Source organism: Anopheles coustani, chromosome 2 (genome assembly GCF_943734705.1).
Source record: "Anopheles coustani chromosome 2, idAnoCousDA_361_x.2, whole genome shotgun sequence".
Taxonomy (NCBI): domain Eukaryota; kingdom Metazoa; phylum Arthropoda; class Insecta; order Diptera; family Culicidae; genus Anopheles; species Anopheles coustani.
This window is the reverse complement of record NC_071289.1, coordinates 45,168,955-45,240,434: the sequence shown is the minus strand read 5'-3', so window position 1 is coordinate 45,240,434 and position 71,480 is coordinate 45,168,955. Positions and strand designations below refer to the sequence as shown.

General features: G+C 40.8%; 6 protein-coding genes across 7 annotated transcripts; 4 read left to right on the top strand and 2 right to left on the bottom strand.

Moving 5' to 3' along the window:
* The first annotated feature begins 744 nt into the window (after positions 1–744).
* LOC131266031 (large ribosomal subunit protein uL14) lies at positions 745–1,799 on the top strand. Its single transcript, XM_058268369.1, has 3 exons — positions 745–875; positions 1,101–1,312; positions 1,427–1,799. Exons 1-3 carry the CDS (start codon positions 863–865, stop codon positions 1,622–1,624), a joined length of 423 nt encoding a protein of 140 aa, XP_058124352.1. The 5' UTR covers positions 745–862; the 3' UTR covers positions 1,625–1,799.
* A 654-nt stretch (positions 1,800–2,453) lies between these two features.
* LOC131266023 (proteasome subunit alpha type-1-like) lies at positions 2,454–3,726 on the bottom strand. Its single transcript, XM_058268360.1, has 2 exons — positions 3,612–3,726; positions 2,454–3,527 (listed from the first exon to the last, which is right to left on the bottom strand). Exons 1-2 carry the CDS (start codon positions 3,612–3,614, stop codon positions 2,700–2,702), a joined length of 831 nt encoding a protein of 276 aa, XP_058124343.1. The 5' UTR covers positions 3,615–3,726; the 3' UTR covers positions 2,454–2,699.
* A 21,857-nt stretch (positions 3,727–25,583) lies between these two features.
* LOC131266021 (golgin subfamily A member 6-like protein 25) lies at positions 25,584–27,998 on the top strand. Its single transcript, XM_058268358.1, has 2 exons — positions 25,584–25,622; positions 27,117–27,998. Exons 1-2 carry the CDS (start codon positions 25,584–25,586, stop codon positions 27,996–27,998), a joined length of 921 nt encoding a protein of 306 aa, XP_058124341.1.
* Positions 27,999–53,336: 25,338 nt separating this feature from the next.
* On the top strand, positions 53,337–57,968 carry LOC131266017 (uncharacterized). The gene is made up of 2 exons (XM_058268352.1): positions 53,337–53,360; positions 56,562–57,968. The coding sequence occupies exons 1-2, from the start codon at positions 53,337–53,339 to the stop codon at positions 57,966–57,968; spliced, it is 1,431 nt and encodes a 476-aa protein (XP_058124335.1).
* Positions 57,969–60,041: 2,073 nt separating this feature from the next.
* Positions 60,042–62,261, bottom strand: LOC131266022 (large ribosomal subunit protein uL13). The gene is made up of 5 exons (XM_058268359.1): positions 62,177–62,261; positions 61,756–61,996; positions 61,525–61,670; positions 60,609–60,731; positions 60,042–60,519 (listed from the first exon to the last, which is right to left on the bottom strand). Exons 1-5 carry the CDS (start codon positions 62,192–62,194, stop codon positions 60,214–60,216), a joined length of 834 nt encoding a protein of 277 aa, XP_058124342.1. The 5' UTR covers positions 62,195–62,261; the 3' UTR covers positions 60,042–60,213.
* Positions 62,262–66,176: 3,915 nt separating this feature from the next.
* Positions 66,177–70,821, top strand: LOC131266015 (kinesin light chain). Of its 2 annotated transcripts, none has more exons than XM_058268351.1 (6): positions 66,177–66,335; positions 66,659–66,860; positions 66,937–67,476; positions 67,549–67,800; positions 69,101–69,532; positions 69,668–70,821. In XM_058268351.1, exons 2-6 carry the CDS (start codon positions 66,672–66,674, stop codon positions 69,782–69,784), a joined length of 1,530 nt encoding a protein of 509 aa, XP_058124334.1. In that variant the 5' UTR covers positions 66,177–66,335; positions 66,659–66,671; the 3' UTR covers positions 69,785–70,821. The 2 variants fall into 2 exon arrangements, with proteins under 2 accessions (XP_058124334.1, XP_058124333.1); XM_058268350.1 differs by having other exon boundaries at positions 66,651–66,860.
* Positions 70,822–71,480: the final 659 nt, after the last annotated feature.

The following is a 71,480-nucleotide window of genomic DNA, read 5'->3' as shown; positions in this document are numbered from 1 at the left end:
AGAATAATGTCAATTATACTGATATTCTTATGTAAATCATTCATTGAATTAAACACATCATATGAAAAATCGGCATTAGATGAGCATGTATGAGACCGCGTCCACACGGCATCGTAGCGTAGCGATTTTGACACTCCGTCGTAGTGTCAACTACGACCGTGTGGACGCGGTGTGATATGACGGTTTGGGATTCGAATTCGAAGATCCAGATCTCAGAATGGATTTGAATCGAAAGATTAGAATCCCTGTAGGGATTCAGTTTTCCCATCACTAGTGTGAACCCTGCATTTTTCCGAAACTAGCAACCAAAGACAATTAACGGACAGGTCGGGTCAAAGCTGTTTTTCGCTCCGCCATTGTTGTCATAGTTGGTTACAACAGTGTTTTCAAAAAAATCCAGCTTACTTGTGGGAGATCTCCGCCAAAATCTTCGCGAAATAGGTAGTTGGTAATTCTAGATCACCGAAATTAAGTGTGTTGGTCTGCCTTATACGGAGCCTTCCTCCAGAACATATTTTGAACGTCTCAACTCTTTGTTCTGTTGATGAAACATACCAAATTTGCAGTTTTACCCCACTTTCTTCGCTGTTCGTGAGAAGTAAACAAAATTTTAACCAACTGTCAAACATTTTCCCACGGTTTTCGGCTCGTTACATAGTATGCTGCAACCTGTCTGTTAATTGTCTTTGCTAGCAACATTGTCTTGAAAAAGTTTCCTAGTTTTTTACTGGCCTGAAATCTGTCAGTTGTGATATGTCATTTCGACGGAAGTCAGCGAGCTGTCAACCGTGGTCGTCCACCGTTCTTTTCCGGCATCTTCACTTGTGTTGAGGACACACTAATTGTGCTGCGGATTTAAACAATGTCTAAGAGAGGTAAAACGTTACTTTTTGAGTGTTTTAGTACCCCTGTTAGTTTCTTTATATTATCGCTGTGAATGGACTCAATGGTTTTGGCTAGAAAAGCGATATTGCAGTTAAACCGTGCTCAAAGACGGATATGGAACTTGCAGTGCATACGCAGTGGTTCTCGATTGTGTTGTTTATTGGAAAGCCGTGTGCCGTGTTGCTAATCTGTGTTGAATCTTGGTTACGTTTTAGGACGTGGAGGATCCGCGGGAGGAAAATTCCGCATCTCGCTGGGTCTGCCAGTTGGCGCTGTTATCAACTGCGCTGACAACACAGGTGCCAAGAACCTGTATGTCATCGCTGTCCATGGCATTCGTGGTCGCCTGAACCGTCTCCCAGCCGCTGGCGTCGGCGATATGTTCGTCGCCACCGTGAAGAAGGGTAAACCAGAGCTGAGGAAAAAGGTAAGATCATCGTAGCGTGAACGCAGATTTGTGCAATCTGATGGGACGTGTTGCTTGAGCAACAATATCGAATGAAATATGTGTTAAGGATGGTTCTTTTTGATCTCTCCGTAGGTTATGCCGGCAGTCGTGATTCGGCAGCGAAAACCATTCCGCAGGCGAGATGGTGTTTTCCTTTATTTTGAGGATAATGCGGGCGTGATAGTAAACAACAAGGGCGAAATGAAAGGTTCTGCTATCACTGGTCCGGTTGCAAAGGAATGTGCCGACTTGTGGCCCCGTATCGCTTCCAATGCTGGCTCTATAGCTTAAGCGAAGGATCGCAATCGAATGGAAAGAATTGCCAAAACCAGCGGCATAAGGTGTGGAAACGTTTGTTATGTTTCGATGCGTCAGTGAAACAGCTTTTTTGGTGATTGACATACCATCGGTTCAATGGCCAAGAGCGCGAAAATAAAATATTGGATCCCAACAAAAGGTCGGTGTATGTATGCTGTGTTTATTATATACATTCATCGATTGAAATTGTACAGAGTTGAGAAACATATAAATAAGGTGGTGCTTCCAAAAGACCGGCACCGGATTATGGCAATGAATGAACTATCCATTCGTCAGTTAGCGCCAACCGACACGTTACTTGTTAGATCTCTGGTGGACCTCATTCCCGTACCTTTAAAGTGTTAATCGCTGCCTACGTACATCTGTGCAGTTGTTACATTCGAAAATACTCTGACCGAATGGGAAAAGCCCTCATCTGCATTTATGTGTGTTGAATTTTATTGATGCCACAAAGCTAAATTTCTAGACATGCATCAACCAGAACTTCATGTTGATGATATACATTTTGTGACAGATTAGGTACCATTACCAAACGTCAAAACGGTTGAACAGCTGCTTGCACGGGGAAGCAAAACAAAATAGAGTGTACAAAAACTTTGTTCGTAAGAAATGGAGCGACGATCTATGCTTAAACTGCTAATAGCCACAGTCGTTAGCCTCCACATTGCATTCGTTTTTGTAAAACCACTAGTGACGTCCTCCGAAAAAGTCAACCAGAAGCAACCAACGGCAGATCAGCGGCCGAAGTATTGAACAGCATTCCCAGAACTACAGCCAGTATCGTGAGACAAATGAACTCGTATCACATTACTGAAGCATTTTTATTGAAAATATAGCTTGAAAACGAAATTTCACCAGAACCCCATGATTTGTTTAATTGCTGTTGCTAATTTTCGGGCGGGAGTTTGAATTGAAGTTTTACTCAACTCAAACTCCCACCCGATGTATTTCAAATGAGAATCAGCAACACTGCTGGTTGGGTTGACATCTTCGAACACAAAGCAATCAGTGTATGAATGCAATGCGTCCGCTATGGACGCTGGGTCGTTTATGTCTCCATCGCCACTACTGGTATCGGATCCGCTGGTGCGTTTGGGGGCTGGTCGTCGCCATCATCCCTCGGCGGATGTCCACTGCTGGCAGCTTCAGTAGCAGCTCCTCCGCGGCGGACGATGTTACTCAAATATTTATCGTTCTCTTCCTCCTCCAGAATATGGAAGTTTTCTCCATTGCCTACGATTGCGATCGAAATGTTCTTATTGTTCAGTTCCACCTCATTCGGCAGTGTGTCCTGCAAAGCTTGAACGCCGTGGCGGATTAACTCATCCTTGGTGCAGTCCCCGAAACTGCCGAGATGTTTTTCCAGATAAGTTCGAGCACTTTGCGAACGCGAGCCGATGGACATCGCCTTGCAGTCGAAGAAGTTCGCGCTTGGGCATGTTTGGTAGATGTGCGGGCCTTGGTCATCGTAGCCGATCACCAACAATCCGACTCCATACGGACGACGATCGTAGCGTTGCGTACACACTTGCATCTTGTTGCCAAGATTGCTAATCAATCGGCCAACTGGATAGTAAGCGTCGTAGGCATACTTATAGTTCAAGCACTCTTGCCGCAAGTAACGACTGAGAATTCGCGCATCCGCCGTGATGCCGGCAAACGATAGTCCTAGATGATCGTCGACAGAAATGATCTTTTTCTGGTATGACGATAGTTCGGATGAGGCGCGTTTCAGAGCAATGAGCACGGCGTACTCCTTGTTCTTCAGTCCTACCGTAGCAGAACCGAGTTTCACAGCTTCCATGGCATATTCCACTTGATGCAAGCGGCCCTGAGGGCTCCATACGGTAACGTCGCTATCGTACTGGTTACGGAACTGGAATTGAATGCAAATCACATGAGGGCGGTTGCGTTTTTCTGGAATTGTAACAACTCACCAACGAATATATGGTTTACTTACCATTTTGCGTCTGTTCAGAAAATCTCGCTTGGTCACTTGGAAGTCTCGAAGATTGCTGAGCAATGTTGAATAGTGTTGGCAGAACCGGGATTCGGAAGACCCGAGGACTAGATCCCTTGACGGATTTTAAAAGGATTGAATCCCGTTTTGTTTGTCACTCGGGGTCCACACTGCAGCGCGACGTCCCGTTTCAAAAGTAGCCCAGTTTCGGCAGAACAATCGCGCAAGCCAAGCGCGACAGAGGTAGGAGAGTATGTGGAAATATGTATCACATTGGGGCGCAAATTCGGCTAAAAACTTTCATTGAATTTTGAGGTAGTAATGCATGATATTTGTTTAGCTACGTACTTTATGCACCCTGAGTGAGTTTGGCGCTTCCACATTTGAAATTCACTGAGAAAACAAACTTAAACAAACAACGACGATATTTTGGCCCGCCGTAGGAAGTATATATTTCCACATCATCTCCTACTTGTTGAAGAGCAGTTTGTTTACGTTTCGGCACCCGAAAAAACTTTGGTAAAAATATCAATTAAAACGGAGTTTGATAACTGAATTACATTTGTGAAGCCTAAAAATAAGTAGTACAACGAAAAATCCGATGTTTCGTGGAGAATATTAATCGTTTTATTCCCGTTTGTGATTCTTCTTCTTTCTTTCGATATGCGAGTCGGGGTATATCCTCCTACGCTAAGTCGAACAATTTGTTCCCTTACACGTAATCAGAGGCGTACCAACTCTGTCCGAACTCCTATGAAGGGGCTCGTCCTTTAGGACCGGCTATAATAGCCATATGTCCACCCGCCGTCCACGGGAGGGATAATTCCTTCCGTTGTCAGGACACAAGAACTCGTGGTCCGCTTGATTGTCTCAAACTGCACGAGATGTGCGGCAGCTAGGATTTGTCTGACCTGAGCACCAGCTCGGCGTCACCACGCGGTCGTGCCGTAACCTTACTTTTCCGCTAACCCTTTCAGGAAACTTATGCACTGCTAACATCCGCTCTGATGCACTACCGAACTGGAACTGCCGTTTGTGATTCAGTTTGTTTACTTTTTGTCCAGCTGTCGGTTTGTTTACGTTTCGAATTGACATTTGACAAGAGCTAGCGCCATGTCGCGTTTTTCGCTGCTTCTACACTAGCGCGATTTGTGCGACATTTTTTTTGTATGGAGTTCGGACGCCTGTCAGGCGACGTTGCGTTTCGTGACGGGACGTCGCGCTGTAGTGTGGACCCCGAGTCACTCGATTTGATTCGATTCTGACTTGATTTGATTCAAACTTGATCCGAATCTGTTTGAATTTGATGCCCTTATTAGAGCCCCACTACACGACCCGCAAACTCAAAAACTTTGCGGCGCAAAAAGGGGAACAACCGAAAAGTTTGCGTCAGAACATTTTCAGCTCCGTGAGCTGAAAACTGCACCCGCAAAGTTTTTGGCAGCTAACCGCAAACTCAAATGCGCCAGAAGAAGAAGATGAAGAAGAAATAAATGTAAACATAACAAATCTCAAAAACAAAATAATCGAACATATGGTGATAAATTTACGTTTTTATTTTGAAGCTACAGTAATATTTTGTCATTTTATAGCTAGAATATCAATTATAAATTCACTATGGATCAGGGGTCGGCAAAGTCCGGCCCACTAACTGATTTTATCCAAAAGTTTCAAAAAGTTTAATGATGAAGATTAAAATATTTTATCCTACCACTTTTTATGTAACTTGAGAACATCAAAATCTTCCTTCTTCATGCGAAGAAAGTTAATTATAGTTTCATTTGCTTGCTCTGCTACAGTATTGTCCAGCAAACGGTTGCCATCTTCTTGCCTACGCACAATATGCCTGTTGCGTTGCCTGTTGCGTTGTTGCAAGTTTTGGGTACTCAACTCGATGACCCGCGATAGGGTAGTTAGCCACACTTCATTCATCAACAGATTATCCATCTTTACTTTTTTGTGTGCATTGAAATAAGATCTTGTTTGCATTGAAGGAAGATTTTTGAGTTAACTGAAAAATCAAAAACAAAAATCTCTTTGCACCGCAAAGTTTTTGAGTTTGCGGCTCGTGTAGCGTGGCTCACAGAATTGGTACCGCAAAACGCGGCTACACGAACCGCAAAGATTTTGACGTAAACTTATACGGTTTTTGAGTTTGGAGTTTGCGGCTCGTGTAGCAGGTCGGTTAGACGAGGATTTTATCTGTCATCTTTGCCCAGACCAAGATGATTAAATACTGAATAGCAAGGTGTATAAATATAGAAGGTGACTTTATGTCGCTTTGGAAGGGGTGCCATATTTGAGAAGAGTTATGTCAAAAGCCCAATCCTTTTCCGAATCCACCCCTCAAAATCCATATGAATACCCCAGAAGTGTTATGTCAAGTCATGAAATGTCATTTTACACTAGACGACTTCACCTTCTAATTTATACACCTTGCTGAATAGGTGACTTTTTAGGAGGTATTTTTTTAGAAATTGGCGACCATGACTTTTGACAGCATGGTGATAAACAACACAAAATGTAAACAACTATGCGAGTAAAGAGAAGGTGCGTGAGGTGAAACTTCGATACATTTCGTCGAAAAATCGGTAACCTACTACGGCCGACGGCTTCTTAAACATTTTCCATGCGAAGAAAACGAAAGCAATTGAAGAATCGGTTTGTTTGGTTCTCGAGCGTTATTGTTTGTTTATCTTCTAAGGACGATTCCCGCCAAATTTGAGTATCAACATACCCGGTTGACAGAAATTGACATTGTTGCTGGTACTATGTAGTTCCAGCAAGAGTCCCAGCAATCTGCCATGGAAAAACTTGCTGGTACTACATGACAGCTGCAAAAAATTTGAATTTTTGTCAACCGGGTACTGTCAAAAGCTATTAATGCTCTACATTCCGCTACCTTATATAGTGTGTATTTATCTTGGTCTGTTGCTTCTGTCAAAATAAACATCTCTTCAGGTTGGTCCGCTAGCCGTGTCAGAGCCTGAAAACCTTCTGCTCTTCTGTTATTTATACGCCTTCTGTCTCGTCGATTAATTTGTGATTAGAGAATCTATTTGAATTAGTTTCGGTGGTAAAAACCTAAATGAGGCCCTCTACTCGTTGCATCGTCGCCGTTTTTTCCACGTTTGCGCCTGAAAGTTATTCAATAGGTGGCACATCAATTCAGTTTGATTATTTGAACCATTGAATTTCTGCTAGAGCTGTAATGGTTTGAATTAATCAGTTAAACTAGGCAACATGGACAGCATACACCAATAAGTTGGACTGAAAAAATTAGTTTGCAACGGTAACCCTCATACCGCACCCCTAGGTTGATTGCGTAGCCGAATTTTCATAAACTCAAGCAAGTAATGCATGAGGGAGTTCATGTTGTACATCTTGTCCAGTATATCCATAATCTTTAATTTAACGAGACATTCAATTCAAACGGTTCACACAACGGCATATGTTTCACACATTGCAGACATGTTAGGTACATCCGTTCACAAATGGTGTAGCCACGTCAGTGATTTCGGCTGGGGGGCTTCATTTGGGTTTTTACCGGGTTTTTACCCATTTATGGCTTAAAATCTTAATCTAATATTAAATACTAATATGTTACATATAATTTTGTTGAAGAAATGTTCACCACATATAGATTTTCCATTCAATTCTATTTGACTACGTTGTTGATTCGATGTACAGTAATAGTCAACCAGGGGGGTCCTCGACAACCGAGTGGTAGCGCCGGTTTGAAAATCGGCCCATGAGCGCCGGGGCTCACCACCTCGACGAGAGGACTGACTATCCACGTACACATAGGGTAAAAAGTCTCGTAAGCCCTTAACGGAGGCAGGCATGACCAAAAGGTCGTTACGCCCAGAAGAAGAAGAAGAAGGTATAGTCAACCAAAACCTTGAGTGTTGAAAGCAATCTACCCTTAGAATGAATAAAACCGAACAGGAACAGGATTTCGGACGAAAAAGGAATCAGGCGCTGTACACTGGAGCAGGAGTGCAACCGGAACGGATAGCATGAAGCAACAGAAATTTTATAAGTTTTACAATCGCTACCACTGTGTGGCGTCGTCTCTGCCATGATCTCCGTCGTTTGCTGCGACGAATCGAATACGAAACGACGGAGATCATAGCGCGGACGACGGTAGTGGGTGTAGATAAAATAATTTAATTATGAACTTTTCTTTTTGTGTAAAATAAATAATATGTAAACATATTAAACACATTAGAATAATAGAATAATAGAAATTCAGAAAAGTTCTTGAAAAGACCAACCTGTCGTCTAAACTGAAGCTCGGAGTTTTCAGTGTTCCGTACGGTTTTGCTATCTTTATGTTCACATGCGCTCAGATTTGGAAATACGAAATAGACATCAGACCTAGTGCTATGCGTGCCGTAATCAGTATGTCGTCAGTACTACTTTAGTTTTATTGTGGCTAGTGAAAGTATTTTTCGTTGCCGTACCAACAAAGTTGCCTGGCCAAACGACGTTGCGATTACAACCACAACGAGCCCCCGGGATGGCGTATTTTTCCTCTGGACATCTGGATTTGCTGCAAACTGGAACTGCCCTCTCGCTTATGGTTGTGAATGGTATCGTGAATGTGTGGCTCTCGTTGCATCACAAGCAGATTAAATTTACCACATATTAGAGGAGTTTGGCCTTCAAGCGAATAGAGTGAGTTTTTGCATACGAGGTACCATGCGTAAAATGGCACGTTTAGTGCGAAATCAAATGGCATCCGATGAAAAAGGGCTCTGAACAAACTGTGTTTAAAATGTTTGTTGCGAATCCAAGAACGGTACAGAGAAGAATAAACCGGTTTCTGATGGGGCTGCATATTTTCGTTGTAGTTTTGTCTGGCATTGGATCCTTTTTTGTCTAAAATTCACATACCTTTCAAGCCCGGGATTTCAAATCATAACCGGCTTTGAAAAGCGTGCTCGCAGGCTAGGTTGAAGAGGCGTCACGGAAAATAGTGCAATGTTACATTGTACTACCCGGCCAGCATGTTTGTGGTTGTTTAGTGCAAGTGTAAGTGTTTGGAATTTGATGATATTGCAACGATGGTTGTCGGTAGCTGGTATACTTGTAAATTCATCATATGCATGTCATACATGTTTGAACGGGAGCCTATAGTAAAGTTACATCGTGACAATGTAAAACCAAACTGAGATCGTTACTTTAGTATGTTTGATTGAATTGGAATTGATTGGATGGATTTTAAATGTTTAAAAAATTTGAATGTTTGAAAGTAAAAAAGGAACTGGAACTACTTTTTTTTAAATTTGACTTGTGGCGACCAGGACGCCACCTGGTGCATTTCAGTCGTAACTTTAAAAGGCCGGTTGGCGAACCAGGAGACAGGGACAGCGGACGCATGTAGAACAGGACAGCTAGGGAGTGCACGTTGCACTAGCGCGGATAAAAGCCAGGGACGTGCGCAACCAACTTCTCTTCTCTTCTCTTATCTTATCGCTTCTCGGCCTAAAGGCAAAGATCAAAGTCTCTTCTCGTACCTGCGTGTCCTTTTTGCGCACCGAGTCAGGCTCGTCGACCGCGTGATCGTACCGTGCACCACGCCGCGTAGCTTAGTCGCCACGAGTGAAATTAGGGACAAAATTGTACCTCCTTGTGAATAAAGCCCTAAAGACTCAATGCATAGTAGAGAAGCCTGTTTTCAATCTTCTGTCGATCATATCTTCTTTAGGATTTATTTGATAAGAATAAATGTTATGTATATCAAATATATTCATACCACCTGTTCAAAATATTTTAGTTATGTCATACTTACCAAGACTGTGTTCGATTTAAAGCAAAAGTGGCATCCTAAAGTAGCATTATACACAGAAGCTTAGTTTATTGGTGCGATACCCACGACACCATGACAGCCGCAAACAAATTTAAAAAATTTTGCAAATAAATTGCTCCTAATGATCACAGCCAGTGATTAGCGCTCAACCATAAACATCGCTTTCGAGTGTGAGGGTGATCCGCTTTTTTCCACATCTTTATTCGCTGCCTTGGGTTTATTTTCAATTCACCATGATAAAGCAGATAGTGTGTGATATAGGGGTACATGGATAAGAAATATGGATTTAAACTGTAAAGAATCTCTGATAAACTCCGATCATATAGGACTGCAAAAGTAAGTGGTTTTGTTTAAAAAATGCACATGAGTCGACCAGATCAGTTATCGTGATATATGAACTGCAACAAACTTTACTGCCGGAAAGATAGCACTTCATTCCTTTGTGTCTCTTGGTTTGTTTTCGATCGAGGGACGAAGCTATGGAAGAACCGTTTTTCTTCAAGCTTGTATAGTTATGCATTCGCTTTCGCATCAACGTTGTCCCCACTGTATCCAACGTACACAATCTGCACAATCAACGGATTGGTGTCGTAATGTCTAATTTTAGGTTGAAAATGAAGAGGACTAGGCTAGCGCCAAACTTCACCGTAATTATGATGAAGCTCGATATTTCGATCATCAAAAAAGGTAGAAAAGAAACACTCTTCCTCAAAATTGGCAATCTGGGAAAAGGTGGGGTTGAATTTAGTTAAAAGCCTGACAATCCTCAAAGAAAACCTCGAACATTCCGAATTTTGTTTGAAACTGTCTTTTATATACATTTCGTTTCTTAATTTTTATATCGCTAACTGATGAATAATAGGAATCTTTATAGTGTAAGTTTATAAACTCAATTCAGATTATTATGTATTTTACGAAGCAGCATCATCGCCAACAAAAATATTATTATTATTATATTTTGATCACTTGTACAGAAGAGTAAACGAAAAAAAAGGAAATTAACATTCAAAACATAGGTCATGTTTCTATTTGCCGGCAATTCTAAATATGATAAATCTCATAACCATAGTACCTAAAATTGTAAATTGACGCTCAGTAAGTACTGAGTAGAGAGGAAATAATTTGATTATAATTTATTAGCCCATATAACTCAAGTCAAAAGCCACGAACTGGCTGTGATCGTGGAGGCTAAATATGGCTATTAATGCACACGCCTCTGTATATCTCAATTGCCATTTGTAGCCATGAGCATAGCAAGGAGCGAAATACCAGCGAAATGCTGCCCCGAAAGCGTGATGATGGCCCCCAGTCGAATGGGAAATCTCGCTAGTTTTTCCACTAAAGTGGGCCTAACTGCTCGAGCAAATTGTCCGATGCCGCGGCGGTCAGGTGCTGGCGATAGGCAAAGCCTTCCGTCAATCGATCAACGACGGTGGAAGGAAAATCTAAGTTTCGCACGGCTCGATCAGTGAATGGATGAATGGTCGGATGGATTAGATAACCCCTGCCTTAAGCCGTTTCTGTAACATCTGTAAATGCAGCTACTGGTAACTGCGGGAAGATACTTATATGGGATGAAGCTTGGAGAACTCGATGACGGTTAAGTGTGCCACGGATTAATTAAGATCATAACCAATTTGTTAAGCAGGTCAACGCAGTCAATAGAAATCAGAAAACAGGGAGTAATACCACTGCTACAATGAAGCACAAATGAGCTTTTTGTAGCATATCTTTTCTTGGATGCTACGACCAGTTGGAGTAGTAGTTTGGAGTAGGTCTTGGACCGTAATTGAACATTTGATAAAAACACTTCTGAATTGATAATTAAAAAGCAACATAAAAGATTAAATTAAAAGTTCTTCTATTTTCAAACTAGACGTCAAAGTTATACGACCTAAAATTTTATTCGATGTTGATCTCCATGCTTTACAGATATTTAAATATGTATTTTATTGCTTATTTATTGTATCAAATTCAACTTATCTATTGAAAAATTCTCTGCAAATGATACTACTACCACTATTACTAGCTCCTCTGCGTGCCGTTGGCTAGCGTTCGGTAAGACGGTAACACTTGGCCATGATATGAAAAGAAAAGAAAACGTGGAACGCAAGTGGCATTGGCTCCGGAAAAGGTTCCGGCAGTGAATCAAACTGTCTTCATACTCTGACTGCTTCCACCACCAGTGTCATGTGGAAGTGGGACCGAATGTAACATAGACACACATTTTCGGTCCTATTTCGCTGTTACGTGCCGGCGTATCGCAAGGGCTTCCAATGCTGATGACCCAGTGGGCTCGTCGACTTCGGCTTGATGAATGGCCATTTGCCCGTGCCCGAGGTGGTTGCATAGGGGGTTTGCTATGGTAATTTTATCACTTCCCTCCTGGGGTGTGCGTTACTGTTCCTCTAAGGAAGCCACATTGGAAATTATGCTACTGTCTCGCAGACGTGCCATTCGACACAGCAAAAGCAAAAGGGTTAGGTGGACGCAAATCGTGTGTCGAACTTTTTGTTTTTAGAAGCAGCCAAATCATGATGTGCCCGAGGTTGATACCGTAGCTGGGTAAAACGAGAGTATCTAAAGCGTCTTTCTATTTAAATTACATCACGAATATTGAATTCGCAGTCATACCTTTACCGTATGCAGTGGCCAACAGTGAAGAACACTCATGCGTTTCTTTGCGTGCACTGAACGGTCGGTGACGACTACTGGAATGTTCGCCGTACTTTGCCGTCGTTTTATTGGTAGTACAGAGTTATGCAAGGTATCGGTCGATAGCAGTATCGCAGTAAGGTTCCAGCTCGAGTTGCCTTTTAATTACATCCCAGCGCTACGTCAAACTTAACAGTTAGGCGATGCATTATGTACAAATGAGTTCATAACGGAAAACAAGTACAACATGAGCTACTATCGCGAATCCGACGAAGGTGTTACTGTCTTTTCAGACGCTTAATGCAAAGGAAACGATACCCGATTGTGAGCTTTAATGCGACACTAATCGATATTAAAATACTTTTTTCAAGCTATTTATTTTTTATAGGCACGTCATCGAACTAAAAACGATTCAAATTATAAATGTATTAAAATATTTTTACAAATTAATTGCGGTTTCTTGTTTTTTTCACTGTTAACTCACAAAGTGTAGCTAAGGAGTCAGCACTCTTTTTCCAAAAGGGATTAGATGATGAAACAGAGCCTGAAGACGATGTTTAAATATTTCAAAGTGACATTATACCAATAACATACAACAGATGTAATAGAAAATATTTCCCATTTTAACTTAAAATTATGTGTGCTAACATTAAGTGTGCTTAGTTTTACTAGATTTTTTTTCTTTTTAGTAAATAACTTTCATGTTTAATTGGCTCAACATGTACTGTGACCAAAAGACGGTATATTTATAGTTCGGTGTTCAGCCATTCGTAATACCTGAGGGTGCCAGACTCGAGATTAGATCCCACACCTATGGGGTGCTGTTTCCTCGCGATACTGCTGCGCCATGAGCATTCCCAAATAACATTTTATTCGTTGTATTTTGAGTTTATTTATCATATTTGTAAGTAATCCTTACCGTTACGTTATTTTATCAAAGCAAGGTTTTGTTTGCGTAAATTCACGCAAGATTCACGTGGCTGAAAATGTATAAAACGAAATAAGATCCAAAAATTATACGAAGTATAACAGTATACAACGAACCCGTCTAGTATTGGTAAAATCTGTTAAAAAAAGCCAAAATATGGCATTGCGGACATGAAGATGAAGTTAAACAAATAGTAATGGGACCTACACACGCTAAGGCTCAGGTACTCGAACGGGACAAAACATCCTACCGCAATGTAAATGTGAGGAAAAACAAGAAACGATGCGCGCGAGACAGTTAGCTATCCTGATGCCAATAAACAAAACATAGTTTCAAAATAACTTAAAGTATACAATGTCCCATGCATGTCATGGAAAGAGGAAACGTTTGCACTTGAACGAAGAGGAAGCAAGCCAGCGTCCAGATTCACACATATTAAGCTTCCTGTAAAATAACTGTAACAAACGACATAAATAAAGAATATCAATACAGACTCAGTGAAGCTCATCTGCAATACTGACAGAACGTGGTTCGTCCAGTCTCCTGTACTCTCTACAAATAACTGTTCCGTGCTCTTATTGCTGCAAGTTCCGCCTTTTCGTCGTTGAAAATTCCGCTTCGTACAGTTGAGTAATTTTTACAATACAAAACAATTGTCTATAAATCTGTGATCCATCATAAAAGAAAGTAGCACCTTAAAAAAGGGAAAAAAAATTTTTGGAGACATTTTTTATGATAAAGATAGAGTAAGCTTCCGTGTAGCTGTTTAGTTTTGAATAGAAGAACCTTTAAGTTTTAAGCTTCGATGGCAGCATGAGAACAAAACAGGATCACATTTGACTCGCTCAAAACTTGTTTTGAAATCAATCAAAACTAAAATTCTAAATTCGGAACACGATACCAAAACAGAAGGAAATTGATCCCACTGATGTAGAGCAAACGAGAGGCACCCTTTCGCAACATGCATCATATGTTGACTTTGAGCGACGGGCAGGATCCAGCCGGCTGTGCTTTAACTGTCACTAATGAATCGAACTGCGATATCAAAATGCCAAAGGCACGATAAAATAGCATTCGCGTCGAAATGCATTCGTGAATCTCCATCATTCCACTTAGCTCCACCACGACGACGAGAAATTGTGATCCGGGCAAAAAAAGAGGAAACTACACACACTTAGTTAACGCTGTCGTCTGATTTCAGTTGTCATTTCACCATCCTCGAGTGTTTTTGTTCATTGACGATGCGCATCCACTAAAAGCCCGTTTGGGCATTTTTTGATTCCATTTTTATTACAAGGATAGACTGGCGCGAATAATGGGCTGCAGCTTCTTCTCGCCTTAAGAGGTTCGACTTTAACTGCTGGGTCAGTTGGAGCAGTGGAGTCTGAAAAGAAGACCTTGTGCGAATTTATTTATATTCAACCGAAATTAATTTATCATTCCTGGCGACCAGAAAACTCGTTAGATTTTGCAAGGTTGTAGTGGGATTGTTGTACACCACACGTGCTTAATAATATTTAAGATTTTAAGTAATGCTTTAAACTTAAAGGACTAGGAGTGCATATAAATATTTTGGTAGATTCTTTTCATATCATTTATGTAAAAAAAATGAGATTCAATGAAAAATAAAAACAGAGGTTTAAGAAAAATGAAAAATATTGAAATGTTTTTGAAATATATTTTAAATGTATTTCATAAAGATCCTAAAAAGTGTTTTCCTGTACGAATGGATTGTTTCGCCACAGATAAAAAGAGATTAACTCCATTGAACCTGTAACGGTCATCCTTTTGGAAATGGCTGATTTTACTATCTTTTCCGATTTAACGCAACATTTTTTAAACTTTTGCTTAAACGAGCACCTGACAGTTAGAGATATGTTCTCGCGATTGGTTTGATTAAACAGTGCAAGTGAGATGATAAGATTGAGTAAATTAGGGTGTCCGTCGCCTTACATCATATTTATATTGGGAATGGTTCCATAAGACGTAATGATATTGTGAGTTAGTCGGTTTGGTAGTTTTATAGGTCAGTAATCGTATATATTCTGATGATGGCACACGCCGTGAAAGTAAACAAACTTTGCCTACCGTTATGGAGCGATGAATCGGCATAGCTCTCCAACGGTGTTATGCAATGCCGTAATGAAGAAGTCTGCAGAGAAGAGCGCTGCCCGGCCAAACTCAGATGCCTGTTGAGGCTACTAAAGTCGAGTCTGGCTGGTTGGCCATCGTGGAAGCAGCGCCGAAAGTGAATGTCAGCGTTTGATGCGTACTTTTACACTGTTGAATCCACCGAATGGCTTACAGCTTCGCCATCCCTTTCGTATGGGCTGCAGTCCTACGCAATTCAGCGTCATCGGAACGATCATCGCTGCTCGTAGGCTTTTTCTCTAGAGGGTGACGATGCTACACGATGCGAAGTGTTGGGAAGTTGATGGATATGCATGCTGTTTTTCCCACAAATGCAACGCCTCGCGACGGGCTGCGTGCGGCGTTCATTGAATCGATGCAAATAAACATTCCGTTTTTTCGCTCATTTCCTCGTTACCTATCGGTGTGCTGATGGAGTCAACAAGCTTTCGGAATTTGGTGGCAATGGTTCGTTACCTGCTAAACGGTCGAACTATCCGTTGAAAATGTTTGCTAATGCCGAAAATGGGAGAAATGAATACTAATCGAAATGATAATGAGAAAAATCAATTGAAACATGCCAATATTTTATTAAAAAAGGATTTTCAAAAAATCTATAATCCGAGACAAAAATGTTGAGGAACGTTTGTGGTAGGGCAATTCATTTTTGGTCCAAATCGCCTAAACTAGGTTAAGTCGATGATTGATAAAAAATTGAGAATAAACAACGTTTATAAATGGTCCGATACGTTATACTTAAAAGCGAAGTGATAAAAAAATTAACTGTACCACCAAATGAGATAGGAACAAATACCGGATATGAATACTGTTAACAGGTTTTCAGCACATTTAGGGCAACTATCAGGAATCCACCACCGCTATACAGCAACACGCAAAATGTATATCCATTAGTTGTTGTATGGGCTCGTAGCGAACCGGAAACAACGGCCCGCTGATGTTTGATAGCACGATCCTGCTTTCCTATCCTGTGCTACATACCAAGCTCACTGTTGCCAGTTTTCACGCGAATTGCATAAGGTGAAAAATTTGCTAATTTTTCTGCTGTCGATTTGCCATCTGCGCAGGCTACATGGTGTATGTCTAGCGTTCCACATTTACGCGACACAGTACAGTCGACTTTTCAACGCGGGACTTGTTTTAGTGCCTGCGTTTAACGGGTTTGATTTCAAATGTTGTGATTCAATTTGTTTCAAGTCACATCACATATAAACGTGGAATGTTGTCTCGGAATCGTGAACCATTGATGAGTTTCGCGGTTGCGCAAGAATACGTGTTCGAGCATGATTATTGTAATCTCGTTTATTTGAGTAGTGCCTTTACATGCAAGGCTTACCTTTCAAAATGGATTCTTGAATTGATGCATTATTTATTTCTTTTATTCTACTGAACAGGAGAGCAATGTTGGTGGAGGGAAAGTTTGCACGGAAAAATATTTCGCTATTTTCATAAATTCTGCTTTTCCATATGGTTTTAAGTCTTATTTAATCTATAAAAAAGAAAAAGCTCTGAAAATTGACTTTTTTATCAAAACCATGGTTTGTGTTCTCGTTTTCAATAAATCTTGAAAAGGAAACCGTTTACTATCCTTACGAAATTTAAAGCATAATGACATTTTATTGAACTTACACAGTACAAGCTATTTTTATAGCTGCACCAAACATATTTTTCATCTGGATAATTTAGTTAAGATATAATGAGACGAAATTCAGCTGCGATAAATGGATTTGTATTCTTAGATTCTGTTTCTAGTGATCAACCAAACACCTTTGATCAGTTATCCAGCAGCAGTTTTATACTGTCGGTCCGACCGAACGATTATAAAAAGCAATATTTCCGGCTGTGGGACAGTAGCAAGGAAATTAATCGCCCGATTCGTATCACACGAATAGGCGCATCGTCCGACATCAGTCATAATGTGGTGATCATGTTAGAAACTTGTTCACAGACCTCAAATGTATGCCGAATCCTAAGTGGGCACTAAAACGGCTCTATTAACATAAGCTTTATTGTTGGCCAATCGAAGTGCCATCAACTACCTGTGACCCCACACGTAGCGATGGTAAAATATGTACATTTTATGGGCGGTTTGCTCCGAATAGGATACACTCGGACCGTCGGAATGCGCTGGATTGTTGGCGTGCTAAATGGTGCGGTTAAATTGAATCATCAAGAAGCTGCTGACGGTTTCCAAGCGAAGAAGAAGACGAATAGAGTGGGATCGAAGCAGTCCATAATCGTAGTGTTGGTTTGAATCTTTTTCCCAGCCGCAACTAATTATTTGTACACATGACATTCCTCATGCGTTTCTTTGCACTTGGTACTAGAAGAAAAAGGAAAAACAATGTTTGTCAATTCTTCATCTTAAATGATTTTTTACCTTGCTTTGTGACCGGAGAAGAACTTCAGCTTTAGCATGCATATGTTTCAGACATGACGCTGGAAATGTGATAAGCCGCAAGCTGCCGTGGCATTAAATTGAAAAACTTCCCAGAAATGTGGCGCTTCTCTAAAGCAAGGCCTGGTCTAATTAGAAGCATGCATAAGATATGCAGACATTGGCATGGGTTGGTTCATGAACAGTAGAGCGCTGATGCACACGGTTGATTAAATGATTTGTTGCTTTTTAGGTTCAACTGCTTTGCCCTCGAATCTATCGCATAATGATGCACGAAAATGGCTTGCAGATGAGTCAGGCTATGTTTTCTCTTTTTTAGGCCATCTTCCATTTTTACCGACAGTGTGAACAACTTATCGTATGTGGTCTTATTACGTTACGTCGCTCGAACAATTCGTATAGTGAATTTACGTCGCTCAAACACGTAAATGAAACGAAAAGATAATCTAGCTGCAGGAGACGCGTACCATGCGGTAAACCCCTATCATCAAGGGCCCCTCATCACGATGGGATGATGTTCTGTGCGTTGGTAAATACTACTGGATTTTTTGGATTGTTTCTCCAAGGTGCTCGCCATTGCACCATTCTCCAAACACAACTCTTTGGCTCTCACCGACCTATCAACTTCGCGCGAGATGAGCTCTCCACAGCCATGTTTGCAAATGCGACATTTACAAGCTGACGATGTGCATCTCAGCTCGCCTGGGAGGAGGCAGGATCTGAGTGAACCTGAAAGCCATACATACTGTTGCAAGTTACACAATCCTGGAGGATAAAGTAAAAGAACCTCGATAACACTGCAACACCGGCGATGTGGTATCGCCGTACTGCAGTTCATGTTCACGTTTCTCGCTGGCGCGGCGACTCGTGACTCTAGGCGGGCCTTCGTTGGTTACCGGTGATGCAACCAAACTCTGGTGACTAGTGCGATCTTGTGAAAGTGCATCATATTTTGAGCATCTTTTTTGCTTCCCTTTAACCTTCCAGTCGGAATTGGAAGCTGGACGGCCGATGAGGAAAAAAAAAATATAAGTGCAAAACTAGCAAATAATTTATGATTAGCATCTCCAACTCTTGAGCTTTGGTAGCTATAAATCTTTTTTGTGTTTTTAGTTCATCATTTAGGCTCAAGCAATGGAAATTTCTCGAATAGTCGTTTTAGCAGCAAAGCAAATCGAAATCAAATAAAATTTTGATTTGATTTTATTTGATTTGGTTGCCTTAGGCCAACCTAAATATTTGATTGGGTTGCCTCAACCCAACCCAAAATACCAATAGTTTAGCTGATTTCGTTTAATTATAAACAATTATTCCCCATGGCCTAAGATAGCAGCCTTAAGTCTGGAAGTTGTGGAGCCTTATCCCTAACACGTGTTACGACTAACAATTACATCTATGATTACGAATTATTTTTGAACAAGATTGTTTGCATCTTTTAAATTTGTGACGGTATTTTAGCGTTTAATATGTTTAAAAAGCATATCTTAAGCTCAAAGTTTTTGGAGGACCATCGATCAAAGTTTTTGGAGGACCAAAAACCGACGCTTATCAGATCAGAACGATAAGTTTTGAGTAGTTTATCCGAAAGAGCGTAAAGCAAGGAACATCCATCGATGAATGTGTGAATCGGCGCACCGACTAAAAAAAGCTTAAATGTAATCAAACCGAACTAGGGTTTACTAATGTCGTGTAAAAGATTTAGTACGCAATTGGCGTTGCTTCGCCATCGGGATACAGTGAGGTCTTGCAGTAGCTGGCTTGAACGGTGAACATTGTCTTGCTGCATGGATGGTACGCTAGCTTTGTAGCGAGTGTTGCATCTTTAGTGTCGACAGGGACAACCATTGGCCCAGTCCCGCACACGGTACGCCATTTGCATTATTTATATGCAATTTACAGATATCATAAAATATGCAGAATACGCATTTCGAGTCATGGGCGTTCTTTTGCAATTTGCTTGCGTCAGTGTACTGTTAAATGAATCTATTGACCTAATATCAGTAATGGGCCCATGTGCCTCGAGAGAACTTCTGGCAGGCGAAGCAACGAAAGCTTCATCAACTATTGTAGTTGCCTGTGTCTAGTGCTGAAGGTTTTAAAGAAGGGAGCGCACAAAATTTATTCGGAACCAATTTTAGACATTTTCTTCCAAGCTTACTTTACCTCAATTAGTATTTGTCATACAAATGATTTAAACTATTGCAATGCATCTGTATGGTGTTTCTACATGTGCTTCTTTACTAATGTATAATTTAATAGGCCGCCTATTTAATTTCATTTATCAATCACGTCATGGCATGCAATGTGTTAAACAGTGTTACTGTTTGATTCCATTTTATTTTTCTGTAACAATTCTCCCGGTGTTTTAGTCAAACGCTTGCGTTTCGTACGTAATTATATAATCCGTAAACCTTAGTGAACCAGCCAAAAGTGCACAAGGGGTGAGAGGTAAGCAAAAACATTCAAAATCCTGAACATAAACAACGGTAAAAAAAAACATATCACGTCATAGAACGGCGCTTGAGCACACTGTTACGCATTAAGCGCCAGCAGCCAACGTCGGATCGAGGCATGCGTGGCGATCGGGAGGTTTATGTTGAACATTGACTTGTTTTCGGCTGTATGTCGAGCGTCGCAATGCGGGCGCGAAGCCACTGGAGCGTGCGTGAACACGCCGCGATCGATCGATCATACCGGTGTTGCCCTGTTAATGACGGCTCCGGGGCGATTCCATAGGTGTAGCATATGAGGAAGCAGGTGGGGATCGATGTTGTTTTTTGGGGAATTGGTCCGGAATGCCGTAGGCAAGGTGTTTTGGCATTCATGTAACCTCCCTGGTAAAGCTAAAATTCAAACGTTTTTTAAACTGAAACACAATAATCTTGTTTTGCTCTAAGGCGGGTAAAAATTAAGGAAGAAAGATTAACTAAAATGAGAGTTTCTGCAATACAATAAGTGATGAAAGCTTCCTTCCAGAAAGTTCAATGCAATATCCATTTTCAAAGAAGAATATATACATCTCGTTTCGACGATTGGAAATGGTTAAAAGTTTTCCAAATTTGAATATTTATTGCTCCCTGTTTGTATGCCACTGTTTGTTTAAACAAATGTATAGGATAAGGACTCCATGATAAGAGCAATAGTATACAACATGATACAACGCTGAAAATTAAACTACAATTAGTTTTGCAGCTCGTCGTTATCTATAAATTTCTCATATTTAGATCCACATTAATGTTAAAACTATTTAAAAAAAAAAACAATTCAAATGTTTCAATCTAGTTGTAGATTGCTAATTTTATTTTGTATTTCATGAAAAGATGGTAGCAAAATAACTATTGAAGTTTGATGTCATTTAAAGTTAGTTGAACATGAATTGCAATTTAAGTAAGATACAATTTCGATCAAATGCCTCAAACAGATAAACAATGAGTAAATAATCAACCGCAAGTATAAATTCCTTCGAACTGGAAGCGAAAGTTCGTTAAACCTAGTGTCACTGTTGAGTTAGCTCTACCGCAATTTGGCCACGACTTTTCGGTTTCCTGGTTTCGCTGAAAGCCGATAAAGTGTTGGGCTTCTGCGCTGGTGCAACAGGTTCCTTAGCTGTCCGATAGAAAATGAGCAGCATCCATAGCAGCCGTCTTTCGATTTCAGCGGCTGCTCAACCACAGGGAAGCTGTGATGGTGCTCCATGGCGAGCCTCACGGCCGATTTTCGAGTTGGTGCAGTTGTATTTCCACCGAACAAGTAACCTCCGTCCATTATCGAACGGTATTCGTGAGCGTATGGCTTCGTATGGCAGATGTTATGCAATAGCTAGACGCCAGTGCACTCTTGGTAGCATAAAACGAGAAAGGCATTCGGCAGGAAGGTGGCTTTTCATTTTGCTTCAATCAATATCCCAGCACGTGGGTTTGTTCTTCGGCAGCTGCGTAAAGAGTTATTATGGTTGGGTGCACATCTTTCCACAAGTTATATTTTTAAAGATTCTTCTAAGATAAGTTTACAAAATGGAATAACCCGATTGAAAACTAAGTATATTAACAAATTCTTATAAGCATTTTTTAAAACAGACATAGAGTAGCAAACCCTTTGAAAAACAAGTCTCAACCTATTACACTTCCGTACCCCACCGGCGCATGCTCATTCTGTATTCCAATCGTATTGATTGTTTTCAGTTGGATTTTGATTGATAAGTTTCTCCTCGCGTGTGCCAGTGGTCTAGAAGACGCTGTGCCTCCAACATTTCGTTCCCCCATATTTGGTCACTGAACATCGAACCTAGCCACGTGTTGAAGATAAATTTCATTCGGGAAAAGTACGTCTATTATATGATCTATTATGAGACGCGGGCGTCACCTGTCTTAGATTAAATTCAACGGGTACGGTTACATAAATAGTGACAGTTTTAAATTTCTCAGTAATCTTGTCACACTCGTGACACATAATCCTAAACATTGAACCGAATTCGGGCAGACGCTGGGAAAGTGTTCCGGATGTGTGTGAATTCTCTATTTAAACGAAGAAATAAATTTTAAATTGTGTAATGTCGTAATTATCACTCTTTATTTCATTTACATTTAAAAATATGTATTATAAAAAAAGTTATCACACTGTACAGTTAATTGTTATACCATCACTTCATCCAATCCAGTGCTGAATGTATGTTGTATACTAAATAGATTATTAAAAAAAAACTAGCATTTATAGCGACATCTCGGCCCGTTGTGGCAAAGTTTGACCTTCGCGTGGATCGATCGGATGGGTTTTGTGGAGGGGAAATTAGTGCGGCGGGGATGTTCCTGGACAAAAAAGAAAAGTAAAAGTATCGAAGTCATGCCCCCAAATCACTTGCGGCCAAAGCAGACAACCGACGGTGTTGATGATAGTGGAAGAGTGGAAAAAACAATCCCCAAAAAGTGATTGTACGCATTCCAGACAGTCCGCCCGGTTGTAACTCGGTCGAGGCACCGGGCTGTATGGAGCTGTTAAATTCAAAAATAGCCACAACAGTGTAAAATGATGCATCCTACAGATACGAAGCACGAACAGTGCAAAGAAGGAAAATAAAATTAAAAAAAAAAAAAATACGAAAAAGGAGAGCGTTCCTCATTCTCCACCATCCCGTGATTTCATTATGCAACGGATATGGTTGTGAATATATGTGTCAGTTGTCCTAAATTTGGAGTGACGAGTAGGAAACGAACGTTTTTCAATCATTTACTCAATTTGTATTTTTTTCATTCAAATCAAATAGTATGAACAATCTAAACAAATAATCGATTGAATTTAGATTTTTTAACATTCACCATAGTAGAAGACTCTTTACCCCTGTTCTTTATTGATAGATCATTTTACCATTTTCGAATTTAATTCATTCATTTCTTTGTTTATTTTTTTATATATTTATTTTATATTGGAATGAACTAAAAAGGACATTGGAACATAATGTCAAAAAGCAATAGATAAATATTTAACAGCGTCCACAAAAAGAATGCTAGAAGTGGACAAATCATCCTTGGCTGAAATCATCCAAAACTGCACTCCACGCTGCTTCAAAGCGCTCAGATCTTTGCACATTTTACGGCTTCAAATCAAAGATGGTCAGTCGAAGGAGTTGAAACGAAGTGCGAGGATGCTGAGGTCAACAACCATGACGCTACACACACAATCCGCTTCGTTGTTGACAGCTCTTAGAAGATGACGATCGTATCGTCGTATCTCCACATGCCCTTGAATGTATAAAATAGCAAACAAAAGCAAACAACGGAATAAAAACTTCAAAAATGAGTTTTTTGTTTAACTCAATTTATAATATTTCTACATCATTAGAACAACTAAAGCTTTAATATAAAAAATCATATCTTTTTTCCACGGAAAATAAATTAGGTAGCATTATAAAACCTAATTAAAAAGCAACTGTATAATTTTCAGTGGTGCAATTTCTTCTAGATGTTGTTGACTCGATACAAAATCCTCTTATAAGGCGCTCAATTAATCACGCCGGTTATGGTATGTTTCTTCGCTATAAAATCGCACCATACGTATGGCTACCACAATTTCTGTAATAACATTGTTCATGAAGAGTCAAAAGATAGAAAACAGATTTCTTAAACCCATATCTCTACATCCTTTATGTCAATGTATAACTTATGTGTATCTTTGATGGATTATTTATGACAACACGGAATGAGGAAAAAACTAAACTCGAATGAATATGACTAAGCACGAACATCACTGCCCTTATTACTTTTTTCGGTGGAGCAAAAGAGACTCACTTGATGAAACTGATGCGAAGAAAGGGGCGTCAAGGGATTACAGGGCGTCAAGATATGCACTTAACATTGTCATGGTCATTCAGTTGGCATTGTGCCAATTGCTCAATATGTATATTTTCACGTACGCATAGTCATGATTTTATGATTACGTTTAATGACAGATATGCTCCGATGTGTCAAAAGCTGTTACAAAGCCATATCCAGCTAAATATCTGGTAAATATATGCAGAGTTTAAAGAAACTACAAGTAGAAGTGTTAAAGTTTCCCATTTTGTTATGTTTCCGAACATGAAATACATCATATTCTACTGCTCATTAGCGACTACGTCGAAAATTGCACCTGCTTGACCAACCATTAGCTTCAACTATCAACAATTCCTCTTGAATGATGACCGACGAAATAGTAGGCAAGTGCATTGTTTAAAGGTATTTAGCATTGAAGTATCTTCCTTCCCTGATGCGATTCCGGGGGTTGGAGCTATGGAGAAGCTATGGTATGACGTCCGAGCAGAACATAGACTCACCGTAGTAAGCGCATCTTCAACGACCTGTTCGTTCGACCAACGAAAACCTTGCAGACAGGTGATTTGTATTTCCGCCGTGCATCAGAAACCTTCAACACAGGTTCAGACGCCTGGTTGGTCGTCTTTTCGTTGCAACGGAGAAGCTGGCTAAAAAGAAGTTTTTTAGTTTCAAAGAGAGATCTTAACAATTCAAACCATCCAAAAGTAGCGCACAATTGGTAGGAAATGGAAAAGTCTAATATGGGTTTGATAGTTTTTATTGGTTTTGTTTTATCACTGTGTAGACAACTGATTTTAGCATTTGACGTGTTCCGTGTTAGTGTCACTAATGGTTCAAACATTTACAATTCTAAATTAAGTGCAACATCGAAGTATGTCCTCTTGCTTGATCGAGATCATTCTAACAATAATTTTTACTCAATACTCAATGTTTGTTGGACATTCGGCCTTAGCCACGGACCAACTATTACGCGTGGGGACCTTCAGCTCTAATCGAACAACTGCATCGCCCACGCGGACGTTGGTAGGGAATTCCGCCACACGAGGCAGCTTAACGCCGTTGCTTTCGTTACGGGAGCCCCCCTTGACGAATCCATTCGATTTATCCCCTCCCAGCCGTTTTCGCCTGGCTATAATTTTCCTTCGCGACGGAAAATCCATGACCGCCCTCCGCAAGAGGCTCGTCGATCGTGCCGCAAGCCCGCGCCCCTCCCCGGTAAGAAACAGAGAGTAAGTTCGCGCTTTTTAGGATTTGGGCTTTGGGCTGTTGCAGCACCCGACCGAGTGTGTGAGAAAAGTGAGTGTGTGCTTGGAGGAGCGTGTAACGGCCGCACTGCGTTACTTTTCACTCCTTCGGGGTGGGAGCTTTCGCTTTCATTTCCACCCCGCACGTTACCACGGCCAAAGAAGTCTTCAAATCTCACGAACGCTGAAGCGCCACGATTACAGTCGACGTAGGGAGGGATAGCCTGGTGCGGCTAGAGAACCCGGCGCTGCGCACGTTATGCAGCCGAGCTAGGCGCGCGAGTACGATGCTGGTTTGGCGGCATCGGGTCCACTCTCAGCCACTTTCGGTTTCGCGATTTCGCAGGGGAAATGGTAGCTGCTTCAAAGCTAAGCTTTTTCGGTATAAAACGGACGATCTTCTTCAATTTATCGACAGTATCGAGACCAGCACGGTCAAGAAGTGTAGTGTGTGGTCTAGTTGGTTCGCTACCATATCCATGCGTCGACCATTCAAGATGAGGTCGTTAGCGCTGCTGGTTAGTGTGTTTTGCTTACTTGGGGATTACTAATTGGTCTCAGTGTTTGCGTTGCGATTCATCGTTGATTAGTAGATCGGTTGCGAGTTTCAAGTGCAGTTCGAACGTGCGAAACTATGGGTCGGCCAAGGCAACTAGGACATTACGTTTCGTTGCGCAATCGTCCCTAACGAGACAACTATGCACCTTCTGGGTGTCCTCCTGATCACCAACTAAGGATTGTACTTCAACCCGTGCCAGATCGATTGTTTGGGGCGAGTCGTATGCAGTGAAACAGCGGGAAACCTCAACCTTTGTTGCCCGATTAAGGACTCACTGTGAAGTTCAGTGGTCCACGATGTTGCTCTGTAAAGTGAAGAGAACTTCTTTGCACAGCAATCGATTCGAGTTTAGATAAAAGACTGTTCATCATTGCCTTCTCGAAATTGTGATGAGTGAAGCGTTAGAAGCTTAAGAATAAGCGGTCAAGTGTAAACTTCCTAAAATTTACAATATTTCGTATCGCACAGAGTGAAATGGAAAAAAACGTTGAGACTAGAATTGAATTCATCGGTGTGAAAAGAATTGCTTAATTGATTGCTTGCTGACCAACCCAGAATAGTTTATCTGTTTATCTAGAAAGAATAGAGTAAATTAAACGAAAACGCATTTTTTCATCCAAAGAATGAAATTATTTACAATTTATGCGAACGCGAAACAGTGTGACCCTTCAACACAACATGTATTACATTGTTTACTGGTTTCACTTTCCTTTTAATTCGCCCCTTTTGAGCGTTGTGTAATTTCTCGCAACTATGGACATTTTCCCATGAACTAAAATCACTCGCACCGTCTTAAGAGACAAACTGTGAGAGCAAAATGTTCGTCCCAATCCGGCAGCGATGAACTATTGAAAGCACTTTTTCGGACAAGTTACGTCAGCAGTGGCTGACAATAGAAAAGATGAAAGTATGACCATGGGTCAAATGTCTCTCGATTAAGCTGAAACTTTTTGATATGCTTTTATCATATGATCATTTCGCGGTTCATGGTTTGTTTGTTGTCCACTTAAACTGACGGAAATGCACCGAGGAAAAAAATTGGAATGGAATGGAATTGGATTCAATTTAAAATGAGTGGAATTGCTTTTTCTGCTCAATGCTCACATCGTAAGGGCGCCTCGGCATGCGTCTAATGCTAAGTGATACAGTGTTAGGAGCATACATCAACATAATTTATGATAATCTGTAGATAATTATCACCACAACCGGTTCCACCTTTGGATACGGTGCCGTACATGCATTGCCACGCGCCATACCAGTTCCTGAAGTCGGGATGGAAGCAATTCAATCGATCGCTTGATGAATCGATTTCTCTCTCTTTAATCGGGTGTTAAACGGGTGATGCATTTTGATGACCTAGCAGTTTGATTGGGGGCAGGATAATCATTAGACCATTCGATAACCAAGGAAGCATCAATCACCTCCACTTTGTGTGTTTGTCTTTTCTTCCCAGGCTCTCGCGGGCTGCCTTTGTGTCTCACTGGTTCTAGCGGACGACTCAGTTGCCATTCGACAGAAGCGAAGTCCTGCTCCGTTCTTCTTCAACAAGGGTCACGACCACCACGAACCAAAGTGCGTCTGGGAGAAGAAGCTGGCCTGGAAGGAGGACTGGAAGAAGGTCTGGGAGTCGAAGAAGGTCGAGGTGTGGAAGTCCGAGTGGAAAAAGCAGCAGATCCCGGTCTGGAAGAAGGTGGAAGTTCCAATCTGGCGCGAGGTGAAGGTGCCGGACTGGAAGATCATCAAGAAGCCATACGTGAAGGAAACGGAAATCCCGGCCTGGAAGGAGGTGCAGGTGCCGGACTGGAAGAAGGTCAACAAGCCCGTCTGGCGCGAGGTACAAGTTCCGGTCTGGAAGGAGGTGCAGGTCCCCGAGTGGAAGCAGATCTGGGTGCCGGACACGGTCAAGGTTGGCATTCCGGGCGAGAAGTACCTCGGCAAGGACGAACACGGCTGGGAGTACACCAGCCACGACCTGTGGAAGAAGAAGATGGTCTGGAAGCCCCTGTGGAAGAAGGTCTGGAAGACAGTCAAGAAGGAGGAATGGAAGACGGAGAAGAAGCTGGAATGGAAGGAAGAGTGGGTGCAGGTGTGGCGCACCGAGAAGAAACAGATCTGGGTGAAGAAGAAGGAAGAGCTGTGGAAGGAGGAAAAGATCGAGATCTGGCGCATCGAGAAGAAACAGGAGTGGGCGACCGAGAAGAAGCTCGAGTGGAAGGAAGAATGGAAAGAGATCAAGGTCCCAGCCTGGAAGGAGATTCAGGTGCCCGCCTGGAAGAAGGTGTGGAAACCGGTCTGGGAGAAGGCCTGCGTACCAGTCAGCCACGGATGGCATTAGTCGGCTTATCGCTCTAGCTGTAGTAAGCAACCAGTAGTAACTCTTTTTTGTTAGTAGTCGTTAGAATGTTATTTTGATTGTTTTCCCCAATTTCTCTCTAACCTGCTCTCATTTTTCTTCCATTCTCTCATTCATTCTCTCTCTATTTGCACTTTTGTTTCGTTTCTATGCGTGTCCCCGTGTTTAGTTTCTCTAATTGCTACACTCTCCTAACACCGAAAACCCACCTAACCTTCCCCTACCCTGCGGAAATCTATCCGTAAAGTTATGTTTCTGTTCAAAATTTCACCATCTCCATCATTTTGATTCCATCTTGCAAGGTGCCTGTTACGAAGCGCCTACAGCTACTATCCGTACGTTTTCATGCGAACGGGCTGTTACATCATCGCCCGTATCAAACGAAGCCCTTTTGCGAAGCTTCTAGTTCATTTCCCACTTCCGATATGCTTTTTTTCGTTTTTGCAGCCGAAAAAGATTGCCCCCGCTCGGCTGAAGAAGGGTGTTCATTACTCATCTTTGTCGAGCGTCTATCCTACCGTCTTAGGATAGACTCGCCAAGTTTTTTGCTATCAAATATTCACCTACCCCCACATGGCATGACGGGGGTGTGGGCTCATTGTTGTAGTGCGGCTCGTCTCACGGTGGCATGAGAGTAACAGAAGATCACTTCGCACGGGCGATCTCTAAACGATCCCTTCCTTGGTGCAAATAATTATTTCCTTCCTTTGTTAGTGAAGGTCTCGAAGTTTACTTCTGCGGTGAAGAAGGCACAGCCGGGAAATGCACCCGTAGGCTTTGCTATGGTTTTGACCAATCACACCGTAGTGTTTTTCCGAGTGAAGAAAATTAACACCGAACAGCAACATCGGCAGCAACACTCGGTTGAGTTGCGTCTGTCGGTAGAGCCTCAAACACCGGCCCCTTGGCGCGGAACCGATAGTTGATCGATATCAATTTTGCTGTTGATCTTCCAATCTTCACGCTCGAACCATCCCATGATAAGCCATGAAAATGAAAAGTGTTTGGTATTAGTTTGTTAATCTAAGCAATTTGTTTCCAACCCGTCGGAAGCTGATCGTTTTTCTCTGATTGTGGAGTTGTTTTGCAGACGGAGGCAAGAAAAATCGAATCAAATTCGGTTTCAACGGCTTTCTCGATCAACGGCGTTCGATCGTATGCCATTATTTGGTATCTTCATTCTGCGCTTCACCGATGTGAGGTGTTGCGTTACTCCGGTGCTTTCATTTAATTCCATCGTACGCGCAACGACGCGGAAGTGTTTGTTGCGAAATAGCTAATGATGTTTCGATTGGATAAACATAAAATTGGAAGCCGCTTGGCTCGCTGTGTTTGGCACTTGTCGTGAAAAGACGCGGCAGATGTGATGCAAAATGACGAACAGAGTAATGCGGTGCTATTAATCTTATGTGTTTTGTATAAATTTCATACAGTGTTGAGGCACGAAAAGATTTCGATATTCACGGAAGGCAGATGGGCGAAAGGTGCACAGTTATGTGTGTCAGAGTTCAAGGCATACAGAGAATAGATCAGGCAGTTGCTATCAAAGAGACCGTAGTTAAAAAGTGCTGCTTCTGTTCATTTATCAAACAGAGGACGCGAATCGATTCGGAGCAGTAGAATCACTTCAGCGATGATCAGAAACTAAACGCGGTAGGACGCACATTTTCGAAAACAGAAGTGTCTCATACAAACTATAACTCGTCGTACCTTTGTAAATAATTGTGTAAATAGTTGTTGTTCTGTGCGCGCACTGGACAGACAGATGTAGTGCGAAGGTGAATCATTTGTCGAATCCACATTGATTGAAAAGAAACAAAGAACACTCGTCCAAACTGACTCCGGTGTAATTTATGTTTTTAGTTCGTAAAGAGCTGCAACCACTTCCATCACACGACGACCAATATATCCGAAAAAAGGGCATGCAGTGAGACATCCGGTATCAGTCCACCGTACGGTCTTCCGGTTCCGGTAAATTCCAGAAATGGAAATTCCAGATTGAAATTGCACCAGAAAGCCAAATGTTAACAGATAACAAATTACCGATCCATCAGCACCAAACTGGCCCATGGCCGGGAAGCGGAATTTCTATTAAACGCTCCATTAAAAACACCATTAAATGCGGGTTGCCATGTTTTTTTTCTCCACACTGTACATGGTGCGTACGTGCATGGAAGTGATCGTAAAACATTACCACATTTTGTGATGCGCCTCCGCGTAGCGTTGCGACGCACTATACGCCGGGGAAAACGAGGAAATGCATCATTTCATTTCAGTTCGAGTAAGACAGGTTTTTTTGCAGCGGCCGCTCTTGATCTTCGCTTGTACACACAATCGGGCAGGTGCCCACGGCCATGGCCGGGCTGCAATGGCGGGCGCGAATTCCCACGGTTCCACTCGTTTGCCGGTTTTTGGAAATCTTCAGGCGGAAGCGCGTGCTCCGTAATTCCAGACAACCATACCTTCTTCGGCCTTGCGGAGGCAATGATTGCAGTGTCGAAGTAGATTTTCACTTTTTTTTTATTTCAGAAATTTGGACTTCGTGGTACTTTTCTTTGTGTGACGTTAAATAAGCGATAGCCGGGGTTTCAATCTGAAGTCCGGTGGCTCCGGGAGGTACCCAATAGTAAATGTTGAAGTAACAAAAGCAACCCATGCTCGGAAGAAATATGTCGTTGAAACCTAAATTACACTTACATAACTGGTTAATCGGAAGCCCGGTGGCGAATGGCTATGAACAGGCAAAAACAAAACTCTCCATTTGATCGTATCGCTTGCAGGAATGGAGTCACACGCTAAGCGTGTAATAGTTCAACATGTTTAATAGCACTGGAACTACTAACAATCCAATGGAGGTGGCACACTCCCGGGATATGTTAACGTATTGCTGTTTTTTTTTTTTTTTTCAACATTTAAATCAAAGGCAGTTTAAATACTACGCGTGTAAACAGCATCAAAACTTTAAATCCTAGATATGAGGTGATCGAATCGGATTTTTGATCAGGAATAAACATTGTTGCAGCTTCGTTTATGATACTGAGAAGAGGGTCCCCGAAGTTTCCACCTCCGCATCTAGGATGATCTAGAGAGACAAGAAAGCGCATGATGGTAGCAAGGGAACTTGAGAGTTTTCCTTCCACCTTCACCTGACAAGTGACGTTGGTCATGGTCATTCTTACAAGTCTGATTAGTTCAGCCTGGATTCCAAATGAGCTCATGGCTTGATCCCGTTTTACCCTGGCTATGCTATCACAAGCGGCTTTTAAGTCAATGAAGATATGGAAAGTATTTTCTTGATATTGTGCCATCATCTCCAGGATTTGCGGATGGTGAAGATCCGGCTTATATCCCTATTTGTATATGGCGTAGAAGGTACCGAGATTTCAGTCACATGGCATCGATTCGCTATCCCATATCTCAGATATCAGTCGATGAATTTCGCAATTCGCATTTCGCAAACTGTCTTTTACAAATGCCCTTGCACAATTATCGATAATATGGATGTTTTAGATTGTTAATATAAGACAATAATTGATCATGTTTACAGTTTTCATTGTGTATTTTCTTTGGAATTTATTTGGATTTATTGTGTTTAAATGCAGGCTTGACTCGCTCAAAATTTGTTTTCTGATTATTAAACCACATACCCTATATTCCAAAACGATCATGTGGACGAGAGTAAGCGTTTTGAATGATCTTAAAGATAAAAAAAAAGTTTAACAATAAAATCCAAATTGGGGTCATTTTGACCCCAACACAGTATTCGATTTTAATATCTCGAAAACGGCTGAATATTTTTACAAAAAAAAGGCTTTTCTTAAAATCCAAAATCCTATATCTAAAACAAAAATTTCAGATTTTTCTGTTCGACCAGTTCCGAGAACCAACTTGACTATACCTAGAATACTTTTTTGGGGGCATTTTGACCCCTACTTGTAAAACGCTATAACTTGGTTCGATATTTTTGAAAATTTTTCAAATCCATAAACTGTTACTTTTTTGTATATTTGTTGACTACTTTTTGACGTTTTTGGTTTTTCGATGCATTTCTTCATAATTCCGCTAGCTCGGTGTATAACAAAACCGGTCGAAATTGCGTTTTTTCAGCTTTTATTCATTCAAAATCTCTTACGTAAATCTAGAAAAAAAGTGTGCGCTAGAAAGTTAGTATGTTGAGCAACATTTCAAAAATCAAATCGCGGAATAACGGAACAAAGCGCAGAACGGAAACTACATATGGAAAATGTTAAAATCCACATCTTCAAGATCAATTTGTGGCGTTATTTGTTAATTTAAAAATATGAAATTATTTTGTAAAGGTGTTCTAATATATCAACATCATACCGCACATTTTTTTTTTGAATTTACATGATACATTTTGAAGGAATAAAAGTTGAAAGGATTTTAATTCGACTCATATCGATTTTTTTTGCTATACACCGAGCTAGAGGAATGATGAAGGGGTACATCAAAAAATTAAAAACGCCAAAAGATAGTCAATAAATATACTAAAACGTAACAGTTTACGGATTTGAAAAATCTTTAAAAATAGTGAAGTTATAGCGTTTTCAAAATAGGCCCCTAAACAGCATTCGGGCAAAATTCCAAAGCAATGTATTCCAGTGTTAATCAAATAATTTTACAGTTAAACTGTAATATGAAATAAAAAATTGAAATGTTGTTTAAACAATTTTTCTTTGTTGAGAGCAAAGCGTAGCTTATTTCAAATTTGTTGAGCTTGTTTTTTTGTTGTGTTTAGAAGTTGTTAATAGAATTAATTTTTAGGCACTACACTCTTCATACGAGATCGTATGCCAAAGGAAATGGGTTTAAAACGTAGTAAATACTTGGCGTAAAATCGCTCGGTAACGAATCCTTCCAGCAGATCGTTTGTCTTCTTCAGCTTCTCCATATGCTCGTCGGACGGTTGCTCCTTTTGAACACGAGTATGACGATCGAGAGGAGGTTCTTGTACAGCGTATCGATGACGAAGAACAGCTAGAGGGTGGCATCTTTATCGTACTTTTACAACAGATAGATGACGATTGCGGACGATTCCCACACAGCATGGCCTTTGGGTTGAGCTGGCGAGCAAAGAGAAGATCACAGGTATAATAAATCCATATTTAATTAAAAACTACACAAACGTCGCTTTAATAGCAAGCCTTGGCAGGGCGTCGAAAAGATATTTTAATTTAAATCCATTGTGAGCACTCTGAGGTTTCACGTGTTTGCGGCGTTCTGGGAAAACGGTCAGATTGATGAGCTACGAATGTTTGGTCGTCATTAATCATGCTGTTCAATTTGGGGCAGCGTCAATTTGAGTGCATGACGTAGTATAACACGAGAGTTTAGTCATCAATACTTGCAAATGAAGTTCAAGATTTGTGATTGCACTCAATAATTTGCACTGAATAAATCAAGCTGAATCTAATAAAAATAATATCTTCTAGCCAACGAATCCTACCGGCCTCCGCCACCGTCATGATGTCCAGCTCGTCATACAGCTCAGCTAACTCGTGGTTCATCCTTTTCCTCCACAAAGCCTCCTCCGTGGGCAGAGTGCAGGATTCATGCCCATAGAGAACGATCGATCTTATCAGCGTACGGTATATGACACACTTCGTGCGAGGGAGAAGCCAGCTGAACCTCAGAAGTTGTGAGGTCCATAGTAGACACGATTCCCATGTACAATGCGCCTCCGGATTTCGCAGCTCACGTTGTCATCCGGAGTTACGACAGTGCCGAGGTAGCAAAACTCCTCTACTACCTCAAGTTCGTCGCCGTCCACTGATACGCTGCTCCCCAGCCTGGTTCTGTCCCTGTCAGAGCTACCGACGAGCAGGTACTCTGTTTTCGCAGCATTGATCATTAATGCTCCCGCGCTCCTCATGACACCTTCCAGAGATACGAATTTGACAGCACGAACGAATCTGACAGCATGTTCGAAATCCTCACCTTACACAGCACCCCCTCCATTGTGGCCTCTAGCAGTCAATGTGGGGTCATTGTGGTCAAACGGTGTGACGGCGTGAACGAATGGCATACTGGCCTCCTCGTGGCGCCACTGGACCCCCTGGCAACAGGGGTGACGAACAGAGATCTGGGTGGGAGGGATATCCGTCCTCTCGTGCACTATCAGAGTGAAACTCTCGAAGGTGTATTTCTATGTCTGCTCGGTGGCCCAACACTGTAGCATTCTTGATCATGACTGGACGGGGTATGGTAGTGTGCCGCAGACGGAACGGGCCTTGTAAGGTATCTTTAATCCTGCTTTTTGATATCTAGCCCTCTGGTTTGTTGAGCCTCTCCGAGTGAGGGAGGTTAGGATTGACCCTATGTCAGCGGACTGGACCGCGAAGACGTAGGGAGTGTTTCGGAAGGGACTCACTCCCTTGGAAGATTCATGGGCGCAGAAGTCACCAGTGCTTAAGTGTGGGAGATTGATCGCTCGTGGCACCAACAGGCACGTTTAGTGCAGGCACGCAAGTGCAACGTGGGCACGTTTAGTGCAGTATGAGTGGGCACGTTAAGTGCAGGTTAGTGGGCACGTTTAGTGCAGTTAAGAGAAGTGAGGCTATGCCTCAGATAAAGGAAATCACAGTAGCACAGTGCAGTACGTGGATGATTAACATCAAGAGGTGTCAGAAGCTAGTGTGAGAATCCGGCACGTAGACTGAGCAGGAGCTTAGTATTGCGGGCCGACGATCAAGAGGTGTCAGAACCTACCGAGAGTCCACTTTCGGGTTTTTAGGAGGTAGTGGTGTCAGATAAGTCAGCTGTCGGATCGATCTCCTGAGCCGCTTAAGTTATACTGCACCGAGTCCGTTGCTTTAGGCGTGGGAAACATGACCCTGGTAGGCAGGGGGTAACTGTTAGACCTTTGGTAACACGCGCTTTCACCCTTCAGGAGTTAGTTGCGTGCCACAACGTCCGTAAACTGAGTTTTTAACCTAAGGACAGACGCCTCTTCCGTCATTGCTTCTACCGTGAAGGTGCATAGCGTGATGGAAGGTGAAAGGCAAGAGGAGGGAGTAGGGTTGGTTGTGGTCCAACGGGGTTACGGCCAATCTGAACCCTTGTTCAAAAAAATAAAATTGTGGCCTCTAGCAGCCGTACCAGCTTCCCGGGAAAGCTGTACTGCCGCATAGTCTTCCATAGCTCCTTCCTGTCTATGGTATCGTAGGCCGCCTTGAAGTCGATAAAGAGTTGGTGCGTCGGGATCCGGTGCTCCCAGCACTTCTGGAGGATCTGCCGTAGAGTGAAGATCTGGTCGGTGGTGGATTTGCCTCCAACAAACCCAGCTTGGTAGCTTCCGTCAAAATCTGTAGCAAGGGGCGCGAGTCTGCAGAAGAGTATCTGGGATAGGATTTTGTAGGCAGCATTTAGAACTGTGATGGCTCGAAAGTTGGCACAGTCCATTCTGTCACCCTTCTTGTACACTGGGTGGATGACACCCAGCTTCCAGTCCGGTATCCTTTCCTGTTCCCAGATTTTCGCAATTAGCTGGTGCATACTGACGGCAAGCTCTACCGAACCCATCTTGAATAGTTCTGCCACCAGCCGATCGCTGCCAGCTGCTTTGTTCTGTTTCAGCTACTTGATGGCACTAGTGACTTCGTCCAAGGATGGTGGAAGCACATCGTCATCTACCTCCTGGCTAATGTGCTTCTCAATTCTGCCTGCGCCGCTGCTGGACTCCCCTACTTCCGCTCCGTTGAGGTGTCTGTTGAAGTAGCACTTCCACCTTTCGATCACCTCTCGCTCGTCCGTAAGAATGTTGCCCTCCTCGTCACGACACATTGCGACGTTTGGCGTGTAGCCGCCTCGTGTCTTCTTCAACATCCTGTAGAACTGGCGAGTTTCCCCCGACTGAGTTAGCTGCTGCATCAGTTGTTCCTCCGACTCCTCGAAGCGACGCTTCTTGCTCTCGAAGAGCCGGGTTTGCTGTGTCCTCAGTCGTTTGTAGTGTTCCACGTTCTGACGGGTTTCGCGCTGTACCATTCGGGCGCGCGCTGCGTTCTTCTCGGCTAGTGCCCGCCTGCACTCGTCATCGAACCACTCTTTTTTCTGGTTACGTGGCTTATGGCCCAGTGTCTGCTCGGCTGTGCTGCTGATGACTCGCTCCATCATACGCCAATGGTCGTCGAGGGACATTGTGGCGGTCGCGATGTTGTCCGGTAGCGCTTCCCCAAGCGCTATCGCGTAGCCCTCGGCAACAGCAGGTGTTCGCAGCCGATCCGTGTTTAGGCGTGGGGTGGGCCGGTGACGTAGTGTGTTGACAGCGCAGAGCTTCTGCCGTAGCTTCACCATAATCAGAAAGTGGCCCGAGTCGACGTTTGCGCCCCTGTACGTACGTACGTCGATGATATCCGAGAAGTGCATTCCGTCTATGAGAACGTGGTCTTTTTGGGAATATGTCTGCTGTGGTGATCTCCAGGTCTAGCTGAAATGAGATTTGTGCTGGAAGAAGGTGCTACGGATGTTTATGTGCCTCGAGGATGCGAAGTTTATGAGCCGGAGGCCGTTGTCGTTGGTTAGCTGGTGGACACTAAAGCTTCCAATCGTAGGTTTATAGGACTCCTCTCGCCCGACCTGAGCATTTAGGTCTCCGATGACGATCTTCACATCATGTTGTGGGCAGCGGTCGTACTCCCTCTCGAGCTGCGTATAGAAGGCGTCCTTGTCGTCATCACTTAATAATGCTCAGGTTGAAGAAACGTCCACGTATCCTCAACCTGCACATCCTATCGTTGATCGGCCACCATCCGATCACACGCTTCCTCATAGCACTCATAACAAGTAACGCCGTACCGAGCTCGTGCTTGTCTCCAACACTCTGGTAGATCATGCAATCGCTGCGGTAGCGGCGCTCCGAAACTCCCTTCCAGCGAACCTCTTGAAGTGCTACTATCTCGAAGCCGCGGGCTCTCACTTCCTCTGTGAGTATTCTGGTACTCCCGGGTGATGTAAGAGACCTGCAGTTCCATGTACCGAGTTTCCAATCGTAGTCCTTTTTCCGTTGCGAGGGTCGGGCATGATTGGTCCAAATCGATATTTCATCTTGGTGACTATTCGTTGCAGTTATACAGGGGGTGGCTTGCAAGGATTCTCCCCCCGCCTCCTACCTCGTCGGAGGAACAACGCATCGTAGCTGTTTTACGTCTCGTAAGATGCCATCACAGGGTGTACAGCCGCCCCTAACTACTACCAGGTAGCAGTCCATTCCACCTCTCAATTCAGCCTTGCCGCCTATCCGCCCAAGGGGGTGGGTTTCTCCGTGTACCCAAGCTTGGATATTTAGACGACAAGTTACCGTTCTGTACGTCGCGGACGTATTCAGTAGGAGTTGAGGAGGAGAGCCTGTGGTAGCCTTCAGGAGGCGCAGCAATACAGCATCTAAATAAGATATCCATAAAAGTAAACGTCGATGGGCTTCCAATCTACAAGAGCTCAAAGGACGAGTTATGGCCAATACTTTTCAATATAGAAGAAGCTTCAAGTATACAACCAATGGTAATAGGGATCTATTGCGGAAAAAGTAAGCCCAGTAATGTCGGCTTATTTCTGAACCCGTTCGTCGCTGAAATGGAGGATGTGCTGAAGCATGGTGTGGTGATCAATAGCCACACCTTTGCAGTCTCCATTCGTGACTTTATATGTGATTCCCCAGCCAGAGCTTTTATATAAGATATTAATCTTATTAAATAAATGTAATCATTTTGAGCGTTAAGATAATATTGTAAGTAATTGTTTTACTACTGCTAATTTCAACAACCATTTTGGTTGCCAAAAGTGCATTACAGTGGGGGATGAAGAAATGTTTGGTAGGATGGCGTGATGGAAAGTTCGGTAGCTTCAGGACAAAATGGGCTTTGAATGATGTGCCTGAAATCTCAAATCTTCTGATATTTGCGGATTGCGTATCACGTTATGAGTATGCACATTTTCTCGATTTGGCAAATTCGCTTCTTTTGCACTTCGTTGACTGTTACGGACATACATACGGAAATGAGTTCAATGTTCACAATTTAAGTCATTTGGTAGACGACGTAAAACGCTTTGGCATACTGTCTAATTTTAGTGCATATCCTTTCGAAAGTAAATTGTAACAGATTAAAAATTTAATTCGATCTGGATATAAACCGTTGGCACAAATAGCTAAACGCATCAACGAAATCTATGAATTCGGTGAACAAAAATTCTCTACACAATCTTCAAATCCACAATTGAAACAGCCAATTGTGAAAAAAAGTAATATCGCTAGCAATTCAACTGATATTAATATCGCCAAATATGTATGCGTAGAGTTTGGGGATTATTGTTTGAAAATGATAGCAAAAATAAGTGGTTCTTAACTAAAGAAAATGAAATAGTAGAAATGAAACATGGTTTAGAGTCCAATGATACTATTTCGATTCACGGAATACCAGTCAACGATCTGAGGTTATTTTTCGAAAAACCAATAAGATCCTCCTATTTAAACATTTATGTTTCATCTTTGACACAAAATTTGCAAAATGCTCGAAATTCGTCTTGATTTCATTTAAACATTTACAAATTTTAATTCCGCAAGCATTTTAGAACTGTTCAACGGACACATTAAACGGAGACTTCACTAGCGTCATCTGGTGAGCACGAGGTGTGCTGGGAACTTACGGCCAGCCTATACACACTGTCGCTAGATGGCACTGCTGGGCATTTCCGAGCTGTAGCAGCGACATCTGTGGAAAAGTAGAGTAAGTAATTGTACACTACACTTGTACACAACATTAGTCGTATGCAAAATGAAGTCTGGTTAAAAACCGGTTCACCGAAACGGTTCTTCAAGGTCATAAATCACGCGGGTCCGGGGCTGAAGGTCATCGAACCGGTCAAAATAACCGGTTCTCCGAAACGGTTCTTGAAGGTCATACTAAGGTCATAAATCGTAAATCACCGGGGTCTGTTCCAGCGAACCGGTTATGCCGTAAATAGTCCTGGCGCCATCTGGTGGCCTCACTAGCGTCATCTGGTGTCGTATTTTTTCACATTTTCTTTGTTCCAAAGTCGTTACTTTGAAAATGTATATGAAGAAATAACACTTTCAACGATGTAAAATGCGTCCGGGATTCTAAATTGTAAATGTTTAGTTATTTTTACAAGTTTATAAATATATATTGCTTTTTTATGAACTATGTATATCTATAACAAAGAATGTTTGCAAGTTTATAAATATATATTGCTTTTTTATGAACTATGTATATCTATAACAAAGAATGTTTGTTTGTTCGTGAGGCTAAAACTCAAAGCCGGCTGGACCAATCTTCATGATGTCTACGTATGATTTGTTACTTTTTACCCACAAGAAAGGTTTAGGAAAAAAGATAATTTGAAAATTCCTATTTACTATTCCTATTCGATTTTTGGCCCAATAAAAACAATGAAAATGTTAGAAAATTTCGGAGGAAAAGCCAGCACGCCAGAAAATACGATGAAGGCTTTTAATAAAAACAAATTTAAATTAGAATGAGTATTTGTTAGTTTTTAAATCTAAATCGCCTCAAAATCGGTTGAGCCAATCTAGGCGATGTAAACGGATTATTTGTTTGATTTTACTCTTGGAAGGTTTAAAGAAAAGAAAACTTTAAAATTCGCGAAGGTAAAGCCGGAAAATGGAAAGATTTGTAAAAATTGCTTGTTCCATACAATACATATATACGATTCACATACGATTTGACATAAAACTAAGAAAACGCTTAGCCAATCTTAACGATGTTTTGAATGATTTTTTCCTCCTTATCCATAGCGATTGAAATTGTAACAAATTACGAGTCCGTATTCACAGATAATCGAATTATTTCATCATCAAGCGATTGATTAACCTTCAGGTCTACGACCAAAAATACCTACGTTAACATACGACTGCCTATCCAGGTAAGCCATACATTACTTATATATTTTGTTCTAGAAGCCGCAGTGATTTGAAATTTTCAGTGATGATACTTGAGAATGTTTTCTAACACATCCCATTTAAATAATAATATTAAAAATTTTGTAAGTAAGCAATTTTTTTTATTCAAATAGTTGTATTTTTTATACTTCTTAATTTCCGCTGAAGAAACTTCTTGGTGTTTAGGAATATGTTTGCGCACGTAGAATTATAGCTGGTTAAAAACCCTATGATATGTCCTTGAGTTCCAATGCTTTGTTTTTTTTCAATATTAGTTTTTTTTTAATTTTAGAGACCCAGACCTCTGCGGTCATTAGTCTCTCTTTTTTCAATAATAGTGTATTATTAATATTGCACGAGGCGAAGAAACGTATGCTCAATCAATAACGATAACTTTGCAACAACCATTCATAGAACGGATAAACATTTTTGTAAACTAGGTCAGTCTCAAATACCATGACTTATCCAACTACCCGTAAACTAGCCTTAAGAAACGGTATAAATAAATCGTTGTCAAAATTTATATTCTCCTTAAGCTCATTTCCTTTTGCTTTATTTTTTGTTCGTTGCTGGGGAAAATAATGAAAAGAATTTTAACTATGACAAAACCATTGTCAGAATTACGATTACATAATAAATTAAAACAAAAACGAAGGAGACACTTTGCTTAGACGTTACCGTGATGTACGGAGCTCTTCACATGAAGCGGAATTGGAAACAGAATTGAAATCGATCGATTTGAGGCCATAGGGCGAAGCAACGAAACACAGAAACACAAATAAAATACACCTGCTCCAATGCACTCATACTTTGTTCTATTATTTGCTTTTCTTTCACGTCAGAATTATACACGTCACTTAGTAAAAATCATGAAACGATACCACAGTGGTGCAGAAAACCGAAAAAAATTAAGCAAACTGATGAGTTTTTGGCAACACAGAAAAACTCTTTGTATAAATTCTTAAACGTTAACGAACGGGAACTCAACAACCAACTACTAGCAATAGGAAGAGGAACCAAGAACACAAGATATTGGGAAGAATAAAAAAAAAAATAACGGTGAGCAGAAGCAGTTAGAGAGCATTCTGGAATATTACGTGATTTTTTTCTAGTGCACAACGATGAAAACAGAAGCCAGATTGTGGCCCAAGCGGAAAATTCTGTTTGAACAATAATGTGCACAAAGTAGTAATGTACACTGCGCCCCAAAATGAACCCCAAATGAAATGATAGCCTCACTTAGTTATTTCTGTGCAGGGAAAATACCAAGCATACAATTTTTTTCAAAAAATACACAAATATTTGTAAGTATACAATGACTACTTTGCATAAATATTGTTGAAGAAAACGAATGAACAATCCCTTTTTTAGCAAGAAACTAAAATCAGTGGTGTCCCAAAATGATACCCTCACTTAGAATTTTGATTAAATTATCAACAAAAATAGCATAAATGGATTCAAAAGTCATGATATAATAATCAGTGGGTCTTCCATTACGATTTATTGCTTGGAAAATTCGTGATGGCATGCTCTCCGATAATTTTTCTAACGTATTTACTGATAAGGAACGCCAAGCATTTCGGATAGCAAGTTTAAGGTCCTTTATGGTCTCGTAATGTCTCCCATCTTCATAAATCTCTTGAGCTAGCCTTCCACAAACATTTTCTATTGGATTAAGGTCTGGGGAAACGGCTGGCTAAGACATTGTTTTGATACCCGACCGTGCATGGTGAGTTCTTGGTGTCTTGCGTGCGTGCCCGGCAGCATTTTCTTGAATTGAATTGAAAGCAACTTAAAAAATCCTCCGATTATCACGCGAGGAAAGATTTTGAAGACGACCAGGAGACTTCTGAACCCCATATTAACTGGAATCTTTTACATAATCGTTAATGACGTTTGTGAATCTATTTATTAGCACACCAATCTCATGATTTGACTTGCCATTAAAGAGAGAGACTTAAAAAATACTTTTGGCAACTGATAACGTGGCTCGGAACTGGGTTGCTTTGTTTATTTGAATGATTTTTGAAGTGAGGCTATCATTATGGGACACTCCATTTTTTAAATTTTTGACCAAAATGTTATAATTAAATTTTTTTTCTGATAAAATAGAAGTGAAACACATTTCTTTTAGATTAAGGAATATGTTTCTGTCGTTTATTTTACCTTGCGATCATTTAAAATAGCATATGAGTGAAAAAACTGGGTGAGGCTATCATTTTGGGACGCAGTGTAGCTTTGTGGCCTAAAATGTTATCCGATGACGATATTGAGTATGTAGTTCAGATGCCTAAGTAACACATACAGTATGTCCCATAAAAAAATGCGAAAATTTTCAATGCTTATTTTTGGGTAGCTTTAAACGTTATTTTTACCGTGATAATGTGCGTGTGTAATCATCTGGTAGTATACTATGAGATGATGTAATCAAAAAAGTGATTTTCGAGTAGTAAAGTTGAGAAAATTGTACATTAAGGAGATTGTGACTAGTTTACTGCTCGCCCAAAAGCCCGTAACACAAATTGTATCGATCGTGGGATGCCACCTGGCTACTGTTTACTGTATCCAACGATCACTCCTTGATGGACCACATCCCACGAAGCCAGGAAGTGGCCATCCACGGTCCACTCCCACGCCGAAGGTCATCAGATCAATGAGAGCTTGAGTGAGACAAAATCGTAGCAGATCGATCCGAAAATTGGCTAAGGAAACCGATATTTCAAAATCTACCATGCATGGGTGAACCAAACATGACTTGAAATGATCGTGCAGAGTCAGAGTAAAGCGTCACCTTGTAACAGACCGAATCAAACAACTACGGCTGGAGTTCTCGACACGTTTGGTGTCAACATCAAAACAAAAGAATACCGTCATCGTATTCTCTGTTGAAAAAATGTCCATTGTCGATCCCGTGTCTAACACACGTATAGACAGGTTTGTATCGCCGAAGAAGGTTGAGGATATTTCAGAGAACCTGAAAACCAAGTTTACAGCCAAAATTCGGAAGGAATCATAGATTTTGAGATCATTGCGCCCAATAGCTTTAAAATGCCTTCAGCATTTATCGAAGCTGAATTAAAATTACATATATATCGAGGTAAATATGAACATTTTGAAGGACCACGTTCTGCCATGGATAAAAGCTAGCTTTGGAGCACAAAACACGTCATTTTCCAATAGGATGGAGCCCCGTGACATACCTCGAAAAGGACTCAAACGTGGCTGAAGAAAAACATGGAATTTTGGGCAAATAGATTTGACCTCCCACCAGCCCGGACTTGAATCCATTGGATTAAACAACATGGGCCCATGGTCTGGTTAAGGCCTGTTAACGTTCTAGCACCATTGTTGGATCCCTGACACCTTCAATTGCCGAGGCATGGATCTCGAAAACTGACTCATACATTGAGAAGGTATGCTCTCGATTCTGTCCCCGTATGGAGGAGGCGATCGAGAAAAATGGTATACCTAATTATTAATGTAATGATTAAAGGCTTAAAAAACTAACATAACAATTTGTTTCATTATTTTGTTTGAAAAAAATTATTTGAATCTAAGGTACTGATTTTCGCATTTTTTTTATGGGACATACTGTAGTATGTGCGTTCTTTATAGACGATCACAACAAACCAGTAGAATTGGCATTAAACTCATAGAGGAAAGAATAAAAGAAGAGGGATACTGGAGGGAAGTTTTAAAAATAATATTATCCACTATAAAATTATCAAGTCGTCTTGGATTAGGATTTCAAGGCCACGATGAGAGTAAGGAGTCCAGTAATAAAGGGAATTTTTTAAACTGCCTACAATATCTTAGTGATTATGATGATTTTCTATAATTACATTTGAAAAACTATGCTCATCAAGGTCGCGGGAAGGTAAATATGCGGTGAGTTCGTAGGTTTACTTGCAAATGAAGTGCAGCTGAACATAGCAGAGGAGATAAAAAAAATCCTAAATAGACCAACTTGTCATAAGATATGTTTCCGGAGGTACACAGGAAAAAATCATTTATTGGAATTGAAAATCATGCCATGTTATTATGTGAAAAAAAATTATTCACCTTACATTATCAATTATTTGCGTAACGAAACACTAAAGAAGCAATCAAGAACAAGGTGGTCGGATAGAGCTGATGCTGTATTAGCATTTCAAATTGGGTACATGAACGTAAAAAAATGCTTTAATGGATAGAGAAGCAAAACTTACAACATTGGATACATCTTCTTTACTGAAGAAAATGCAGAAACATTAAACAGCGTTCATGACTATTATATACTATTATATACTGCACAGAATTAATGCAACAAGCAAATCTCTGTAAACGCTAGAATGCGAAATGGTGAAGGGTTCCGCACTGTTGAAATCGTTGATAAATTTCATAAATAATTTTAGAACTGAATTTGATAAGGTAGAGAATGAGGCAACAGAGTTATACAAATCACGTTTTGAAGCAGAAAACAGTATCAAACGGCGAAAATAATTATTCTCTAAGAGACAGTTCTAAGATTGATACATGTATGTTATATGTGATAAAATAAGCATTCAACTACAACAGCCTGCAAAAAATATGAGTTAGTTTTGGAACCTTTTCGATTTCTTTATGTAAATATAAAAGAAGATAAAAAAAATGACTGGTGAAAACTGCCAAAACTCTTATGTCTATAAAAATGAATGTTCGTGATGCTAAAACTCAAAATCGGCTGGACCAATCTCGATGACATTCCCAACGGAAAGCCGGAAAATGGGAAAATTCCCAAAAAAAGCCGGAAAATTCGAAATTTTGTAAAAATGACTTTTTCAATATAAAAAATAGTTTACTGTCTATAACGGATACTGAACAACGACGAGACTAATTCGTACAAAGTTTTCTGGTGGTTGGTTTCTTTTGACTCAATTAAGGATTTATAAGAATGAATATTTTTAAAAATTTCCAAGAAAAAGGAAGAAAACTGGAAAACTCGAAAAAACGCTCTTTCCATACGAAAAATTATATAAGAGATATTGTTTGTTTGTAACGCTAATATTTAAAATCGGCTGAGACAATCCTGATGTCTTGGGATGATGTTCCTTTTTAACCTCGAAGAGTTAGAAAAAAAATGGGAAATTCCCTAAGGAAAATCGAGAAAATGGGAAGAATTGTAAAAACGGCTTTTTTCCATGTAATAAAATCAAATATTCACAACTAAAACTAAGAAACTCAATCTTTACGATGTTGTGGGATCAATTGTTCCTTTTGGGCCAAACAAAACTTACGGAAGTTCAAAAATTACAAATGAAAATCAGAATTTTCGAGTTAAATCTGTACTGGATCGTGAATTGTAACGTGCGTGTTCCTGCACTAGGACACCTAGGAATTAGAAATGAACAAATTCCCTCCCGGTATTTTGAAATATGCTTCATCGAAAATTGAACTTATTACAAATTTTTATATGAACTTTGCGCATAGTATCGAAACTACGTTTGGTTTAAAAAAACTGATGCCATTGGACCATTGCACTCATATAAATTGTTTGATTGTGACGAAGACGAAGTCAAGAATCATTTAGCAGAATTTTATAACATTCTATGGATTTGATATGATACCGATATACCGTGTCTTAAAGATGAATCTGTTATTGGTATGTGTTGACATCACCGAATATTCCTTTGAGTTCCAATGCTTTGGAGTTTTAATATTAGCGTGTTATTAAAATTTGACGAGGCGAAGTTCGTTGGGTCAGCTGGTATTTTATAAATTACAATTTTTGTTTTAAACAACTTTACGTTCATTAAAATTACCTAGGCTTTGTTAAATATTTGAAAAAAAATACGGTTTACACGTTTTTAAAGCAAGGATCTCTAAAATGTGAATCAAACGTCCTTATAAAAAGTTAGCAAAAATGATGCAGAGGTCGATACTGGCAAAGAAACTCGTAACAAATTACCTAAAGTTGTTTAAAACAATGGAACATAGCTGGGAAACGATTGGAGTCATTTTTATTAATCCTTTGTTAAATTGGCGAACGTTGGCAAAAAGTTGATTAGTAAGTTGCGTCAGAATAAAGTTGCCACTTTCATATGTAAACGTTTTATACCTTAAATGTTTGGGATGTTCCAAATAGTTTAAATGGACATCAATGTGATAAAAATGCGTTTGCTATAAGTGCTTAAGCAATTTAAAAACAAAATCTTGTGTTCCAACAACTAATTATATCATGGCATCAAACAAACTATTCAAAAGTTGAAGGGAAAATGTGAATTTTGTGCCTGTGTGGACAGGCCTAGTTAGGTCGCAATACATTGGGGATATTAAGTTAGCTGTATTTAGTAAATAGTAACTGTATTTAGTAAATTAACATGGTAGGCAACCCATCGTACTGCTGACCGAGCTTACCGCATCATCAAGTCATCAACCAATCATTTTCGATTAAAATACTGAGGCTGTAGGCAATAGTTTTTTTCCTAGAAGTTTGGTTGATCTCTTTACTCTGGATTTCTATCCTCTTCAAATAAAAATAGGAACGAACGAAACAGTGTGGCAGTAATGAGAATTTCAATGTTGTTTTGTGGTGTTGCTCCGCTCGTCACATAACAGGATCGTGGGTTTTGGCGCATCATTACTGGCGCTATGCAAACAGGCGTCTTGAGCCACAATGCGATGGTAGCACAATTTTCTTTTGAGTCTGACATGATCATCGTGCACGATACAGTGGATTATTGTGATGCTGCTCTCTCTCTCTCTCTCTCTCTCTCTCTCTCTTTCTCTCTCTCGCTCTCTCTCTCTCTCTTTCTCTCTCTATCTGCAGCTTCCCGCTTCCGATTTCATAACTAACCCGTCGGCAATGGCGAGAAGGAAGCTAGGAATTGAACTTGTCTTCTCACGCGCACATGGTGTCTTGAGGTTTGCTACCGGAGTTTGAATGTTCGATAATAGCCACGAGAGAATCGAAACTACGTACAGTAGCTCAATAAACTATCTTTATTCAACCATTGCTTTGGTTATCGTTCTGTCATTGATTTTTTTTTGTATTGTGTACAAGTTTGTTAGACAAATAAATAACATTCTTCAAACATTTATGCAACCGAAAACAAAATTCATCAGTGAAATACAATCATACGAATATTCAATCCTAAACCATCCACAAACGTTGCATTAGTTTAACGATTTGATAAATTAAAAAAAAACCTTATCCAGCGTGTAAAACTAGAAGCAGTAAAGAGGAAACATTTGCAACGAGTGAAAGAAATGTTCTAAAACCGTATAATTTTACATACGGGAAGGGAAGTTGCCATCATTTTGACTGTAGACAATTTTTGTTTCCAGGTATTTTACCGCGATGCCCACGAGAAGAATAATTAAAGCTGTAATTTCAATAAATTGCTTATTTTCAACTGAATATTTTCATCTAGAACCTTTAGATAAAAACCAATCCAGTCCGATAAAAAATATTTTCCACACATGGAGACACAACGACGCTCGCGATAGCTCCGGCGATCGTAGATTAGATGGATTCACTAAAAGCCGTGGGCTTCACGCCAAAAGGTGGTAAAAGGTGTAATAAAACAGAATGCCAAACCCATAAGTTAAAGCATATTTGGACGGAAATAAATTCTTTCCATTCTTCTCACTTCTTTGTCATTATGACCGAAATCCAAGCGCATTCCAAGTGGCGTACAAACGTTGCTTCCTGTTTTTGTTCGGAACTAGTTTTCTTACCAACGCAAACCGTCTGTGGCAATCTGTGTCGACTATTTGTTTTGCTCCGTCCTTTTTCGGTATGCGGTAGCAGCTTGCAATGGCTTATTAACGATCGTCAAAAGAAGTCTTGCAATACTAGTGTCCGCTTCCGAGGTTAGTAAACTGTACCAGAAAAGCTCTCTCCAAGAGTCTTTTTTATCGAAAAACTAGTTTTCCTCTGGCACATACCGGGCCACTTCCCAGGAAGAAAATGAGAGTCAAGTGATAGTTTGTGTGTATACCTAGTTTTCAGCAGGATCAGCATACTGTTACGTATAGATGCTGCAAGTGAGTGAAGATCTCGATCAACTAAGCGCATGTTTCCGTTTTCCGCAACCATTTCGCGCCCTGCATCGACGACAGATAAATGTAACATTAAATTCGTCTATGTGATGCGGCTTGCCTACGGCGCACATGGGGTAGCTGAAGAAAAAGCTAAAAATTGGGATCGTCAAGCGGCACCATGCATGTTCCATTGGCCAACGATCGATACGTCGGTACGCCTCGTAACAAGTGGATTGACTGACTGGGCCAGCCCAACCTGATTTAGGAATACGCATGCACTTTCTTCGCCTTGAAGAAAAGTAATGTTTTCGTAGAGATATTGTTTAGATCGTTATTATGCAATAGATTTCTGAATGAAAAGAATGAAACGAAAGGAGCTCTGTATAACAAGATAACCTTATAAACATGTCCTTCATCGCCTGGGTGGACCGCCAAATAGGTGACAGTTCAATGATGCCGGCATTTCTAGGGTAATGAAAAACTAACAACATTACATCATTTCCTCTAGGAAGATCTATTATCGCTCCTGTTGCTTCATACCATTTCTCCAAATGATACACTCACCTGGTGTTGTAGCTAGTTCGAAAAGAAAAAGGATAACTAATTCAATCCATGAAGTGTTTTATTCGTTTTCTTTCACCTAACTCTACCTGATGGAACAACTTTTACTCGAAGCCTACATGTCTTATTTACTATGCTTTGAAGAAAAATGTGCAGTTGAAACAAAACACTTTCCTAGTGGAATATACTCAGAATTTGTGTCGCTATTATTCAAGGTTGTTGTGAGTTTAATCGTTGCATTCACATTTTTAATATAAGCCATTTTATTTATGCGAATACTCTTACAGCATGAATACAACAATTTTAAACATTAAAATACTTATACTACTTTTTACCGTATGTTTAATTTAAGCTGTTAAAACATTAGTTTCTTTTTTCGTGTCACAATCAAAAGTGATGAAAGTCTAAATAATATTGACACGCAAAACTCTTCCTCTTCCTCAAGTGTATAAAAGAGCATCGGCTATGGAATCTGGCAAAAAATAATCTTTTTTGTCCCGCAGTACAGACAGTTTAGCAAAAAATGGCGTAGTCTTTTAATGGTTGTTTCTGCCACACGTTTCCTAAAGTAGGTGACGCTGATTATGTAATTCATCTTTCACAGTGTGTTGTTTCCCTTTTGACCCACTTAATTGAAACTCTTGAAAAGAGAAAATTAGGTTGTCCTGGAGTTGAGGTGAGCACAAAATAACAAAGCTAAGGTTGATCCATGGACATCCATTATCGACTCGCAACACAGCCGCACCAGCACTGTTCAAAAAGGAAATAGCATTTCCTGTTTCTTTGAACTCTCAAACTTACAACCTCTGTGCCATCATTTGTATTTCCCCGCCACAAAGGCACAAACTGCATCTATTGCATTGCCACTGTGCCGATTGTGCTACACGCGGCGTGCAAAGTGAAAGTACATTTGCGAAGACATGTTTTCTACTCTCCTTTTAAAGAATCTGATAGCAGATGGAATGCAGCATGCTGGAAGCAGGGCTACCACGACCCTTTCTGGCAAAGCGTCACGAATCGAAGGAAGGTGGGATACTCGCTTGACGACTCAGGAGACCAGCATGTTTCCGAAATGGCAACAGCCTCCGTCGGAGTTGGTCATACCCCCGGACTTACCACACGCCACTCGACTGTCGTTGGCCTTTTCCTCGTTATCGCGCAGTCTGGATGATAGTGGAAAGCATGAAGACAGCGAGTTCCCGAAGGAGAACCAGTTGTGGCTCGGTACGATCCCGAGTGTGTTACCTTTACTCCAACCATTGGGTCCTGTTTAAAGCTTTCTTACGTCATAGCGGCACAGTCACGGTAACTTGTTTTCCGCTTGCCGTTCCTATATTACATAACCTTCCTCTCGACGAATCTGGCTACAAATGTTCCTTTTTGATCAAAACGGATCAATTACGTTCCTTGAAATAAAGGGTAAGGCAAGTTTTGGGCACATATGCCATAGTGGTCCTAAAACCGTTCCGTTAAAAATTAAATGCCTGTTTTTTTGTTTAATATGTATGAATTGGCGTTGATTCTTCCCTTTGCAAATTATGTTCTATATATTAAAATTGTAAAAATAACGATGTCACTGTGAAATTTCTTATCCAAAATCTATTCATTTTAAAAGTTCAGTTCAATAGTTAGCTATAGCTGCGATGTTTTATTAAGACGGCTATGATTATAATACTAGTTAGTTTTTTTACGTTTATTAACTTAGTTCGTTTTCATTCAGAAGTGCAGAAGTATTTAAATTATAGAAAGTGTACAGATTAGTGAGCTGATGCATTGGGTGTATTAGCAAACTGGCTGATCTACAATAAGTTCTAGTAAACCACATCTTAAACGTTATTAAACTATTACTAAAATGGTAAAATGGGTAACGATTGGTTGCTATTTCTAAACTATTGGATTACTCTTTATGAGGAAGTTTAGACTGATATACTTGCCTGTAATATGATAGCTATAATATTAACACTTTCACTCAAGTCAGGCAGTGCACACAATTGAAGCGACCTTAATCAGAGCTTCAATTGTGTCCTAAACCAAAGAGTGATTTAAACACTGCATCGTTGCAACATAATGATCCGAACATACTGGGCGAGTCGATACAGTACTTACAATTCCATAACCAATCAGATACTTTTCCAGCACGGTAAAATCATGACGCACTCAAGTTCGAACTGCACGTATATTGTGTAATAAAAATCCTTCCACCTGACAAATTTCTATTCAAACCATATGAACAGGTTCACCCCACAACAGTGTGCTTGCACCTATCTTGGACGCACGTACCGATTTTTAAAGTAGTTTTTATTACTGTCTGAACGGACCAATGGGTTTTATGTTTTATTTATGACTTCCTTTCGGGATTCAAAAAGTTGAGAAACAAATCTAGGTGATATATAAGCACAATAAAATTGTAGTTCAAGGACAATACGCTTGTTAACATTGCACTAAAGTTTAGTCGAGCACTAGTTGAACATATTAGAAATCGTTAGTCTTAGGATACACGAGTGGTTCTTCTTCTTGGCGTAACGACCTTGTTGGTCATGCCTGCCCGTTAAGGGCTTACGATACTTTTACCCTTTTGTGTGCGTTGATAGTCAGTCCTCTCGTACAGGGGAGGGTCCGGTCTCGGTTGGGATTCGAACCCACGCCGTCGAGGTGGTGAGCCCTGGCGCGCATGGGCCTATTTTCTAACCGGAGTGGTTATATCAATCGGATATCTTCAAATGAAACTCAATCTCCCCGAAGATTTGACAATCGTTGCAGGCTGAAAGACTGAACGGTTAGTGGAAAGACAAGCTAAAAGCACCGATGGAGTAAGAGAGTAGGATCGTGAATTTTAATGTCGTTTTCATATGTAACACAACAGAAGAGATGTTAGAGAATCGGTCTATGTACATTTGAGGTAGTTTTCACCAAAACTTATGGCTTATAATACTTTTTGTCCGATCTCGGATGGCATTGGAACTCACGCCGTCAAGGCACTGTGGCATCAAATAATCAGTCAGAGAACATGGTAATTAAAAAACCTGAAAGAGCAATTGACCATAAGAAATTAAGACAAATGTCTTTTAAAATGTAAAAATGTGTCTAAACTCTTATATTTGTAGTTTTATTTCCTGTTAACGATTTTTTCCGATTATTCAATTATAATATTTTTGTGTTGTTTTTAATCATTCAGGTATATTTATGTATGTATTATTTATATATTATGTATATTTATATATGTATTATTTATATAATATACCTGAATGATTAAAAACAACACAAAAATATTATAATTGAATAATAGGAAAATTGTGTTAAATGTTGACTTTGATAATAAAGTTTAATTTATTGTGAATTTTATCACATGTGCATCAACCCATTGTAAGATTAGAAAATAAGCAACCGATTTCCTCAACAACGGCCTTGAGATATACTAAACAGAAAAACGTCGTCCAAACCGCAGTTATGCGGAACGAAAGCTGACCCGGAGGCAACGTCCCTAACTGTCTCTCCCAGAGTTGTCTGCTTTCGGCGGGATATCCTGCTCGTCCGGTCCAAAAAAGATTCCGACCTGTCCTGAGCGGTTCTCTGGAGCAGTGTGTTTCACGGGGGTTGATGCCAGGATGACATAATATCTGAAGCTGGCAAGTCGCGAATCGATTACGCAAACCCGGCGCTCACACACCGACACGACCGTTTTAAGCCGGGTGCTGTAGGGTTGACATTGGTCGGTGGTAGCGGAACTTGGCGCCGAACTCGGCGTTGCCGTCGGCGAAAGAAGTGCCGTACGTTAAGCGAATGGATTGGAAGTAAATGGAAAAGAAAGGTGGAAGCATTCACCGCTGACACAGTTCAGTTAGTTTCGTTGCGGTGGAGTCTGGGTCGATGATGGGAAATGCTTCGTCATTTTGCGCACAAGCAGCAGGGAGGTAGGAAGGGAACCGTCGTTTGCATGGCGCGAAGGACGATTAGAGGCATTTAATGATCACATTTTACAATAACTTGGAAGCTGATTTAGCAACTCTTCAACTATTTGAAAATTATGAAAGTAGTATTATCTTTTTCAATACACCGCGTTACATAGCGTAATGATGTGATAATGTGTTTATAAAGAGGAAGTTACTGAACTTTGAAGATTTTAAATTATCAATTAAAACACAATAACTTGTTTCTACCTGATTAATAAAAATTGAACAGTTAAACGGGCTTCCTAATCTTCATTCCCTTTTAGCCTGCGCATGTGCCTCATTTGTCCGGATTTTACTTTCATCCGTGAGTCCGCACTACGGGAACGTGTGTATTTCGAATTATCGTGAATGAGACTTTTTTTCATTTCTTGATTTGTAAACAAACACCTCGTGGGCCTTTCCCGAAGTGAAGCATTTTCTCTCTCTAGCTCGTCGTCTCCGTATTGCGAGATCATCTTGCGACCCCAACCATACACGGTTGTTCCAGTCCAATCCCTACCCCGAAACCCGTGCGGGAATACTAAGCTCCATTTCAACGGAGTTTGGAGCTTTCTGGGGTCTGCTGCGCCGCAACAGTATGTGTAAGTACGACGCATTGGCAGCTAAAACTCTTTCCCCAGCGGTTCGACGCGCCAAAATTACTCAATCCCTACTCCAGCGTTGGATTGGAATCAAGATCGCACACCCGGACGGAGTGAGAGTACCGACAATACTATTTTCTCCATTTCCTCCAGCTTGGAGGGGCGTCCATGTGTTTATCTATATTAAACGGTTCGGCGGATGTAAACAATTGTCAGTCAGTGTCCAACGGCTCCTAGGAGCGGATTACCACTCCGACTTAGCGCACCGAGCATCGCTTCTTCTTCGGGAAGGATGAAACCCCGATGGAACATTGTGGTTAGTGTTACCGAGCGTTACTTTCTTTACCCCATTTCCCGGTGCTCTTTCCGAGCCAAACGAAAGTGAAAAAATACAGCTGAGCTAAGCCTCCTCGGTTTCTTTGGAACATCTCACAGGAAATCGTGATAACATAATTGCCAATATGTTCGATTGCTTAATACTTCGCGACATGGTTGTTTATGCAAGTGATATAAATGGAAGCAACATCTCAGCTCAGTTCAGAGATACCACGTGTTCGATAATTGGCAAGTGAAAGTGAGTGGTTTGAGAAAAAAAAAACTAAGTTTTGCCGTCTCGTGGATTTGGAACACTCCAAGAATCCAGGAAATTAATCGCCTATTATTAAAACCACCAATTTCATTGTGTGGTAAGAGTGGATAGATTTAGCAAGAGTACTATTGTTACTATTTTTCACTGATTACATTTTTAAATAATGTTTGAAACGAAACTGTGTAGATAATACTCAAATAATATATTTGAACTTCAGTTTGTCTATAACACAAAAAAGAATTATTTTTTATATAAATTTTACGCAAAGCTTCAATCGCGCATAAAAACCTACCAAATTACTTCGTTGCACTCAATTAATTGAATTTAAGGCTACCCACTTTCATCTGCATGTGATTTTTTCTGCAGTCTTTCTATAGATTGTGCTTTATTCCGTATACTTCGGTTCCGAACATCCTTATTGCTTATTAACGGCACTTTACGGTTCATTTGTCTCATTTATTTCCTCACCCTGCTTGCACTATCTCTTCCCAGTAATGTAGTCAGCTGAAGAAAATTGTAAAACACTCATTTCCCTAACGCCAACAAGCACGAAACATGAAGCTCTGAACACAGTAACGATTTTCGTTTTGGGGATCATCAATTTGCTCCAAGGTGAAAATGAAAGCCTCTCTACGATACGATCAAGGATAGTCAAATTTCTAGCTTTATCCATGACTTTTTAGCTCACGAAAGTGTACGCCTGATTCTCCAATTAAATTTACGTCAAGGCCGAACTGCGTTCACTAATGATGTTAAAAATAAGATGAGCTTTACCATTTTTTTTTTTGGTCAAGTATACTGCTTCTAAATCTTTTTTCGTTCATTTCATTTATCATGTCATAAATAAGGTTTCTTTTATCCATTTGTAGTATGAAGTAAGTACAGCTCTAAACTCGAAGTATCAGTTGTTTGATATATTACACGTACCGAGTAGGGAAATGTATAGTACTGGTTAGTTAAAATTTAAAAAAATATATTTAAAAACCTCTAAATTCAAAAAGAAAACCGAAAATGTTAGTCAACAAAAATAAACCTATGCAAGTCTTTACTTGGCTGGAACATAGATAGATTATACCGGAACTGATGATCTTTTTGTGATACAACCTTTTCTCACACAAATGCTCATAATTTGCACGCGATCGTACTGCATCGTCTAAGAGTTCACCCAAGAGTGCATTTGGGAGGAGAGGAAAAACAATACACACACACACACGCATTTGCTACAAACCATCAAAGTGTGTCGATAATCTGGTACAATGTCCGCTCATTGTTCAACCTGCTTCCCCGGTGCAACATGGATGAACACATAAACTAATGTGTTAAAAGAAAATGATTCCATCATTTTCTCACTACATTCCCAGCCTGCATATGCAAAGAGACGGTGCCGTTGCGTTTGCGGAACGAAAAAAACCGGAATTGAGCATGCTGAGGGTTTGTCTATTAACACACAGGCACCATTCTTTTACGATGCGGTCACAGACCAGCGTCGTGGTACCAATGGCAGTTTGCAAACAGCCGGTGGATGAGAAACCGGTCCCGGCAACCGTTGAAATTAAAATCATCAACGCAGGAGATGAGTGTAAAGGAATTTCTGGCTAAGAGGTGTCTAGCACGTGTACGATTGATGACTTCAATTGGTTAAAAATTACTAAATTAAACAGAAAAATGTTCGTGCAATTTTTACATTTCATGTTTTTTGTCCAGCATTTATCCTAAAGTACACTTTGATAATCTGTGTCAAGCCAGTATGACGCGTCACTTTCGCTGTAACCAAACATCGGTTGTTGGTTATGCAAACCCTGTCCACCTACGCGTTGTTCGATGAGAAGAACTCTTTTAGAAACAGGGGAAACGCGCTTAGGGCTCGAACAAGCAAGCCGATGCTGCTTCAGCAAGGACCAACGTTGTTTGCAACGTGCCCAAGGTTAGACAGATTTGTAGAAGAAAGTAATTCCTTTCCATATACATGGCTGTATTCGCCATTATGAGTTCAGTGACTCATTTCCTTTCATGGTGTCCTCTTTGTTCCGGATGAGGCGTAGATCGGTGATCGTCATTGACGTGCGTTATGCAATTAACCAATCTCGCACGAGTAGATGTCTACCCACTTAGAGTTGAGTCTGGGAAGGTATATGTGACTTTCTGCACGTCATGGACAGTTGCTGCCATAATCATTTTTTAAATTGCAGAATAAATGGAGCTGCCTCTAAAATTTTACTTGTACTGCAAATTGTGGCCTTTTTCGTTAATCCAACATTTTTTTATAAATAAATGTTCAAGTCACATGTCTGTTATAAGATTTTCTGCTTTTCAAATAGAAGTGAAAAGCTGCGATTGGTTCACACATAACGACATACATTTTTTCAATTTCTAGTTTACGGTATGGATTGGAAAGGATTTTCCACTTCCACCCACCAGCTGGCCGAGATCCTCCAAACAGTCACATGACATGTTAATCAGCAACACACGACTCGCATACATGCGAACCATGGTTCGGTAATCGAGACTCCCGTTACAATTTGCTGCATCCGTATCCGATAATATACTGATTGTCACATCAATGGCAATCATGTAACCGTGTGATAATCGTGAACTTTCTTCTTCCACAAGGCAAACAAAATAAAGCAAAACAAAAACGAAAAATACAGAAATGTTAAGATGAAAAAAATGTATGTCTGTGTCAAGCCAGGATTCTGTGGCCGTAGTCAGAATGAAAGACTTTCTCACAAGTGTTTTATCAAGCTTCTGTTTTGAATTGGAAATACTGGAATGAATTGACCACTGAACCACTTTCCTTCGGTTTAGCTTATTCGAGGGTCAAGCATCCTCGTAAGCTATTGTAATGATCACATGTTCGAGGTTATGTTCAAAACTAATGATCGTTATTTAATTTTCAAACGTTTTTCCTACGATTCCTCTTTTCTACAGGTTACTATCACCTTGATAGTACAGATACGGACAGCGCTAGTAATAGCAAAAGCCATTATCGACCAAAAGGCGGAGGAAACCCAAAATGTTAACGTACCAGAACAGGCACAAAAACGCATCGGCTACGACTATCCGTCCCCAGCACTGCCAGTAACGTTCGACGATCATCAGCACGATGAACATGCGGCACCGGTGCCTTTACTGCAGCAGGAAACGTTAGTCGAACATCAGCCCGAGCACGAGGAGCACCACCACTTCGAGGAACACCTGCACCACGAGGAACACCATGATCCGGGCTACTGGAAGAAGAAGCTCATCTGGAAGGAGGGATGGAAGAAAATTTGGAAACCGGGCAAAAAGCAAATTTGGAAGCCTGATTGGAAGAAAATCTGGAAGCCAATATGGGTACCCACGGAAATACCGGTTTGGAAGGACACTCAGGTTCCGGCATGGAAGCAAATCTGGAAACCGGTTTGGAAGGAGATTCAGGTTCCGGCGTGGAAGGAGATCCAGGTCCCTGACTGGAAGAAGATTTGGAAGCCCATCTGGGTGCCTATAAAGGTGCCGGCGTGGAAGGAAATACAGGTACCGGCCTGGAAGCAAATTTGGAAGCCCGTGTGGAAGGAAGTACAGGTACCCGATTGGAAGGAGGTTCAAGTTCCGGCCTGGAAGCAGTACTGGTATCCGGAGTGGATCAAGGTAGGCATACCGGGCGAGAAGTTCCTTGGCAAGGACCACGACGGCTGGGAGTACACCAGCCACGATCTGTGGAAGAAGAAGCTGGTCTGGAAGTCGGGATGGAAGAAAATCTGGAAAACCGAGCAAAAGCAAATTTGGCGTACGGACAAAAAGCTCGAGTGGAAGGCGGCCTGGAAACAGATTTGGCATGCAGCCAAAAAGCAGGTTTGGGTTGAAGACAAAAAGCTCGGCTGGAAGGAAGCCTGGAAGCAGGTGTGGAGGACGGAGAAGAAACAGATTTGGGTTCCGGAAAAGAAGCTCGAATGGAAGGCGGCTTGGGTTCAAATTTGGAAGCCCAGCAAAAAGCTCGTCTGGGCGCCGGACAAGAAGCTTGAATGGAAGGAAGCATGGAAGCAGATTTGGGTTCCGGATTGGAAGGAAATTTGGCTGCCAGCCTGGAAAAAAATCTGGAAACCGGTGTGGATTTCGGAATGGTTCCCATCGCCCGATCATCACGACCATCATCATCATCACGAAGAGATCGAGCACAGTGGCTGGGCTAGGAAAGATGATACCGATGGGAAGGTACTTTTCAAGCGCAGTGACAATGGTACGGCACATCCCAAGGCCATCGAAGACCAGCTTTCGGCGGGATCCGCCAAAACTTCCTCGGTCCTTGCGAAAGGCGACGCAACGGAAAATAAAACGGAACTCCGGTTTCCTTCGTGAAGGGTTCCGAGTGCGTGCTATTAGTGTACCACTAGCCTATCTGAACACAAAGTCATCTTATTTATAGCTAGATTTTATTTCTTTACTTAGAGAGGTAAGCAAGTCTACCTTATTACACTGTGTACCAGGTGTAGCTACACTGTGAAAATGAAATCGCATGCTGAGCAAACGGTCCTTCGAAGTGATATACGAGCGATCCGTTAAAGACTAGAGTATTGTTTTTTTGCATAGGTCCAGCCATTGTTGAAAAAATAAATGAAACAAATGTAATTCAAGCCTCTGTCATCAACCCGCACAATCTTGTAAAAAGCTAAAATTCATTCAAACTACCCAAATTTTACTAAACGTTTGGCTTCATCTTTGCAGTTTGTTTGAATTGGAATAAAAAAAGGATAAACATTTATTTGTTTTCAGCGATCTAATAAGTATTGATCCAAATGGTTCAATTTTTGTTAATAAAATATGTCGAAAGATGTACCCTAATAGTGTGTATTCTAGACATTCTTCTTCTTCTTCTTGGCGTAACGACCTCTTGGTCATGTCTGCCCGTTAAGGGCTTACGAGACTTGTTTCCCTGTTGTACGTGGATAGTCAGTCCTCTCGTACAGGGGAGGGTCCGGTCTCGGTTGGGATTCGAACCCACGCCGTCGAGGCGGTGACTCATGGGCCGATTTTCTAACCGGCGCTACCGCTCTTCTATCGCGGACCCCCAAGACCCTGGATTCTAGCCATTACAGTGCGATTCAATCACTATGGAAACTTGCACTATTAACTTAAATATTGCTACTCAGACCAACTCTATTTAAAATCATAAAACATCTTGTGAGCTTCCAAGTAAGTAATTTCTAGTAAGTATTTTCCCACAGTTTATAGCAGAATAATGATATTCACACACATTTCAATAACGCTGTACTTGAGCGTTTAGAGTGGTGGTTTTCAGGGGCAACAGAAATGTTGTTGTTGTTGAAATTGAAGTTGTTTACAAAAATTACGAAACCTCTTACGGAAAGATAAGTTTGAAACAATTGGAATACTGAAAGGGATTTTGATAAATCAGCGGAAAAATGTTCTTTTTTCAACCCTTATGTAACTTTCGCAAATAAACGAGAAAGTGGCTCAATTGACGCCAACGTCGTTAAAATCGCCAGTAATGTAGATTTTTCCCTTATATTTTTATCTTTTAAAACTGATGTAGAAGTTCACATAAGTTCTTTCATTAAGTAGGAAAGATAGCAGGCCTAGAGACTGGTTCGATACCAGTCTCTCACAATATGTCTGCAATTATTTGTTGAATAATCTTTCATGTAAATGCTTCTTGATAATGACGCGATCCAAGATACCAGTTATACAAAGTTTGTCCACTACAAAGGCTCACCCTATGCTATCAGCCTTATTTTTGATTTGCACAACTGAAGGAAAGCGTATTCCAAGAAAAGTCGCATGAAGGCTGGTCAGGGCAAAATTACGGGATTTTTAGCGGCGTAGCTATGAGTGATAGCGAACATGCTCATAATCGTGCAAATCGTATTCAGAAGTTGCCAAAAATAGCAGACAGAATCTTTGAAATCAACAAAGAATGTTTCTTAACAGTGTTTATAGTGTTCTTCGTTGCAAAATGTTTGCTAAATTGACAAGTACTCATACTGCATCGATGTTAGTTCTTACTAGTTGTATATTATTTGAATAAATGATGTTTCACAAAAATAAACGACGAAGTGTTTACAATGCCCCACAGCAAATCTGTTAAGGGTCATACGTTGGCCACAGAAAAAATGGCTATAGGTACAAGAGAAATGAACAATCATGTAGGTGACCGTTATAGATTCTTGAATTCTTCCCGCGCATAAGGAGAAATTGGCTTTGAATCATGACACCCTTAGAATCTCGCAAATGGCATGTACATCGGTCATTCTTTTCCACTTTCACGTGATAACCTCCATAACTTGCCCCTGGCTACCGCATTTTAGTAGATAATCAGCAAGGGCATATTGTACAAATAAAACAGTTTCATCTCAGCACCAGACAAATTTAAACTAGCTTTCGGACTTATGACACTCGCAAACAAATTTCTCGTAAAATTTGTTGTTGTTTTTTTATTCGCGCACAGAACGCTTCATTTTATATTTTCTCTTCCGTTTTATGGACCGCGTTGGCTGACGAGAAACCTCAAGGTGGAAAAAGAACGCAACGGGCCTATACTACACCATGCTTTTCTTCTTCAGTGACCGATAAACCCAATAGGAGTTTATGCTTTCGCCTTCGCCGGCTCTTTCTTAGCAGTAGTCTTCTTCTTCTTTACTGCCTTACGCACGGGCTTACCCGCGGCCTTAGCCGCGGCCTTAGCCTCCAGGCGGGCAGCCTTACGGGCGGCCTTCGCAACAAGAGCCAATTCCTTGCGCTGGCGCTTGGTAGGCTTCGGTGGAACAGCATTCAGCACCGGCTTACTGTACTTCTGCTCGAACTCGGACGTCAAAAAGCCATACTCCTTGAGTACTTCATTTTGTGACTTGATCTTGTCAGCGACAGTGGAGCGAGCCTTCCATGTGATTTTCTAAACAGCAAAATTTATACAAAACACATTAATGAGTGACAATTCGTGCGGCGGCATTTAGGTTTACGACAAAAAAGGAAAATATTTACCTTCAGTTTCTTCTTGTGCAGATAAGCCAACCGAGACTTAATCTTGCGCTTAGCTTCAAGGTTGCTTACAACATCGCGGTACTTCCATCCGACTTCGTGGGCAACGCGATCGATGGTGCAGTACTAAAAATTAATAAAAATTAAGATATACAGTAAAATTATATATTAACATTTAATATTGATATTCAACAGCAAACAACGTCAAACACCGTTCTATTAAAAAAAAAAAACAATATAATTTCAAGTGAAGAATCATTACGGATTGGCATGTGGTATCAAGATCATCTTTACAAACAATAGGCTATTTGAGTTACACAAATGACATGTAGAGAAATTGCTCTGCAATACTATCTCCCTGATCATTTTTAAAAATATATACTTAAAACAAGTCAAATTAATTTTAATAAACCTTGTGACGGATTGCACTTAATTTTAAGGAATGCCACAATTGAATCATAACACTTACTCGTATCGTTAGGCCTGCAGTTGGTCGAAACTTTCAGAGGGATTGAACTCAAAGTTTTTTCATTCTTTCGTCTTTTGTGGCGTAACGCTCGTCTACCAATACGAGTTAGAAACAATATGATTGAACTTGATTTTGAAGTGAATTTTTTTTCACTCCTATGAAAAACCATCGTGTAAGCTTGCACTTAAACTTTTCTACAAGGTCAGCTCGATCAACTTTATGTTGCTCACATTGTTACAGTTCATAGAAAACATTCGTGTTCACTTCGCAAGTCGCGACTAAAGATACGAAACAAAACTTTGAAAAATTATTTCAGATTGAGAGCCTGTTTAAAAAATACGTCTGTGCACAAAATAACCAGCGCGAATTATACACTACAGTTATTGTGTTTTCGATAGCTCGTAGAACTAAGCATTTCTCGTTTGTATAAAAACTATTTTGTTGAATTACCTTTCTATCCGGACGCAGGCAAAGCTTTCGCAAGGCAATCGGAACAACCAAGCGCTTTTGCCTGTCATACGGTTGGGGAATACCCTCGTACACCTTCAGCCGATGCAGAGCATCCTGGCCGCGCTTGGTCTTGTGCGGAACCATTCCTGAAACACACAAATGTACACATTAAAATCACTGGTTTCCTATAAACCCCTCTTTTCAAACAACCACTATCGTCACAATACATACCACGAACGGCCTTCCACAGCATACGGCTGGGAGCACGGAAATGGAATGGACCGCGTGCCGGGTTGACGTTGCATCGCTTTCGCAGGTAGGCCAAGAACTTGATCTTGTTGCGGAAGAAATGGCCGGAGAGCTGCAAATCCTCGCAACGCACCACGACCACCGAACGACCGCTGAGGAGTTGCTTGGCGATGACCGAAGCCAATCGGCCAACCAAGTGTCCACGTCCGTCAATCAAAATCGGCTGAAAAAAGCAAGCACCGGGAGGGAGAGAAAATGTATCTTTAAAAACACCGTAGAACAGCACCGGGAGCAATTATCGCGTAAACCAAACACTCTCGGCGAAAGAGCAAAGATCTTTCTTCGCTAAACAGCAGAAATAGCACCGAAATTGCACTTATTTTCAACTGTAATCGATAGATACCTTCTTCACGCGTACCATCACTTTCGCAAACAGTAACAAAAAGGAACCAGAGAAGTTTCGTTGAGCGGAAGTGCACGATGATTTGACAGTTACCGTCAGCTCGTGAAAGATCTGTCATCGTTGTCAATTTCCGTTCAGTGTCGGTTTCATTCAGCATTTGCTGAAGACAAAAGAATGCTGTTATTTTATAAATATTTTTGATTTGTATGTTAACAAAATTAATTGCTTCTCTCAAAATTCAGGCAAAATTGCTCTTGTTTTAACACGGTGAAAATGAGCCTGAAAGGTACCTAAACTTTATTGTAAAGTTGTGTGCCTTGAAAAGACTTCATTTGAAGGGTCATGTACAAATCGTATTAGCGATCATAAAGTTATTAACAAATTTGTTATCTCAGCAGAAATAACCAACCAAGGTATCTGTACGTCCCAGTTAAATGTTTATTTCATAAACCTCAATTCGTGGTGCAATCTTTGTTGTACCAAGTTGTTTGCTTTCACAAGACCTTTCATTTGAGAGGTCTGGCGCTAAAATTGGGCAAGCCACTAAAAAGTTATTTAGAAATTAGTTTTTTAGCTTATTTCCAGTTGTGCCCAAGGTTTTAGAAGCTTGTTAGCGCGCTGCTGCTTCGTTCTAGTGGTGGGTACATCAAATCCCCAAATCATAATCATACCCAACGAGAAATTTTGGCGTTAACCCGGCCATTCGGCTGGTGCGAGTTAACCCGGCCCCGGTTAACCACGCCGAGTCGGTCGATCCAAGCGCTGCTATCGAACATTGGCCACCGATACTATGTTACACCCCCCGGTTGACAAAAATTCAAATTTTTTGCTGCTGTCATGTAGTACCAGCAAGTTTTTCCATGGCAGTTTGCTGGGACTCTTGCTGGAACTACATAGTACCAGCAACAATGTCAATTTCTGTCAACCGGGCCGGTAAAAACGACTATAAGAAAAATATAACAACTAATGAAACAACGAATACGCTGGTAAAAACACGGTCGAATGCTTGCTAGTTGGCCAGACTTGCACAGTAAACTAACAAAGGTTTGACAGCCAGTACCTCTTTCCAGTGCGGTGCCTCCCAAAAAAAAAATTATTGGTAGGTTATGAGGAGTCCATGCCTACCAAAAATACACTTGGCAAGGTTCTTTTTGGTAGGCATGTATACCTTTGGTAGGAAAGTGCAGCAAGGTTCTATTTGGGTAGGCACTCTTCACTCATCATCAGATTATCCATATTTAACTTTTTGTGTTAACTGAAGATGATCGGACTCAGCACACAGGAAAATATCCGTTCGAATCGAGTTGTCAAAGGTCACTCACGTTGAAAAGCGCGCGCAAAAAAAAAATCCTCTCAAATGTGTTCATTTTACCTGCCATTTTGAATATGAACGAAATGAACTCTTTTCGCAATTCCGTTCGTTCCCGTTTGTATGGGAAGAAATCCGCGAGGTTTTATGCCGCGGATTCTCAACGAATTCCCAAATAACCTTTTGCGTGCTTTAACCTCGCGATGAGTTGATATTCGTTCAAAAACTGAGGGTTATCCGTTCAACGTTTAGTTGTGACAATAGCAGCTGCATCCGAGAAATTTTTGAGAGGTGAGCGCGCGAGAGCCCCATACCCGAGAGTTACTTCCGAGAGATTTTTTCTTTCGCTTCTACGCGCGGCTGTGACGTCACAGCCCTTGCGCGAATGAATACACTGGACGAAATGGTTTGTTGCGTTTTTATCTTTTTATTTCTCGATTTCTTGTGAATTCAATAACACCGAAAAGTAAGATAACATCGATGATCCATCAACAACAGCATACACACTATACAATAAACTATTTCGTATGAAATATACACACTTCACTGCAGAGCTTACCTGCTAGTTGAGGAAGTCTTTTGCTCAGCTTCAGGTGCGTTGCTCCGGAACTTATCATTCTGCGTAAAAAGATGTCTCCAACTAGCTAGGATCGTAGGTTGAATAGTTGATAGTTGATTGAATACTAGATATACTACCCTGCAATAGGTGAAATGTAAAAATTATATGTAATTATAGCCGAAAACCTTTAGCGAACTTACCGTGTAGCTTTGTTTACGTCGATCTGTCAAAATCGCTCTACGCATGTGATGAACGCAGCGAAGGAAAAAAAATGGAAAAATTCCATCGTTCTAATGGAGAAATGCAAGCTCATGCTTGCAGCGACGGAGACAAACGCACATCGCGATATGCCGCAATGGAAAAATGTTGAGCTCGGTGCGCTCCTCGTGTACGGGAGCGAGGGCATTGCAGGGTGCGTGCGTTCGATCACCCAAATAAGATCTCTCCATCGAAAAATTCGAGAGCGGGATCAAAAAATCGACGCGCGAGCGACGGGTCTTCGCCACTTTCGCGGCATCTGCAGACGGCAATCATCGAGAGTGGCATCGCAAAAATCGGCTAAGTTTTTTTTGTATGGAGTTTTTTCTAACATGCTCAATTTTCAAATGGAACCCAATCCCAGGCTGGTTGGGTTCGTACATTTGAGGGTTCTTATTAAAAAAAAAGAGTGTTAATTGCTTTTCTGAGAATCCTATTTGTAATTTTTTATGAATGTATCATTATTTTGTGTAATTATTGAAATGATTACCAACGACTTCGTTTAAAAAGTAATAATCATCCACTTCTTGGAAACACTTGAGCGCCTAAGGTATAAACGATGCTGGAGGCTTCAAAGGAACCTTTGAACATACGAGGTATAAACACACAGAGTTCATTTTTCACCGACCGTCGAACGGATATTTTCCGATCGTAGTCCGTGCTGAGCACGGATATCTTGTTTGCTTCGAAGGAAGCTTTTTGAGTTAACTGATAACAAAAACAAAAACAGCAGAGACTCATGCATAGACTGTCAGAAACTTTGCGCTTGCATTGACTGGCGACAGCATTGGTACCGCAAAACGCGGCTACACGAACCGCAAAGATTTTGACGTAAACTTATACGGGTTTTGAGCAAGATGATTAAATACTGAGGGGGTCCGCTACAGCCGAGCGGTAGCGCCGGTTAGAACATCGGCCCATGAGCGCCGGGGCTCACCACCTCGACGGCGTGGGTTTGAATCCCAACCGAGACCGGACCCTCCCCTGTACGAGAGGACTGACTATCCACGTACAACAGGGAAACAAGTCTCGTAAGCCCTTAACGGGCAGGCATGACCAAGAGGTCGTTACGCCAAGAAGAAGAAGAAGAAGAAGATTAAATACTGAATAGGTGACTTTTTAACAGGTATTTTTTTAGAAAATGGCGACCGTGGATTTTGACAGCATGGTGATAAACAGCATAGAATGTAAACAACTATGCAAGTAACCAGAAGGTACGTGATGTGAAACTTCGGCACATTTGGTCGAAAAATCGGTAACCCACTACAGCCGACGGCTTCTTAAACGTTTGCCATGCGAACAAAATGAAAGCAATTGAAGAATCGGTTTGTTTGGTTCTCAAGCGTTGTTGTTTGTTTTTCTTCTAAGGACGATTCCCGCCAAATTTGAGTATCAGCATACTGTCAAAAGCTATTTTTCGATTTCTTGCAGTCTAGACGTCAAAATGCTCTACATTCCGCTACCTTATATAGTGTGTATTTATCTTGGTTTTGAGTTTGCGGTAGGAGTTTGCGGCTCGTGTAGCAGGCCGGTGACAGGGCGATAATGAAGTTTAAGGATATCATATTCGAGTGTATAGAATCATTAATGAAGGTCACAAACGCGATGAAGGATTGCAAGATGTCATATTCCGGTTTCAAGGTGCGATAACGGAGTTCGCAAAGGCGAACAACGCGTTTCAGCTTACGCTATCCGTCGTAAAAGGCTGTATCTATGTCCAATCTATTATAACCAGCGCCCGAGACAATTGAATCGAATCGCTCAAATCTTTTGAAATGGATTCGAATCTTTAGAATCCATCTAGGGATCGAATCTTCGAATCTTCCGAATCCCGATCTATCAACACTATTGTTGTCACTGCTCCAAGTGTAGCGCTGATGCAGAAGTGCTGTGCTGTCGTTGAAGCAAAGGAACAAAATTTTCACGTGAAAATTCAACCAGAAGCTTCGAAAATTGTCGTTTTGCAAGAATCTGTAGTTATTTCAGTGCTGTTGTACATCCAAACCAAGCATTTGTTAAAAATCTGATAAAAGGTATGAATTGGGGAACAAACGATTTGCACCAAACATTTTTTACTTGACGTTGACATTCCATGAATCAATACACTGTTTTCTTCGAACCACATCCTCGGAGAAAGTTTTTCTTCATGTTTTCCACCGCTTACGGTACACCAAATGGTCCTGCTGTTCGTTAAGTGGAACGATGTAACTTAACTTTTTTCTTGTTCGTACGACACCATAGTAGCGTCGTTCTATTGATCGTTCAGCATTTGGCGTCAACAACCAATTTTCGATGATGTCATTTTAATGCGTCACTTTCGGCTGCTGTTTATAATCTAATTCTTTCAGTTTTACAGTAAAGGCCCCAAAATGACTCAAATGGCCCAGGAAGAGATCGTGTCGAACACCAAAACGGTCATGCAAGGCCTGGAAGCCCTGCGTGTGGAGCATATGACATTGATGAACAACCTTGCGGAGGGTAGCAAAAATGATCCGGACAAAATGGAAATCGTGAAGCGCAACATGGAAAATATTGAACTGGGGCTAAGCGAAGCCCAGGTATGTGTTTGATTAACTGTACAGCGTAACGTTTTAGGTGGTAATGATGAACATTGTCTCTTCACTCCATTGCCAGGTAATTGTGATGCTGTTTGCTCATCTGCAAAATATCGAAGCCGAAAAGCAAAAGCTACGTACTCAGGTTAAACGACTGTGTCAGGAGAACGTATGGTTGCGTGACGAGTTGGCCATAACGCAGCAGAAACTGCAGGCATCGGAACAGAGCGTAGCACAGCTGGAGGAAGAAAAGAAACATCTCGAATTTATGGCTTCGGTGAAAAAGTACGACGAAATACAGGAAAACGAAGATAATCTAGAGAAATCTCGTACCGATCCTGTGGTCGAGCTTTTCCCGGAGGACGAAGCCGAAGAACGGAACAATATGTCACCGACTCCTCCGAACCAGTTCGCTAACCATGCGAATGCCGGTTATGAGATACCGGCCCGTTTGCGAACGCTACACAATCTGGTTATACAGTATGCCTCGCAGGGCCGCTATGAAGTAGCTGTCCCATTGTGCAAACAAGCATTGGAGGATCTGGAAAAGACTAGCGGACATGATCATCCGGACGTTGCTACAATGCTTAACATACTAGCTCTGGTGTATCGGGATCAGGTAAGAGAAAATGTTTTATAACAAATGTCGCATTAAAGTGAGTCAACATCGCACTTGTTTTTTAATTCAAAGAACAAATACAAGGAGGCAGCCAACCTGCTTAACGATGCCCTCACAATTCGCGAGAAAACTCTGGGTGAAAACCATCCAGCCGTTGCAGCGACCTTGAACAACTTGGCCGTACTGTACGGTAAACGTGGAAAGTACAAGGATGCTGAGCCACTGTGCAAACGTGCACTGGAAATAAGAGAAAATGTTCTTGGAAAATCGCACCCTGACGTAGCCAAGCAGTTGAACAATTTGGCTTTGCTTTGTCAAAATCAGGTATGGTTGGAGATTTTTATCGATTACATTTATTTAGTTTAAGAGCGTACGGGTATCGATTTTTATTGGAATTGACAGGTTTTACAAAATTGTTAAATTGTAATATTCGTCAAGTCCGTACAAGCATTAGAGTAAAAGCTACCAATAGTGGCGCAGTTAGTCATGTGACTAACAGTAAGATGTAATTTATAAGTGTCAAGAACACAATATTTTACATATCTATACCAATTATGATCGCAACATAACTTTTGTTCTGCAAAGACATCTATTTTCCCCGTAAACCATACAGAATACACCAAAAAAGCGTGTTTTTCTTCTTAGTTGGTTGTTCCTATAATGGTGGTATGGTTGTTGTTGTATAGTTGTGGTATCGTGTATCTATAATGGTGGTAGTACAGAAAACTTGGCAAATACTAAATATAATTTGACTGTAACTTGTTTTTTTAGCATATTTCAGAACAGAACGCCAAAATTGTTCATATAGGCCTCTCATAGATTAATGCGTTTGCCTCATATGGCATACGTGATCAATTCTTAAGAAATCCAGAATATTAGTACAATCATAAGATCAAAGAACATTTCATAGAACAACAAATATTGTCTTTAATTCGTCTTAGAGCTAGAATGTTATTCCACTACAACCACTACCGCACCGCTATGGGAGGACTTACCCTATAAGAAAAAACCTTAAAACTATTTTCTGTATCATTTTTGTAGTCTCCTATGAAATGTTTAACACTTTTGGTGAAGGTAAACATTGCACATTACTTCCCCATGATTCATTGATTTATATAAATAGTTATGCTCGTGATAACGCTAGGCGCGGCTAACCAAGGACCGAACAAAAAGCTCCAAGCATAATTTTCTCAGTATAACAAAAATCTGCTAACAATTTATGTTGTATGAGCTAGAATGATTGAAAGAGGTCGATGCGTTTCATGTCAGTGACATGTTTTGGTCATTTTATTCTTAGGGTGTTTTCCCTCTAACTACCCACTTGGGTTATAAATAGATTTGCACTAACGATATGAATGTTTATTGGCGCTTTTTTTCAAGACTATTTTGATTTACCGCAAAACTATTGGTAACTGTTGTCGCTCATTTATGATCTACGTAATATTTTATGGTTTCCGATTTATTTAGCATAGACGATGATGATGTAAATCACAATGCCTTCTAACTATATAAAACGCTTAGCTGGTTAACCCGGTGTCCAATACATTACATGGATGTTTTAAGCTTACTGATTCATAGTTTTTTTGTAAATATTTTTTTAAATGTATTTTCTTTTATTTTACAGGCAAAGTACGAAGAAGTTGAAATGTACTACAAACGAGCATTAGAAATCTATGAGATGAAGCTTGGTGGTGACGATCCAAACGTCGCAAAGACACTCAACAATCTTGCCAGTTGCTATCTGAAACAAGGCAAATACAAGGAGGCAGAAATGCTCTACAAAGAGGTGCTAACAAGAGCTCACGAGCGGGAGTTCGGTACAATCAATGGAGAAAACAAACCGATATGGCAGGTAGCGGAGGAGCGAGAGGAGAACAAGCAGAAGAATCGTGAAAATACGCCGTATGGAGAGTACGGTGGATGGCATAAGGCGGCCAAGGTTGATTCACCCACTGTCACCACGACGCTAAAAAATCTGGGTGCCCTGTATAGACGCCAGGGCAAGTACGAAGCAGCCGATACGCTGGAAGATTGTGCTCTCAGAAGCAAAAAAGAGGTACGCAAATAGGCCATAATAGTTCAAGCAAAGCAAAACATAACTAACCCAACCAAACAGCTTAACCAAAAGCAAACTAATCGGTCGAGTTTCTTCATGTGAACGCTAAACGTTTACGATGTTCCTTCCTGGCAGGCATTGGATTTGGTGAAACAGTCGAAAGTGCTGGGTGTTGCGGATGATAACAAACGCCAGAAGAGCGGCAACAGCAAAGAAGATAATGAAGATCACAACAAACGAGTGCACAAATAATTGGTGTTCGTCCGACGCCCCGCACATTTTACACGCTAGACCAGCTAAAATATTAATAATAGCCGCTCATATACATGAAGATCAATAGGAAAGATGATGGTGCAGGTGCAGCGGTTTGTCACCAGGATACACTGGCAACCATTCAGAGCGACGCCGAAATGATCGATTATTTATATCTTATCTCTTTCAGTTTCTGTTTTATCTTATTTTATCCGTTTCGTTTTATTCCAGTCCGATTTCTTCCCCTACTCTTCTCTCTCTCTTGATCTTTATTTAAATACAATTTACTTTTTTTAATTATTAATATTAACAACCTTAACCTAGCTACTCCTTTCCCTGTTGGCTCTGATGCCGGGCTACATCATGACGATTTACATGCTGCCCCGAGGAATTGCAACGTACCGCTATTGTACTGCTGATAAACTCTATTAATTAAAATCTTCAATTAATTCCAATTATTGCCTGGAACCACTGACAATGAATCGCAATGAAATGTTGCACACTATGTAAACCGATCCGACATATTTGATGGAACGTACAGTATAGCAACTCTTCTAGCTTACACGGTTGTGCTGAATGTGCACACAACTAGATGTGGCATACATAAACATTGTTTTGCTTTGTAATTCTGAAAACGAAAACGAAAAATGGAATGAGTTGGTAGCTTTTTGGAGATACGATACGATTCGATATAGCATCTACTGCAAAAGATCTGCCGATGCATACTATGCATAGGTGTGGAAATGATTAACCTAAATATTAGTGATTCTGGAGGTAAAATCAGCTAGCGAGAGAGAGAGAGAGAGAGATAGAGAAGAAGAAGAACTAGAAGATATGAATGCTATGCAAGATATAAGCGAGAAATGGGTAAGATAGTAAAGAAAACTACGCTTTTGATAATAAAATAAAAATGCATACCGTTCATTTAATCATTTCCAAAGTAATATGTAAGACACATATGCGTATCTGAGTAATTATATATAATTTGCTTGTGTTTTCGTCTCTATCGTGTTCAAAACAATAATTGCACCCACTCTAGTCCTTTGCCTTTTTACTGTTTTTGGATATCCGAAAATAATCATGCCTCAAAAATAGTGTCACGTCATAACAATTATTATTTGTTCGTGGGCAACTTTTTTTTTAATTGTTTGATTCTAGTGGTTTAGGATATGTTACTTATTATATAACTAATAAGAAAATGTTAGTAAATGCTAGCACGTTAATTGTCAGATGCAAAAGCTAATATATTTTTTTGGCATCATTAATAACATAAACTAAATAAAAGTTATTCTTCATCTCCAGGTCTTGCAAAGCTCACTAGACTTTTCTTTTTATGTATCAGTGAAATCAGTCCTTTCCTAAAGGCGAGGGTCCGATCTTAGACGGGACTTGAACGCCGTCAAGGGATTTTTAACCAACATTGCGCTCGATTGATACCGAAAACATGTCAAAAAAAAAAACGCGTTGCACCCAACCTTAAGGTAGTGAGGTAATGTTAACTGATGTCTAAGAAAAGTTTTTAATTCTAAATAATTTGAGTATTTTTTGGTTTAGATAGTTGCAAGCCGCTTTACTTAATAAATTCTAGGGGATAATATTTGAAAGTGTACGTTTGGATTAAACTTTGCTTTAAGATGCCTCACATATTCTTTCTTGAATAAGCACCTCGGCTCAGATATTGAAATAAGATAATATA

Coding starts and splice junctions, on each gene's coding strand:
- LOC131266022 (XM_058268359.1), bottom strand. Junction 60,732..61,524: donor GCCTGCGTCCGGATAGAAAG/GTAATTCAACAA, acceptor ATTAATTTTTAG/TACTGCACCATCGATCGCGT. Junction 60,520..60,608: donor TGCACAAGAAGAAACTGAAG/GTAAATATTTTC, acceptor TTTGCTGTTTAG/AAAATCACATGGAAGGCTCG.
- LOC131266031 (XM_058268369.1), top strand. Junction 1,313..1,426: donor AACCAGAGCTGAGGAAAAAG/GTAAGATCATCG, acceptor ATCTCTCCGTAG/GTTATGCCGGCAGTCGTGAT.
- LOC131266017 (XM_058268352.1), top strand. CDS start 53,337: ATGAAACCCCGATGGAACATTGTG. Junction 53,361..56,561: donor AACCCCGATGGAACATTGTG/GTTAGTGTTACC, acceptor TCTTTTCTACAG/GTTACTATCACCTTGATAGT.
- LOC131266015 (XM_058268351.1), top strand. CDS start 66,672: ATGACTCAAATGGCCCAGGAAGAGATCGTGTCGAACACCAAAACGGTC. Junction 67,477..67,548: donor CTCTGGTGTATCGGGATCAG/GTAAGAGAAAAT, acceptor TTTAATTCAAAG/AACAAATACAAGGAGGCAGC. Junction 69,533..69,667: donor CTCTCAGAAGCAAAAAAGAG/GTACGCAAATAG, acceptor CCTTCCTGGCAG/GCATTGGATTTGGTGAAACA.
- LOC131266021 (XM_058268358.1), top strand. CDS start 25,584: ATGCGTCGACCATTCAAGATGAGGTCGTTAGCGCTGCTG. Junction 25,623..27,116: donor TGAGGTCGTTAGCGCTGCTG/GTTAGTGTGTTT, acceptor TTTTCTTCCCAG/GCTCTCGCGGGCTGCCTTTG.